The 72,089-nt window shown below is 44.0% G+C and overlaps 1 long non-coding RNA gene and 1 other non-coding gene across 2 annotated transcripts; one reads left to right on the forward strand and one right to left on the reverse strand.

Annotated features, from left to right (window-relative positions):
- The first annotated feature begins 28,613 nt into the window (after positions 1 to 28,613).
- Positions 28,614 to 47,540, forward strand: LOC140711690 (uncharacterized). The gene is made up of 4 exons (XR_012092960.1): positions 28,614 to 28,751; positions 29,257 to 29,336; positions 42,244 to 42,370; positions 45,711 to 47,540. It is a non-coding gene; the product is annotated as an uncharacterized lncRNA (long non-coding RNA).
- Positions 47,541 to 64,022: 16,482 nt separating this feature from the next.
- Positions 64,023 to 64,126, reverse strand: LOC119627825 (U6 spliceosomal RNA). The gene has a single exon (XR_005244048.1). It is a non-coding gene; the product is annotated as a U6 spliceosomal RNA (small nuclear RNA).
- Between the last annotated feature and the right edge of the window lie 7,963 nt (positions 64,127 to 72,089).

Consider the following 72,089-nt stretch of genomic DNA (forward strand, 5'->3'; position numbering starts at 1 on the left):
AGCCCCATCAGCAAAGCTGGGGGCAAAAAGCAAGCAACTGTTTCTGTCCGCTTCTTCCCAGCAGGCCAGTGGAACGCCCAAAATATTTCAGTAATAACCTGCATCAAAGTAACTACAGAGGGCTGGGCATGGTGGCTCACTTCTGTAATCCCAGCACTTTGAGAGGCCGAGGCAGGCGGATCACCTGAGGTCAGGAGTTTGAGACCAGTCTGGCCAATATGGTGAAACCCTGTCTCTACCAAAATACAACAAATTAGCTGGGTCTGGTGACATGTGAGTGTAGTCCCAGCTACTCAGGAGGCTGAAGAATGAGAATCATTTGAACCCGGGAGGTGGAGGTTGCAGTGAGCCGAGATCATGCCACTGCACTCCAAACTGGGTGACAAAGTAAGACTATGTCTCAAAAAAAAAAAAAGAAAAAAAAAACTAGTGAAAGGAAGATGCTTCAAAAAGTGATAGCACTGATTCGAAAGTAAATGAACAATTTATGGACTGCCTGCACTTTTGCAATTAACATCAGGACATTAATAATCATCCCACAAGTGTTACTGAGTGCCTACCACATGCCAGGCCCTGTGTTGCAGACAGGGTATTAAGTATTGAACAGAATGGATATGGCCCCTGCCTCCATGGAGCTTACAGTGTCCTAAGGGAGACAGACATTCAATGGATAATCATACAATAAATACGCAACTACCAATTGTAATAAATTCAGCAAAGGAATAGTGCAGAGTAGGAGCGGCCAGGCTCAGTGGCTCATGCCTGTAATCCCAGCACTTTGGGAGGCCAAGGCAGGTGGATCATGAGGTCAGGAGATAGAGACCATCCTGACTAACATGGTTAAACCCCGTCTCTACTAAAAAATACAAAAAAATTAGCCGGGCGTGGTGGTGGGGCGGGGGTGCCTGTAGTCCCAGCTACTTGGGAGGCTGAGACAGGAGAATGGTGTGAGCCTGGGAGGTGGAGCTGTCAGTGAGCCAAGATCACACCACTGCACTCCAGCCTGGATGACAGAGCAAGACTCTGTCTCAAAAAAAAAAAAAAAAAGAAAAAGAAAAATGCAGAGTAGGAGAGAACCTACAACAGGGGTACCTAATTTACAATTGGGTGGGTCAGAGAAGCACCCCCTCGTAAAAAAAAGCAGCTTTGATCTAAGACCTGAAGGATGACAAGGGGTAGACAAAGAATATCTGTCATCCATTTATATCAAGAATCCAGGTGTCTCCACCATACCGGGCATAACCTTGATACTTTACTGAAATATTTTACTTCTAGTCCAAAAGAAGATTTCCCTCACTAGTTACTTTTCTTTTTTCTTTTTTGAGACATCGTCTCACTCCGTTGCCCAGGCTAGAATGCAATTGTGCAATTTCGGCTCACTGCAACCTCTGCCTCCCAAGTTCAAGTGATTCTCCTGACTCAGCCTCCTGAGTAGCTGGGATTATGGGCATGCGCCACCACACCCAGCTAATTTTTTGAATTTTAGTAGAGACGGGGTTTCACCACATTGCCCAGATATTGCCTAGAAGTCGTACCTCATGGTATGACTTTCAGGCCTACGTATTTACAACCTGCATTAAAAACAATACAAGAGATTCATAATGCCGCCATTCTAGATTGTTAGTTAGCTGTGCTTGAAATGTAGGAAAAGTTCAGAGCGTGCCCTTCATCTATTTCAGCAAATCTCTCATATCTGAATCCCCAACACCTAGCATGACTGAAAGCATTGTTACCATGTAATCATTTTATGTATTAGGCGCTCAATGTGCATTGAATAAATGAATGTATCAATGAACAAATAAGTGAACTTTAATAGGTGTCTTCTATGGACTAGGCGTGTGCCAGATACCCTCACAAATATCCTCCAATTTCAACACCCTAACCTTATTGCACCTTTCTCAAAGATAGGAGTCTAATGTGCTGAACCAAACAGTAGTTCTAAAAATAATTCTGAAATATAAGCTGAATGAAGTTTGGAGATGCAGATAAGGGAGAAAATGCATTTTCAGAAGCATTTTGAAATAGCAAGGCAAGATGGCAGTCAGCAAAACGAAAGGGTGCCATGCTCTCAAGGGTCATAGCTGTGGACAAGGAGGTGACTTGAAAGGGAGCAGAGGTGTAAAGAGGAGTACACAGTCAGTATTGCTGAAACCCAGAGGGCAGCTGAAGATCCTGAAACGGTGCACAGAATGTGTTGTCGATGGAGATGATACATTTGTATTCTGTTGCTCATGGAACAAGTGCTGAATACACTCCCAACAGTCTGGGGGCAGAATGGGGGATGTGGGGAGGGACAGTGTGGGTTTGGAGAGAATGGAGAGAAGAGAATTAGGGCTCGGTAGAACATTTAGGTGCAGAGAAGCTTCCAAAACAGTAATGCTAGACCAGGTACAGTGGCTCACACCTGCAATCCCAGCACTTTGGGAGGCTGGGGAAGGAGAGTTGCTTGAGGCCAGTTCAAGACCAGCCTGGGCAACACAGCAAGACCTCATTTCTTGGCTGGGCGCGGTGGCTCACGCCTGTAATCCCAGCACTTTGGGAGGCTGAGGTGGGTGGATCACGAGGTCAGGAGATCGAGACCATCCTGGCTAACACGGTGAAACCCCATCTCTACTAAAAATACAAACAACTTAGCCAGGCATAGTAGTGGGTGCCTATAGTCCCAGCTACTCTGGAGGCTGAGGCAAGAGAATGGCGTGAACCTGGGAGACAGAGCTTGCAGTGAGCCAAGATCGCACCACTGCACTCGCCTGGGCGACAGAGTGAGACTCCGTCTCAAAAAAAAAAGAAGAAAAAAAAAAAGCATCTCGTTTCTACAAAAAAAATTTTTTTTAACTTAGCCAGGCACTCCTGTAGTCCTAGCTACTCTGGATGCTGAGGCAGGAGAATCTCTTGAGTCCGGGAGGTCAAGTCTACAGTGAACTATCATCACAGCACTGCACTCCAGCGTGGATGACAGAGTGAGACCTTGCCTTAAAAAAAAGAAGAAGAAAGAAAACAAAAGAAACTATAATGTTAAAAGGCTGGCATTTATGGGGCAGATGATAATAGAGAAGTCTTTTGAAACAAAAGTAATGAAAAGAAGTGTGAATTCAGAAGTAGCTTTACATCTCACTAGTATAAGAAAGAGCATTAGAAAAGGAAGGAAAATAAGCAGATGATTTTATATTTTAAGAGGTTCTTCTAGTCTAAAAGGAGCAAGTCTTACTGTGAACAATTTAGACAAAAGAAAGTTTAAACAGAGGTAGGAATTTATTTCAACAAAGACGACAGTGGGAAGCATCGAGTCGTTTTAGGGTTGGAAATCTCTACATTTTTAAACCATTCATGTTAGACTGGGGATGAATGGGAAAGGGAAGTGTCTAAAAAGGTTCAAGGGGGTAGGAAAAAACCCAAAGGCAAAAATTATTGCCCCTGGTAGGAACCTCTAATATTCAAGAGAATTTTCTGCAGAAAAGGATGTTGGTTTGAAGTTGCTGTTCTTCTCTTGAATCTCTGCAGTTCCCTGAGCTGGTGACATGTTCCATAATTGTTCTAGCTTTATTGTTTTTTCTCCACAAAGCTATTTGTGAAAGAGCCATAAAATTGTCTTACCCAACGTTCTCAGTTTCAAGAAATATGATACACAGCAGATCAGGAGAAATTCTTATTTTTTTTTTCTATTTCACAGCATCTTGGCACAAGTTCAGCACTGAAACGGTTAAAATATCAGCACATTTCACTAGTCTTGGGTTACTCATAAACATTCAGCAAAGCAATTTCACTCAATCGCACATATTAACTGCTTAAGTTCTTCTCTCTGAGGATGTGGACTGTTATTTTATGCCAAAAGTCCTGTAATTAAGTTTGACATAAGCGCATGGATTAAATGTGTGGCTGGGAGGGAGGGGAGCTGGTCCAGAATGGAAGAGTTTCTCCCCTTGCCTTCTTGCCATATGGAAACTGTAACCAAATAATGTGCAAAAAATTTTAAGAGAATTTCCAATCCTATTACTCAGTGTTGTTTATCAGGTAAATCTCAAGGCCAATATAGTTACAAAGCCAGTTTTTCTTTTCCCCAATTTTGCAATAAGTACAACAACAAAACATTAACCATCCAACAGCCCAGGACGCTCAGATTATCATTTTTACAGGGCAGAGAACAGAACAGCTATTAGAAACTCTTCGGATGGGCAAGGGACTGTGGCTATAGTTTGGAACTAATGTATCAAACTGATCTCATTCAGGGAAGTCATGAGGAGGATGCTGTGTGTTGTGTTGTGCTGTGTTGTCAATGACATTAAGGAATGCAACATTCTGAGGCACTTTGTTCAGATGGCACTTTGATCTCATCAAGATTTTCCCTGTCTGGAGGGTCCTCAGGTGACTCTGAAAAGGCTCAAATCACTTAAGCAACATAATAACAAATATACTTTCAATTTCTGGCCATATTCATGAAGGTTTCTTATGGTTTGAGAGAGGAAGGCTCTTGTTCCTGCCTTCCTAAAAACAGCTGAAAATAGCTTTTCAAATGTGTGAAGGAGAAAACATCCTCCTTGAGTTTCCCCCAAATCAGAGGGAGCACGCAGGAAATTAACCTGACAAGGGTAACCAGGCAGTAGGCCCCTCCCTGCCTCTCCTGGTAAATGCTGCCCGGCACTCTTGCCCAATCCGGCTCTTCCTTGCTCCTCTCTTTCCATCGGTTGAGCTGGGTTGACTGCTCTCTTGGTGGCTTCGTCTAGCCATAACTTCCTTAAAGCATCCAGAAATGTTATCCAAATGCCTGCCAGGTTCAAGTTCTTTATACTTGAGCCATCATTCTAAAAAAAATCTCATTGCAACTATTCCCAGCTTCCTTCTTCATTTGTCTCTGTTTGTCCAAACCCAACACTGAATCTCTTCCTCTTAGAGGACCACAGACCAGGCAGTTCATAACACTGCCGTGCGAAGCCCCATAAATCTCCATGTCACACCGATTTCTGCTATGGGTTTCTGACCATTTTCGCATATCCATTTTTATTTTATAATAGGTGGGTCAAGGGGAGCCCAGCATTGAGATAAAGCCTTAAAAATCTGCTACACAGGAGTGAATAATTTACTTAGGCTCAATGCAGCTCTCTGTATTCCCCCTAATTTGGGGAGAATATCTGCCACATCTTTTAAAAGCCCATCCCAAGCCCTCCAGGAATATTCTTGTTTCTCAGTTTATCCTCCTGGTTTTATAGTTCATATTTCTGCTCATTAAATTACATAAACCTGTTATTAGGCCCACAGTCTTAATGTATTCCAGGCATTCTGAATTGTCCTGTACTCTTCTATATTATCCCCCAATTTGGTACAAAATATAATTACTACCTTCAACTCTACTATCCATGTCATTGTTGGGAATTGCCTAGTTCTCTTAAATAGCTTTCACTTACCCGGGGCTTCTTTTTCTTTGATATCCCAGGTAGTTCTTTTTATTCCCCAAACTTATTCTTTAGAGGGGCCAGCTCGTAAGACTAGCCCAAGAGAGGTAATGGAACACGTACCTCTACCCCACAGCTGGGCTCTTGCTTTGGTCGGGAGGGGTAGGGAGAAAAGACACCAGGGGTTTGCCATTTTCTGAGTCTAGTCCATGACTTGACATTAATGGGACTGACCCAGGCCACGCTGAGAACGGCGGGCTCGGTCCACTTTCTAACTATGTCTGGTTACGTTTTCCATAGACCAAGTTTGCCATTTTATTCTGCCAATATCTGATTCCTCCACAACAACTCCAGAATGAAGCCACAGCAAAGACACATTGCCATAGGCAGGGCCCAGGCAGAGTACGGATGGGGTTCCCTGCAGCTGATTGAAGTGGGGCAAAGGGTGGTATGTTCAGAATCCAGAGGCTTCAGCATAATCGTGCAAGACCTCCTTGAAGTCCCGTTGAAACATTTTCTGCACCTGAGCCTCTTCTACGTTTGTCCCCAAATATAATAACTTAGTCCACTTTTTCCTCCCAGCTGCTGGCGTGTTTTGCATCTAGGCTGGGGTAATTCCAGCTTGGGCCTTGCATTCCTCCTGCACTCCCTGTCTTCCCTCTGAGAAATCTGTAAGACTAAGAACCTGGTAGGATTTTTTGAGGTCCATGCCCACAGCTTTCTAAATCTGACCTCGCTGTGTCAAAGAGCATGGCCGTTTCCTGTGCAGTTTATGCATAGCGTCTTTTGGTTCCAAACTTCTTGAGCATGATTCAAAATTATACATCCTCATGCTTGTCAATGAGTGGCAGTATGGAAGAATGCAGTAAATAAGGATGCAAGCTCTGAAGCCTGGATTCGAATTTTGACTCAGACATTTTATTAGCTGTCTAACCTCAAGCGTGTGAACTCCCTGCAACACATTTGCCTCATCTGTGTAATAGGCACATAATAGTACCTACTTCTTGAGGTCATTGTGAGAATTAAACACATAAAGCGTTAATGAGAGTGCTTGGTCCATGGCGAAGCCTTCAGGAAGTGTTGGCAATAGCCAAACAGATGGTGTGGATTCCAAATTTTCTTTTTCTTTCTTTCCTTTTTTTTTTTTTTGGAGACAGAGTCTCACTTTGTCACCCAGGCTGGAGTGCAGTGGTGTGATCTCAGCTCACTGTAGCCTCTGCCTCCCCTGTTTCAGCCATTCTCCTGCCTCAGCCTCCTGAGTAGCTGAGGTTACAGGTGTGTGCCACCACACCTGGCTAGTTTTTGTACTTTTAATAGAGATAGAATTTCCCCATGTTGGTCAGACTGGTCTTAAACTCCTGGTCTCAAGTGATCCACCCACCTTGGCCTCCCAAAGTGCTGGGATTACAAGTGTGAGCCACCATGCTCAGCCCCACATTTTCTAAGGGCATCAGCCACATTGTTTTTGGGAGATGAGCTGGTCCTTGAAAGATCTGAGATGCTCAGGCTTTCAAGAGGATGAGTGACAAGCGTATCCATGTCTTTGGGCTTATCTTTACTTTGCAGGATTTAAACATAGCCTTATATCCAGACTCACTGTCTGAATCACATGCGTGATTCAGCCTCTCACATCCTAGCGTTACTGAAGGACAGAGAGATTCGGGAAATGGAAAAATTGATATAAAAATTAATACAAGAATTTAGTTTCAGATTTCTTACTATTTTGTCTGCTGCACATAGTCACAAATTGCCAAGTTCTCCTGTGGACTCCCTATAAAAATCAGAACCTTGCTGCAGTTGTAGGATCGGCTCAGCAGCTCTGCAAGGCTTTCAAACGACAGCAAGGCTTTCAACCAACCTCTCTGACGGTCGTCTGCCAAACTGGGGTTATTCACTACCGTGCCTCACAAGACTACGGCAAGCAAGAAAGAGAGTGAAAATGTTTGGAAATATAATCGTTGTTATTATTAAACACACAGCTTCAGTTAATCTACCTTAAAATTAATAATCGTATTTTCATTTATTTATGTATGTAAAATATTGATATGGAAAGTTGCCACATACCCTTGGATTACTCCATCTTTCTCATCTCCTTATCCAAGTTCTGCTTTTCTCTAATTTCTCTAAAAAGCTACCCCCTCACATACACACACAGACATTGCAGGAAACATTCACTCTTCTGAACTGTTAGTCCACTTACCATTGTCCTTTCACTTGCTTTGGTATTTAATCATCCACTTCCAGGAGTCAGCAGACTTTTCTATAAAGGTCCAGAGAGCAAATATTTTCATTTTTGCAGGCCATACTGTCTCTGTTGCAACTACTCTCAACTGTGCTTTTGTAGCACAGAAGCATCATAGAGAATACATCAATGAATGGACGTGGCTGAGTTCCAATAAAACTTTATTTAGAAAAACAAGTGGAGGGCTGGATTTGGTCTGTGAGCCACAGCTTGCAGCCACTAATGTGCAGCCTGGTTTTGTTATTAAGTCCCTTTCCTGGTGCCTTTATTTTTTTTGTCTACCTGATTAGACTGTCAGAACCTCAGAGACAAGACTCATTGTTAGGTCTTTAGAATACCCTATCCCCCAGGTCTCCAAATCCCTGCACCTGGCTCAGTACGTGCTTGTTGGATTAAGCTGTCTCGTGGGACAATTGTATATTTATTGTGAATAGATGGACTTAGGCAATCAAGCCAGGCAGAGTTAAATTAGAAAAAAATACATGTGCTGTCCCGACTGAATGAAAGACGGCCATCTATGTGTCAAAGACATCAGTACAGGAAAAATGCTGCCTACCAATCACTATCAAATCCTGAGGGAAAAGCTATGGAAAACACCTGAAGACCACATGTTCCTGGAATCTGAGCTCCGTGCATGAATCATGCCATATAAGACCAGCAACATGGGTAGCCTGACTCTTTTCTGAGGACGTAGTTATAATTCTGAATTCACAGATGACCACCATTCTTTAGAGATAACTCTTTCATCATTATCCTTGAGTTTAGAAGAATTTCCCTTTTGTTTCTCATTTAGATTCATCTGAAAATAAATATTTTTATTTGTGGAAAATATGATATTCCAGGGTTAAGAGCGGTTAAGCCTGTAATCCCAGCACTTTGGGAGGCCAAGGCGGGCAGATTGCTTGAGCCCAGGAGTTCAAGACCAGCCTGGGCAACATGGTGAAACCCCATCTCTACAAAAAAATACAAAAATTAGCTGGATGTGGTTGTGTGTGCTTGTGGTCCCAGCTATTCAGGAGGCTGAGATAGGAGGATGACTTGAGCCTGGGAGGTGGAGGCTGCAGTGAACCAAGATGGAGACACTGCATTCCAGCCTGGGTGGCAGAGCGAGACCTTGTCTCAAAAAGAAAAAAAAAAAAAGAGTGTTTAAGAGAAGCACGGCCTAGAGTTTGACCTAAACTCAAATCTGTGAGCCTTTAAGTAAGTCACTTAACTTCTCTATGCCTCAGTCTTCCCTTCTGTGAAATGGGGAATTTGTTAAATGAGACCATGTATGTGAAGAACTGAGTACAAGCTCAGGATAAACACTCAATAATTATTAGCATCCAGTAATAGCCATAGTTTAGCAGTCAAAGTCACAGAAGTAAAAGATATTTCTGGCCAGGTGCAGTGGCTCACACCTGTAATCCCAGCACTTTGGGAGGCCAAGGCAAGCCGATCGCTTGAGCTCAGGAGTTCGAGACCAGCCTAGGCAACATGACAAAACCTTGTCTCTACAAAAAAAGCAGAAATTAGCTGGGCATGGTGGCACATACCTGTAGTCTCAGCTACTCAGGGGGCCGAGGCATGAAAATCACATAAGCCCAGGAGGTGGAGGTTGCAGTGAGCCAAGACTGTGCCACTGCACTCCAGCCTGGACAATAGAGTGAGACCCTGTTTAAAAAACAATAATAATAAATAAAGATTTCCTTTGCTAATCATAGAGCTACCATATGACCCAGGAATTCCACTCCTAGGCATATACCTGAGAAAAATGAAAACCTGTGTCCCCAACACAGACTTGTACACAAATATTCATAGCAGAATTATTCACAATAGCCAAAAAGTGGAAATAACCAAAATATCCATCAAAGGGCAAGAAAGAGAAACAAAATGTGGTATATCCAAACGATCGGTATTACTTGGCTAGAAAAAGGAGTGGAGTGCTGATACATGCTACGACATGGAAGAACCTTGAAAGCATAATGCTACACGAGAAAAGCCAGTCACAAAAGACCACATATTGGATGAGTCCATTTACATGAAATGTCCAGAATAGGTCAATACAAAGAGACACAGAGTAGATTCGTAGTTGCCAGGGGCTGAGGTGGGGGAAGAAGGGAGGAGGAGTGATTGTTAATTGGTGTGGAGTTTCTTTGGGGGGATGATGAAAATGTTCTAGATCATGGTTATTGTTGCACAACTCTGTGAAATACTAAAAACCACTGAATTATATACTGCCAAAGGGTACCTTTTATGGTATGTAAATGATATCGCAATAAAGCTATTATTTTTTTCAGAAGCATTTTCTTTAAGAAAAAAAAAATTCAACCGGGCTTGGTGGCTCACGCCTGTAATCCCTGCTCTTTGGGAGGCCAAGGCAGGCAGATCGTGAGGTCAGGAGTTCAAGACCAGCCTGACCAACATGGTGAAACGCCGTCTCTACTAAAAATACAAAATTAGCTGGGCATGGTGGCAGGAACCTGTAATTCCAGCTACTCGGAAGCTGAGGCAGGAGAATCACTTGAATCCAGGAGGCGGAGGTTGTAGTGGGCCGAGATCATGCCTCTGCACTCCAGCCTGGGCAATAAGAGCAAAACTTTGTCTCAAAAAAAAAAAAAAAAAAACAAAAAAAAAACTCAAATTCACTCAGCTATCCTCATCACAAATTAATCTACATTAAATGCTGCTTTATCCTTGATATAAGCTAGAAGTTTGTAGTTTAAGAACTCTACACACACACACACACACACACACACACACAAATGTGTTATGTGCAGATATCTTTTAAAAGCAGATTTGCTTTCAGTTAAGTTTCTACATTCATGATGCTTAATGTACTTGTTGAAGGTGTGCATCCATAATCTTCAAACTCTAGTTAATTATAAGAATTACTCAAAATCAAAAAATTGTGTGTTGAGGACCTACTGTGTGCCATGCATTACCTTGGACATGGGGACATGGCAAAGGATAATGACTTTATTCATAAAATGAAGGTTCCCAACCTTTTTGGCACCAGGAACCAGTTTCATGGAAGATATTTTTTCCATGAACTGGGGGTTGGGGAGATGGTTTTGGGATGATTCAAGTGCATTACATTTATTGTGTGCTTTATTTCTATAATTATTACATTGGAATATATAATGAAAAAATTCTACAACTCACCATCATGTAGAATCAGTGGGAACTCTGAGCTTGTTTTCCTGCAGCAATACAGTCCCATCTGGGGGTGATGGGAGACAGTGACAGATCATCGGGCATTAGATTCTCATGAGGAGCACACAGCCTAGATTCCTCACATGCACAGTTCACAATAGGGTTCCTGCTCCTATGACAATCTAATACCACTGCAGTCTGGCAGGAGGCGGAGCTCAGGCGGTAATGAACGTGATGGGGAGCACCTGTAAATACAGATGAATCTTAGCGCACTCACCTGCTGTTCACCTACTGCTGTGTGGCTTAGTTCCTAACAGGCCATGAAGTGATACTGGTCTGTGCCCCAGGGGTGGGAACCCCTGCTCTATAAAGTCATTAAGCTAATCATTCAGCATTCTTTATGCATCACACCAACTGAGATTTGGTCATTCTCCACTTGCCTGAAGTTTGTATCATTATAACAATGGGCTGTTCCCAAGTATAAATCATATTATTATCTCAAATGATGCCTTTCAAACCCTGTTTCTTAGAGGCAAACCCCTCTTCTTCTCAGGTGAAAGTCACAGTTCTGAGTTCTAGAAGGTTCAGGAAGTCTAGGATCCCTAGGTTTTGCATCAAGAATTAAGGGGTCCACCAGGCCACCTATGGATTAAATTTGCCCACTTGAGGGCCTGCAGAAAAGAGGGATTCTCACATTTTTATGAACCTAAAAATGACCTTGACAGGTTGTTTACCATGCAGATTCCTGGGCCTTCCTAGCAGAAAGGCAAACTCATTAGGTCTTAGAAGGGTCCCAGAGGTGGTGAGACAGTGTTTAACAAGCACTCCTCATCACACTGATGCAGGAATACACAAACCACACTTTGAGAAATGCTGCTAGCAAAAGTTGGAAACCAGTGCAGTGGTGAATGTCTACTGGGCACCAACCTTAAACAATGCCCTCTGCTAAGCACTTTGGGGGCACAAAGACATATAATCCCTTCCACAAATAGCACATAATCAAGTCTGAAGACAGTATGATAACTGAGTGTGCTTGTGGAATGTGATCAATAACCATTGAGCAACTGAGACTCTAAGGCTGCAAGAATTCAGAAGAGCAAAGCATCTCCATGAGCCGAGGTGGTTGGAGAAGACTCTATGAAGGAGAGGGGTCATTTAGGTCTAACCTTAGAAAGTGACTGTGGGCAGGGTGGTGGCTCACACCTGTAATCCTAGCACTTTGGGAGGCTGAGACAGGAGGATTGCTTGAGCCCAGGAGTTCAAGACCAACCTGGGCAATATAGGGAGACCCTATCTCTACAAAAATATGTTAAAAAGATTAGCCAGGCATGGTGCCAGGCGCCTGTAGTCCCACCTACTCAGGAGGCTGAGGCAGGAGAATCGCTTGAGCCTGGGATGTGGAGGTTGTAGTGAGCTGAGATGGTACCACTGCACTCCAGCCTGGGTGACAGAGCCAGTACCTCTAGAGGGTTTGTGTCACCTTAGCTATCGACCCATTGGCCAAAGAAAGTCATAGACCAGAGTCTGTGAGAGGGCACCATTCAAGGAGTAGACTAAAAGGGGAGAAAATGTGGACCATTTTTATCACCACAGCAATGTATGTCTAATATATTATGTACCTCTAAAGGAAGTGCTAATTATCTTGTAAATCCTGTCTCAAAATAAATAAATAAATAAAATAAGCATGCCATGACAGAATTCCTATTTTGCTTAAAAGGGTAAAGCAATCCAAATATCCTTTCTTTCTTGCACTCATGGTAAGAGAGATGCTACCTTGAACCAAGCAATTAAGGAATGTGATTATGATGGCAGTAATGAGGGAAATGCAGGTGGAAGGAGGGTTAAACCCTCTATGTAGATGGAGGGAGGCTCAGAGATTACAAAATGTGACTGTGGGGTAGGAAAGAGAAGGGGACAGAAAACCGCACCTGCTAAGCCCTGTGTGAGTGTGGAGTTCTCATCCTTAGAAATCTGCTCAGGATAGCTAGAATAAGAAACACTGCTTCCCGTGAAAGAGGGCCATCAACATGCTAGAAACAACCTTGGCAAATCACCATACTCACTATTCAGGAAGACTCATCAGGTCCTTGGCTTTTTTTGGTTGGTGGGCTATTTATTACTGATTCAGTTTTGGAGCTCATTGTTGGTCTTTTCAGGGAATCAATTTCTTCCTGCTTCAGCATTGGGAGGGTACATGTGTCCAGGAATTTATCCACATTTTCTAGGTTTTCTAGCTTGGATAAGGAAAAGGAACAACGCTCTTACCCAGAAAGGGAGCACTGCCATTGCATAACAGCTAATCATCTCATATCCGAACAATGCCTTATATTTAAGAAAAGATGTCCCTAATAATCTAGCTTAGGCCAGGCATGGTGGCTCATGCCTGTAATCCCAGCACTTTGGGAGGCTGAGGCAGATGGATCACTTGAGGTCAGGAGTTCAAAACCAGGCTGACCAACATGGCAAAACCCCGTCTATACTAAAAACACAAAAATTAGCCAGGCATGGTGGCAGGCACCTGCAGTCTCAGCTACTTGGGAGGCTGAGGCAGGAGAATCGCTTGAACCTGGGAGGCAGAAGTTGTAGTGAGCCGAGATCATGCCACTGCACTCCAGCCTGAGTGACAGAGCAAGACTCTGTATCAAAAAATCATAATGATAGTAATAATAATAATTGAGCTTAACTGACAAAAATAACAACTTTGGTTATGGCGTATTATGCAGCTTTTGCCATAATAACAAAGCACCTCAAAACTTAGTTACTTAAAACAATCAATTATTTCTCACAATTCTTGGGGAAGCTGGGCCATTCTCCTAGTCTCAGTTGGCTTGACTGAGATGGATAAACAAGAATGGCCTCCCTTTGGTGGCCTGGAGTAGACTCCGTGTCAGCTGAAGTAGTTCCTCATCTCTCAGCAGGCGACCCTGAGCTTGTTCACATGGTGGCCTCAGGGCTCCAAAGGACAGCAAAATAGCAAGCTCCAGTGCACACATACTTTTCCAGTTTGGGTTTGTGTCACATTATCTATCATCCCATCGGCCAAAAAAAGTAATATGGCCAGACTGGAGTCTGTGAGAGGGCACCACCAAGTGACATAGATAAAAAGGGGGAAAAATGTGTGACCATTTTTACCATGACAGCAATGTACATCTAATATATCATGTTTCTCTAAAGGAAGTGCTGATTGTCTTGTAAATTTATTTAAGTTCCTTATAGATGCTGGATATTAGACCCTTTGTTAGATGCACAGTTTGCAAACATTTTCTCCCATTCTGTAGGTTGTCTGTGTACTCTGTTGACAGTTTCTTTTGCTGTGCAGAAGCTCTTTAGTTTAATTAGATCTCATTTGTCAAATTTTGCTTTTGTTATGATTGCTTTTGGCATCTTCTGTATGAAATATTTGCCTGTTCCTATGTCCAGAGTGGTATTGCCTAGGTGGTCTTCCAAGGTTTTCATGGTTTTGAGTTTTACATTTAAGTGTTTAATCCATCTTGAGTTGATTTTTGCATATGATATAAGGAAGGGATCCAGTTTCAATCTTCTGCAGGTGGCTAGTCAGCTATCCCAGCACTGTTTACTGAAAGGGAGTCCTTTCCTATTTGCTTGTTTTTGTCAGCTTTGCCAAAGATCAGATGGCTGTAGGTGTGTGGCCTTATTTCTGGGCTCTCTATTCTGTTCCATTGGTCTATGCGTCTGTTTTTGTACTAGTACCATGCTGTTTTGGCTACTGTAGCCCTGTAGTGTAGTTTGAAGTCAGATAGCATGATGCCTCCAGCTTTGTTCTTTTTGTTTATGAGTGGCAATGATGTATTCAATTCTACCTAAAGAAGCTAGAAGGGTAAGGGTCAATGTTGGTTTATGCTGTACATGTCTAAATGTAAACGTTTGAACTCTTGTGAAAAACATTTACAAGCATATATAACTGATTTTTTAAAAGTTTTTAAAAGAAAGAAGAGAAAAGAGAAGGGAGGGGAAAGGAAGGGAAGGGAGGAAGGAAGGAAGGGAGCAAGAAAGAAAAGAAAGGAAAAGAAAAAGACTTTCTTGTCATATTTAGTTTTATTACTTTGCACTGGCAGAATACTACTGGTCGTATAAAGATTTTAAACTATTCCGTTGTCATTACTTTTTCTTGTAAAAAGGCTTCCTATCTCCTGAACTCCTGGCTGGGTTAGATTTCAACACTGTAGAGAGGTACTCGTGGTATGTGTCCAGGAACCCAAGTTTCTAATCCCCAGAGTAGTAAATGCCGGGGCTGCTGTCCCAGCCTTGGAAAGAACAAAGATGCAGACCTGCAATGTCCCATTCTTAGGACGTAATTAATGTGCTGGTAATTTTTTTCATCAACAAAGGATTACCAAAATACCGCATGATTTCCTCCAAAAATGTGACCCTCCCTTTCCTGTCTCATTTTTCTTTTCCTGGATCCAAACGTGGTTTCCATTGGCCTCACAAAAAACAGTTATTTCTGTTCATTTTCCTCAACTCATCTCAGTTCCTGCATCCCAAGAAGTCCAGAAATGCTAATGCCAATTATTAGCAGAGTTTTAAGGGGCTGCTTCTCTCTCTCAGAGGCTCTTCTCTGAAATGTTCCTTCTCCCTGTGAGGCCAATGGCGTCCACAGCAGCCCACAGCAAACCTCGTGGCATTATAAAAAGCCAACTAACTAAATAATGCCATAGGAATCTTAATGACTAGGGCCATTTGGCCAACAACATTACACAGTTTTTTCCTCTCAAAATTCAAGCATTCAAAATTACAAATATCCCATCCAATTCAGATTTAATTACCACTGTTCAAACTTTAAGAACTTTCTCAGTTTCAGTTAAGCCATATTGGAAACAATAAACTGCTAAGGGATGGTGACACGACCCCCTTTTTTAAGGAGGAGCAGAAAAATGGCATAATTGTTATGACAGATAAAATGTCTGTCGTGGACTGGCCGGTTTTTTTTACCAAACATTCCTAAAACACCCAGGACTATTTCTCCACATTGATCATAGCCAAGAATGAAGTTAACCGGTGGCGAGCCCTGATATCTGATTGGGTCACAGACACCATTGTTTCCACAACACAAGTCCATGTCTGATAGCTGAGCTGATGCAAGGTTTTAAGTATGGCAGAGGGTATTTAAGGGAACAACTGTCGCAGAAAACCCTGGACTTAAGAGGCACCATCTACCCAAACATACCTGGAGCTACTCTGTACCGTCTTCTGGGTAAGGAAAAGGAACTAAAGGAGACAGCCCTTTGGGGCCTTCAAATGACTACATTCATGACTTGTCCTCCCTCCTGTGGGCGGCTACACTTCAGAGTCAGGCATATCTGAGTGTGCTTTAGAAATGTGGCTTATATCCTGGGCCATGTAGTGAGAACTCATCTCTACAAAAAATTAAAAAATAAGCCAGGAGGCCGGGTATGGTGGCTTACCCTGCAATCCAAGCACTTTGGGAAGCCGAGGTGGGCGGATCACAAAGTCAGGAGATTGAGACCATCCTGGCCAACATGGTGAAATCCTGTCTCTACTAAAAATATATAAATTAGCTAGGTGTGGCGGCACATGCCTGTAATCCCAGCCACTCGGGAGGCTGAGGCAGGAGAATCTCTTGAACCCAGGAGGTGAAGGTTGCTGTGACCCGAGATCGCACTATTGCACTCCAGCCTGGCAACAGAGCTAGACTCTGTCAAAAAAAAAAAAAAAGCCAGACATGTTGATATGCGCCTGTAGTCCCAGCTACTTGGGAGACTAAAGGTGGGAGGATCACTTGAACCCAGGAAGTTGAGGCTGCAGTGAGCCAGGATCATGCCACTGCACTCCAGCTTGTGGGACACAGTGAGACCCTATCTAAAATTTAAATTAAATTAAATTAAAAGAAACATGTCTTCTAAAAAAGCAAGACCAGGAGCAAAGGCTTAGTTTAAGAGAACCCTACCTAGTTGGGAGATGTCTTCTTGAAATAATGATGGATCCATGGTAACAGTTCTCTGAAGATCCATTTCAGTCTGCTTTGCAATCTACCCCATTGTCTGTAATGATCATCTTTTTTAAAAACCACAGTTTTCTTTTAGTACCTCAAATCATTTTTTTAAATAGGAACTACCCACCCACCTATTAGCTAGTTCTTATAATAAGCCTGACTTTTGTGTTACTGGAAAAGAACACTTTATATATATTCCTTTTTTTTTTTTTTTTTGAAACGGAGTCTCACTGTCACCCAGGCTGGAGTGCAGTGGCGCAATCTCAGCTCACTGCAAGCTCTGCCTCCCAGGTTCAAGCGATTCTCCTGCCTCAGCCTCCTGAGTAGCTGGGACTACAGGTGCCCGCCACCACGCCCAGCTAATTTTTTTGAATTTTTAGTAGAGATGGGGTTTCACTGTGTTAGCCAGGATGGTCTCGATCTCCTGACCTTGTGATCCACCCACCTCGGCCTCCCAAAGTGCTAGGATTACAGGTGTGAGCTACTGTGTCTGGCCACTTTATATATATTCTTATACATATATATGTATATGTATATGATATGTACTATATATAATGACCTATGTGTCTCATATATACACATATACATGTACTTTTTTTTCCTCTCTCTCATCACTCAGGCTGGAGTGCAATGGCGCGATCTCGGCTCACTGTGACCTGTGCCTCCTGGGTTCAAGCGATTCTCCTGCCTCAGCCTCCTGAGTAGCTGGGATTACAGGCACGTGCCACCATGCCCAGATAATTTTTTTTATTTTTAGCAGAGACGTTTTTTCACCTCATTGGTCAGGCTGGTCTGGAACTCCTGACCTCAGGTGATCCACCCACCTCAGCCCCTCAAAGTGCTGGGATTATAGGCGTGAGCCACCGCGCCCAGCCTTTATATATATTATTATATCATTGTGTCATTATATCACTAGCACTTGTTTAAAATGTGCTTCATTTTGTCACCATTGGCTGTTCTGCTTCCATGGAAAGCTGAGATATTGGGGCAAGGGCTGAATTTCCACTCTGTTTCCTCTTGGGCAACAAGATCCTTGCCATCTGGGAGATGCTCCTAGCTTCATGTAGTACCAGCGTCCTTTATATTGACCACTGAAGCCTAACGCCCTAAGAATTATTTACCTTTAAGCTTAATGTTGTTTTGGCTTGGTAGATCAAGTGGAACTATTCAGAGTATACCTGTCAACTTTTTTTTTTTTTTTTTTTTTTTTGAGACAGAGTCTCACTCTTTTGCCCAGGCTGAAGTGCAATGGCGCAATCTTAGCTCACTTGCAATCTCTGCCTCCAGCGTTCAAGTGATTCATGTGCCTCAGCCTCCAAGTAGCTGGGACTACAGGTGCAGCCACCAAGCCTAGCTAATTTTTGTATTTTTAGTAGAGATGGGATTTCACCTTGTTGGCCAGGCTGGTCTCAAACTCCTAGGCTCAAGTGATCCATTCACCTCGGCCTCCCAAAGTTTTGGGATTACAGACGTGAGCCACCACCTGTAATCCCAGCAAATATCTTTCTTTATCTTTATGCTGGAATCCAATTTATGCTTCTTTATTTTCACAATCTTAGCTTTTGATTTTTTTAATGGCCTTCACTACACACGTCTCCCCCTTTCTTCACCCATCTTTAGTAGTATGAAGCTTTTGAAGGTTGAGCATTTTGCATCTGATGTAATGTCCACTTTTTGCCCAGAACATATTTCTATTTTTCAAAGTCTCAAATTACCATAGTAACTATCAAGAGTCCCTAAAATGTATGTTGCATTCTCTGGACTCAAACCTACTGCAGAGTCACCGCAAATGCCCTGGGGATTGTGAAAGAGCTTCATCCTGAGCTGCGAGAAGAGCCGCCCACCCCCAAGTCATTCATTTCTATCCATTTTAGTGTGTCTTGGGGGAGACTGAGTGCTAGACCTGCAAGGATAGTGGAATCGTCAGTAGAGGCTCTGGTTATTGCAGACAGGGAGTGACTGTCCAGTGGCCGCCTGTGCCCAGTCACTGGTGTAGGAGAAAGAAGAGGAAGTACAGAAAAACGGAACAGGAAACAGATGGGAGACATGATCTCTCAAAACTCGAAAACTTCTGAAAAACCTCAGACTAGCCTGGTTGCTTGAAGATTAGGACAACACTGAGATCTGTGCATTGACCAAAGAAAGGCCATCGGAAGCAGGCCCCAGCGAGGAGCCATGTCACGTGGATGCCAAATCCTGGGGGCTGCAATTCTGCAATACCCAAGGGAAGTGAGAAAGCAAGACAATCACTGAGTCCATCTGGGCCGAGATGCCGACCAAAGATTGCACATTTTCGCAATGGTCGCCTTCACTCCAGCGTCACGTTGACAGCCAGAATCTCTGCAGACATGTGATTTGGGGTTAAGAATCCTTGTTTTGAGGTCAGGCACCGTGGCTCACGCCTGTAATCCCAGCACTCTGGGAGGCCGAGGCAAGCGAATCATGAGGTCAAGAGATGGAGATCATCCTGGCCAACATGGTGAAACCCTGACTCTACTAAAAATACCAAAATTAGCTGAGTATGGTGGTTCGTGCCTTTAGTCCCAGCTACTCTGGAGGCTGAGGCAGGAGAATTGCTTGAACCTGGGAAGTGGAGGTTGCAGTGAACCGAGATCATGCCACTGCACACCAGCCTGGCAACAGGACTAGACCCCATCTCAAAAAAAAAAAAAATATATATATATATATATATGAGGTAAAATAAAGAGTGCTTTTTTCTTCCCTTGAACTTAAGAAATATTTATTTACAGAAAATTAAAGCCCGTAATAGTGACCAGAGGGAAAGGACTCAGTCTTCCTCATCTGCAGCCTTCATGGCTCACACAAGGGAAGGAAGGGGACAGAACCTGGAGTTAATGTGTTGAGGCCATTTTCAATGACTACAGTGCAGAAAAATATAAAATAATCTAACGGGCTTCATTAAAATTCACCCCAAGGCTAGGCGTGACTGTAATCCCAGCACTTTGGGAGACCGAGGCAGGAGGCTTCTTTGAGTCTTTCAGCTGGAGTTTGAGATCAGCCTAGGCAACATAGGGAGCCACCCCGTCTCTAAAAACATAAAATAAATTTAAATTTAAAAATTCATCCCAAGGTGCAATTATTTATCAAAGATGATTCTTACGCCCAAAGTTGAGAGCTCTGGGAGAATCTTCCCAGGCAAGAATGAACATTCAGGCTTCCACGTTCCCTTCCTCCACTGGTTTGGCAAGTGGTTTGGGGTAGTGGGGCTGGAGGGATGGAAGGTCTCTCCCTAACAACCAGAGAGTTGAACCTGCTTCCTAAGGAGATGCTAAAATCTGACAACCTAGCTGACCTCCGCCTAACAAAGCCTGATAGCAAAACCATCCAAAAATTCCAGACACCCCTCCCGCTTCCCAGCAACTGCATTTCACTTGTGACCCTGCTCAGCCTGTGGTCAGGAAAGAGCCTTTGAACACATCTCCAGAGCTGCAGCGATTAGAAGGGCTTTGATTACCCAGCTCAGCTGGCCCTCTCTTCTCGCGATTACTCCCCTCCCTTCCCCCTAGTCCCCTTCCCTCGCCTCCTCACCCCCAGTAGCCCAGACCAGGGCTGTTTTTTTTTTTTTTTTTTTTTTTTCCAGTAACCGATTTTTTTTCTCTCTCTCTCTCTTTTCATTTTCCTATAGCATCCTAAACCTCAAGATGTGGTTAACACTAATCCTGATTTATTTAGGGTTTATCTGCATTATTAATTCCAATCACATGGAAAAAAAAGAAAAGTGCTACAGGCTCCTAGTTTGTATACAAAGTTTGGGTGTTTGTGAAAAGAGCCAGCAATCCCTAAGAAACATATTTTCTTTAGTTATCATTGAAATCCAAACAACTTTCTTTTCTAGTCTGAAAATATTCCTTGAAATGGGCCCTGTCCTTAATAATTTCATTTATTATTATTTCTCCCCCAGTCAATATCCTTTGAAGCTACTTCCTGCATTAATCTGGACTTAATATGGATTTAAACATTGACAATGGAAAATAATTTGGGTTAAAAAATAATCTTCCTTGATAAAGCTAGAAAACTCCCCACAACTGTCACCGTCTCTGACAGCTGGGAATAGAATGAGATTCTTGAATCTGCATATTGAAGACGAGGAAAAGCAGAACTAACAGGCTGTATGTTGTATTTTATATTTGTCAGCTGTTATAACTGACTGGAGTTGAGTGATATCCAGGGTCTTGACTTGTTGTTTGAATGAATTCATCATCGTTTGGGACATATGAGCAGTTATTTAGTGCCTGGGATGTACTAAAAATATCTTGTTGGAGTGAGGGAAGTGTCTCAGGCATGGAAGCTTGCGTGTCTCCTCCACAGAGTGGCTTCTCAGTAACTAACAGGGTCCGGAGGTTCTAAACCCCCTTCCCAGCTCCCGTCTCCACCCCTCTCCATTTTTTTATTTTTTCTAGGGGAGGGGGGGTCTTTTTTCTTTCTTTCTCTTTTTTTTTTTTTTTTTTTTTTTTTACATTTTTTTTTAACTGGTATAATGCTGGAAATAGTAAGCTCACTTTTCTTTGGGTTAGGCCCCCGGCAAGGCCGGTGTTATCACATGAATTCTTCCTGAATTTGACTCAAGGAACCCATGGAGATTGAAATATTTTCATGGGAATTTAGAGGAATTCAGATTACATCTCCAACTCTACTTCATCAGACCTCAACACGTAGGACAGACCTAAATGTGTTTTGATTTCTCGGGTACTTGCAGAATGAAGGCTCCTGGAGGAGTAGAAAATGTGTGGCATTGATTCATCGCGGCCCATTCCTATGCCCGAGCAGATATCACCAATCAATCACGATGTTCTTTCCCACTGAGCAGGAGGCAGCAGCCTCTGTATCCTGATATCAGACCCAGATCCTTCTCACAGTTCCTCAAGGCCTTCCTCCCACCTGCCTCTGACTGGTTCCCCCTTTCACTCCTGCTACGGAATGCTGTTCTCTACATGTGACATTCCTTTCCCAACCAGGAAGCCTTCTCCAACCCCCACACACCTTCCTTTCCCCTCTGAGATGCCTGACCTCGGTAACCAGGTCTCCCCTTCCCTCCACGTCCCTCACCACTCTTTGTTTGTGTTGTACGTTTTATTTTAATAACATTTACCTCTTTCCAAAGTAATATAAACTCATTGTAGAAATTATATACAACACAGATATGCAAAAAAGTGGGGGGTTTGGTTGCCCTTAGCAATCACTAATCTATTTTCTGTCTCTATGAATTTTTGTGTTGTAGACATTTGATATAAATGGAATCATTCAATGTGTGGTCTTTTGTGACTGGCCTCTTTCATTTAGCATGTTTTCAAGGTTCTTCTACATGGTAGCGTTTCTTTATTCCCTTTTATTGCCAAATGATATTCCATCATATTTGTCCATTCTGTGTAAGCCTTCCTGTGTTGTTTTTGTTAGAGTGATGCTGGTTTCAACACTGTATTCATGTCTGTCATCTGTGCACACACTTGAGTTGTGACAGTGATTATTTTTGGTAGCATTCTACTGAATTTACAAAGAAATCCAATTCAGGGCTGAACACAGTGGCTCATGCCTGTAATCCCAGCACTTTGGGAGGCCGAGGCTGGCGTATCACGAGATCAGGAGATCGAGACCATCCTGGCTAACACGATGAAACCCCGTCTCTACTAAAAAAAATACAAAAAATTAGCCAGGCGTGGTGGTGGACACCTGTAGTCCCAGCTACTTGGGAGGCTGAGGCAGGAGAATGGTGTGAACCCAGGAGGTGGAGCTTGCAGTGAGCTGAGCTCGAGCCACTGCACTCCAGCCTGGGCGACAGAGCGAGACTCTGTCTCAAAAAAAAAAAAAAAAGAAATCCAGTTCAACTTAGTTCAACAGACACATGCTAAGGGTTAAAATGTACAAGGTTCTTTGCTAGAAAGTGCTGCAGATACAAAGATGTATACAGCCTCTGTCATCTGGGAATTTGAAATTTATTTACACCAAATCATGAGAGCAAATCATGTCCACCAGTCACTCTGATACCCCTGGCTTTTAACTAGTCTTTTAGTTTACATTATATAGATGAAGACGTGTAAATGTTTTTCAAGGTTATTTCATGCTTTTCTGTTTATATCCTGTTATCCTCTAAGCCACTCCAAAACAGAAACTAGGGCTTCTATTTCTTTTCTATTACAATAATATAATTACAACAGCTGCCACTTGCTGTGTATTTATTTTATTTCATATGCAAAGCAATGTGTGAGGTGGTTATTGTTACTTTCATTTATTGATGAGGACACTGAGGCTGACAATGAGAAGTCACTTGACAAAGGTCATCTGCTGGGAAGTGGCAGGAGCAGGACTTGAACCCAGGGCCATCTTACTTCAAAGAAGCTCACACATTTGACTACTGAGCCACACCAGCCCCAAACTACAGGGAGAACATTCTTAGCAACCAGTAGATGACATTGTCTGCCTACCACTCTGGCCAGCCTCTCTGCACCTTGGTCTGGACGACCTGAAACAGTCTATGGTGGGGGAAGAGTGAATCCAAAGGGGTCTGGAGCCTCCATCCAGCGGCGTCTACGGTTGTGTCTGTTCTGCTCTTCTGTTGACAGTGGTGGAAAATGTAACTGCCCCAAAAGCTCCGTCTGCTTGGTACAAGAAATCATTGAATGTCATCTTTGGAAACGACCACTCTGGACTCAACCTGTAGAAAATGCACTTAGGGATAACAAATTAGAAACCAGTCAACCCAAAATGTGCCCTTTGACAGCGCAGGTCTCAGATGAAAGCATCTGAGAACCTGGGCCTTCAAAGCGGTCCGACTACTTCCCCAGACACACCTGCCTGCACTCTGCTGTCATCTTCAACAATAAGGCAGGTTACATCTGTGAGTCTGCGTAGCACAATGAATACAATAAATATTAAATAATAATTATTGTTTCTTTCACATTCTCTGACAGGATAAAATCCAGGTAAAGAGCCTTTAAGGTCTAATTACTTCGTAAGCATTGAAACCAAACTGCTAGTTGAAAAATTAATTGTGGAGCAGTCGGAGACGGAGTAGTAGGATGTTGTTTTGAGCGGTGGTGTCACTCTGAGATGCCGCAGAAGATGTAGAGCAATAAACACCAACGCAAAGTGCCGAGAATGACTGAGCAAGAGAGGACTAGATGTGCAGCTGGTATCACATGGACCTTGGTTCATTTCCTGATTACTTTGGCACACAACAGATGTGTGGAGTGAGTGGCCAACTGAATTAATTAACTAATAAGCAGAAATGTCTTTAGGGATATTTAGAACAATATGCAAGTGATCTCTACAGCATGAGTGAAGGCCCCACATGTTAATAACAATAATTTATACTAATATAACAAAATATTATATTAATGTCATTAATATTATTAATAGAGTATATCTGCTGATAATGTTATAATAATGTCATTAATGTAAAATATGTTAATATTATAATAAAATATAGTAATGACATTAATATTAATATTATAAATATAATATGATAAAATATAAGATAAAATAAAATGTATTAACATTAATCTTAATAAAGTATAATATCTGTTGATAATAGTCTATAATGTTAATATAATTAATATAAAATATCAACAATAATTACATTTACTGAGCTCTATGAGCCAGGCCCTATTTTAAGTGCTCTATTTATATATATAGCACTTAAATATATATATATATAAATATATATATAATCTCATTTAATTCTTAAAACAAATTGTGAAGCAAATACAATTATCCTTTTTTTTGAGATGGAGCCTTGCTCTGTCTCCCAGGCTGGAGTACAGTGACATGATCTCGGCTCACTGCAGCCTCCACCTCCCAGGTTCAAATGGTTCTACTGCCTCAGCCTCTTGAGTAGCTGGGACTACAGACTCATGACACCACACCTGACTCATTTTTGTATTTTTATTAGAGACAGGGTTTCTCCATGTTGGCCAGGCTGGTCTTGAGCTCCTGACCTCAGGCGATTTGCTGGCCTCAGCCTCCCAAAGTGCTGGGATTATAGACGTGAGCCACCACTCCCAGCCCAACTTTCTTTGTTTTTAAAGTGAGGAAATGGAAGCACAGAGGAGTTAAGTAACCCGCCCAACATCACACAGATAATAGTAAAAAAAAAAAAAAAAAAAAGCCCAACATTTGCCAGACGAAGGCACATTTGCTGCCATTCTCTAATCTCTTAAGAAATGACTGAGTTTCTAGGACCTTAAGGAAGTATCCAGAGATTATCCAGTTGATAGTTTTCAAACTGCTCCATGGAACCATGGAAGTTGCTATAGAATTTCTACCAATGGTGGACTTTTTCTGCCAAACAAGGAAGAGTTCAGCTTCCTGGGGAAATATTTGTTTCTTGAACCTGCTTTGCATATTGAATCTCCACATAAGATTTTACTTTTAAAGAAAGGAAAGAACGTTCCATTGTTGCAGGTCAGGGCTGACAAATGTTTTCTATAAAGGGCCAAATGGTAAATATGTTAGGTCTCCTAAGCCACACTCTCTCTGTCATAACAAGTCAACTCTGCCGTCATGGTGCAAAAAGAATCGTAGACAATGCATAAATGAATGAGTGTGACTGCGTTCCAATAAAACTTTATTTACAATAGGGGGCCATGGGCAAAATGTAGCCTGCTGGCCATAGCTTGCTAAGCTCTGGGCTAAGTCATCTTCCTGTGGTCTAATGGAGTTTGCCTAAACTTTCTAAATAGATACTAGACTTTCTTGCTCACAAAGAGAAGATATATCATCCAACACCTCATAGTTAACAATGTCCATCATCAAAAAGCCCGGCTATGGTCTTTTTTATTTTTGTTTTTGGGAGAGGATCTCGCTCTGTCACCGAGGTGGAGTGCAGTGGCATGATCACGGCTCACTGCAGCCTGAAACTCCTGAGCTTAAGTGATCACCCACCTCAGCCTCCTGAATGGCTGGGACTACAGGCACACGCCATCATGCCTGGCTAATTTTTTTATTTTTATTTTCGTTTTTCAGTAGAGACGCAGTCTGGCTATGTTGCTCAGGCTTTAGGCTATAGTATAAGGCAAAAGGAAACTACTGTGTTTTGAAGGTTGAATTTGTCTAACAGTCTAACAGTTCTACATCCAAATTCATCCCCGTTGTACGTGTGTTGGGTGGATGGCATGATCCCCTTTAACAATGAAGAAAATAGGCTTAAAGAGGTAAAAGTAGTACCTTGAGTCATGCCAATGTCTCCCCATATGCCGTCACACCATATTGGCATGGCCAACATGGCTTATCCTACCATGGAATACAGTGGAAGTTCATTGATGTCACCCCTAACCTGTTGTTTTCCAAGAAAAATGATTCCACTTCACTTCCCAGCCTCACTTTACTGCCTAAGATGTTTCACTACTTCTATTAATAAGAGGCTTAAGGACTAGTACTACCAGCCAGGCATGGTGGCTCATGCCTGTAATTCTAGCACTTTTGGAAGACCAAGGCAGGTGGATGGCTTGTGCCCAGGAGTTTGAGACCAGCCTGGGCAACATGGCAAAATCCCATATCTACAAAAAATACAAAAGCATTAGCTGGGCTTGGTGGCTGCACTTGTAGTCCCAGCTATTTGGGAGGCTGAGATGAGAGGATTGATTGAGCCTAGGAGATCAAATTTGCAGGATTGTGGCACTGCACTCCAGCCTGGCAACAGAGCAAAACATTGTCTCAAAAAAAAAAAAAAAAAGTTTAAAAAACTAGTACTACCATGTTCATATGGTTTTCTCAAGGCACAACTCAAGAGGAGAATAACCTTGCAATTTCAACAAGCCATTCTTGCATTCATGCTTTCTAGTCATTTATTGTCTGTCTTAGCAGAGGCTGCGTTGGGGGTTTGTATTAGCTGATCCTCCATGGTCCATATGCCTTTTAGAATATCTTTTTTTTTTCTTTTGAGATGGAGTCTCGCTTTGTCACCAGGCTGGAGTGCAGTGGCTTGATCTCAGCTCACTGCAACCTCCACCTCCCAGGTTGAAGCAATTCTCCTGCCTCAGCCTCCCAAGTAGCTGGGACTACAAGTGTGTGCCACCACGCCCAGTTAATTTTTGTATTTTTAATAGAGATGAGGTTTCACTATGTTGACCAGGATGATCTCAATCTCTTGACCTTGTGATCCACCTGCCTCAGCCTCCCCAAGTGCTGGGATTCCAGGCGTGAGCCACCGCGACCAACCAAGATCATTTTTTTATCTCTATACTTTGTTTTTCTCCTCCTGTTTTTGTCTCTCTTAAATTCACACTATCTTGGGAAATTTTGGAATTCTTCCACTTTGGTAACCTCGTTTTCATCAAATATTTAGTGGCACTACTAGCCTGGTTATAGGCCACCAGTAGATAAAGAAATATAATTTCTTCCTCCTGCCTGAGATAGGTGGAAAATTTTAGGCTGGGCTATTGATAGTTAGAATACTAAGTCTCTTCCAGAACACATTGATTGTCTTCTTTTTATGTTCGCTGAACTGTCTTGGACTTGCAGGACCTCTTACATCTATTTTTCAATTCATTCTGGATTGATTTCATTTCAAGAACCCAATCAGCCCCATTCAACTGTCAATAGGAGGTTGGTGCCATCCCAGAAGTCAGTGACAGTACCGCCTCTCATGGCTCTCAGTTCCAGAAAAGTCTGTGTCCATGTGTCACGCAATCCACCTCCTTGACTGAATGGAAATCCAGCTGCATGTGAAACAGAAGAGAAATCCATCATAAGTGGAAAACTCAGTCATCAATAAGTGGCTCTGCAGGCCTTTCAGTTAGGGACCAACCAGAGAACCGGCTCTCCATCAACAATCAAACAGTCTTTAGCCATGATCAGCCACTTCCATCACCTCTGAGACTGGCAGGTTTCCAATAAAGCCAATCGCCCCCTCCCCCCAGGGTAAGGTCCTCAGCAGGAGGCCGCCATTGTCTTTTAGCCCAGCAATTTGACAACAGTGTTAGCTGACACTCTATTAGCCAGCAGCTACACCCTGACCTCTGACCCTGACATTGGCCCCTGGCATTGGACCCTGACGTTGGCTACACCCTGACCCCTGACTTTGATCATTTGAGGTGGCCCGCCCTGCTGGTTAGCGCGAGAGAAGGCTGGCCAGGACAGAGCGGGGCTCTCTGATCGCCCTGCTCCCCCAACAGGAGACTTAGGCTTGAAGTACAGAAACAAGCCCGAGTTGAACCTAAGATGGCAAAGGTGAAAGTTCAGAAGTGTGTCCATCAGCAGCCTGTCACCACAGGACGATGTACAAACCATGGGGGCTTTTAGCACAGGGATAACCGTTGTCACCAGACAGTTCTGCTCCTTAATGGAAAAGACGTATCAAAATATGGCTTACAAAATACAAAATAATGGACTGAAATGTACATTATATGAGGGTGTTAGATTGCAATGTACTTTACAGTGGGGGAATTAGATTGCAGTGTTATGCCAGGGTAGTTAGGTTGAAATATGGATTATCCCAGGAATGTTAGCTTGAGATGTGCTTTATAACACAGTTGTTAAATTAAGATGTGCTTTTCAGTGCAGGCATTAGCCAAGAGATGTGCATTATAGGCAAGTTGTTAGGGGAAGATGTGGATTCCACTTTGTGGGGAGGGGTGAGTAGGACAGAGGAAAAACACCTTGGGTTGAATATTATTCAAGGTTAGGGAATGTCTTCTGCATTCGATGGATTTCAGGGGTCCGAATACGTGGAGTAGGACAGAGCATGGTGTATAATGTTCCTTCTCATCTCCTTTCTCCCCGGCCAAACAATCTGCCACTTTCCCCACTTTTCCTGTTAGAGACTTAAAGGCTTCCCCCATCAATAAAAACATTAGCTCACTAAACAGGCTGATGGCTTTTCCTTCCCTGGCTTAACCCTTCGGGAGCTGGGGTTTCCTTTGGATTTGTAAAGATATTGATTCCAGATAATGTTTGCCTTTCTAACTCTCTCTTCCTTAGACTTGATGGATAGGTTCAGGGCTATATCTCGGCAGCCAACTCACCGCAGCTACCCAGGGAAAGAGGAATGGAAAACGAGGCAAGTGTTCAGTAGTTAACACCATTTGAATCCTTTCCCCGGGATGGACAGGCAGAAATGCGGTGGCCGGGAGAAACTCGAAGGCTGACGGTCACATTCAATGAGTACGGGATTTCACTCTCAGTTTCTCTCTTCCTTGTCCTGATCCCGCTACCAGTATTTCTTTAGTTCAACTTAGAGTGTTTTATGATTTTTAATTAATATCAGATGCTGTCTTGAGGTTGGCTGCCCTGAGTTGCATTTTTAAAAATGCCTTTCCCAGTTCAAGAATGTGCTTTTCTACAGCCTAGGCAACATAAGTGAATGCAGGGAACTGTGTCATTTGCCTATGACGCTGGCCGATGAGGGGGTGACTTGAATAAACCCTCAACCTAGAAACAAATCTTATTTAAGAAAAATAAGTGAAAAACAATGGGAGAATCATCTCATTCATTAACCATTTGGCCTATGACGGTTTGCCAAACATCTCCCCAACCGTGTTTTTCTCTTTTCTTTTCTTCCTCAGCTCAGAAGATATGAGTTACAGCCCCTAGAAGTCTAGCCTAGTGCTATTGGATGGTGTCCAGCTTTGCCGGAATTAGAGAGGTGAGCTCTAGCTTTCTTGTTTCTCAATGAAAGAAAATGTTGTACCAGGTGAGTTAACGCAGTCAAAAAAGACTAACCAGCCAGACAACGAGGCCAAACAAAACCAAACAGTTCAAAGGAAGTTGCAGTGTTACTAGACACCTCTGCCGTGTGCCTGGGGTTTCAAGAAAGAGACAAGCGGGCATTTCTGTGTGCATTTTTCAGGATGTATTTCTCTAGTTAGAAAAGCGGGTTTGCTGCAAGACAACAGCGTTTACCTTCCCTGGCTGAGCTTTCCGTGGACAAAACATAATGAATGTGACAGAAATATGCTGTTCGGGTGAAGGAAAAAGAAAAAAGTAATTTCACCCATCCTACTATGTCTCTGCCTATGTTATCTTTGTCAGTCTTCTCACTTCTCCTCTCTGAGCATTTCTTGGTGAAGCATTTGTTAGAAGTTGACCCTATTCTCCAGCCTGGTGAGTTTTCTTCTCTTCTTGGGGTCCATTCCTGTCTCATTTTCTAATGTCATGCTTTCCTTAAAAATAGGCTGCGAGAGCTAGTTCTAACCTCCATCAAGGGATCCGTCCAACCAGACTCCCATGAGATATGAGAGTGAGCTTAAACCAATCCTGGAGAAGAAAGGGGGAAAACAAGGTTGGCTTATTCTCAGACTCAGTTTAAAAAAAAAAAAAAAAATCTGTTGGATCAAGTGAGATATTTGAGGCCCCTCCCTAGAAGGGAAATGACAATATGGTTCTCCTTAAACATCACCTAAAACCCCACCCCAAAGAAGAGATCAAATTGTATCCTGGCAGAATCGTGGAAGCCTGGGGATTAGGAGCAGCTTTGGAGTCAGTTCTATCCCCATCACTTAATTGCCTTGTGAATATGGACGGATCACTGGGCCTTTCTGGATGTCAGTTTCTCCATCCATGAAATGGACATAGTAGTATCTGACCTATGAGGATATTATGACTCTCAAACAGGGTAGTGCATATAAAATGCTTAGTCTTGTGCCTATAACCACTCAACGGATAGTAGCTGTTAACTTTATCATTTTATTACCGTATCAACAGCTAGCCAGAGCCTCATGTCAATTCACACTAGCAAGAGCGGCACTCTTTATCACATTCCACACTACCCCTCACGCACTCATTAACGCATCTGGTTTTAAAAACACAGTGTATCTCTTAGCCTCACTCCTTTATGTGACTACTGTTTATAAGGATTTTCTCTGTACAGGAAGAAGGGTAGCCCTGCCGATGGGGGGAGAAACAGATTACAAGGGCCTCACTGATGGAATATAATCCCCCTTCTGTACTCACTGGTTAACTAGCCATGATTGTATTTCAAAGGTAACAATTCTTCTCTACGGCGGGTATTGGCGTGCAGTCTGTAAATAGGACCTAATGTGATCCGACAGCCCTGATTTCTCTAGATATAGATTAAAACAACATGCCCAGTGCTGATGGCTCAGAGGTCCTGACCTTTGACAAGGACTTATGACGTAAGGTAACCTGCCCAGGAGAGCAGGCAGGGCAAAAGGCCAGAGGGACAAGGTCATCGGCTAATGAAGTGGTCAGCATTGAGTTTCTGTCACTCAGCTGGTTAAGAGGAAACCGAGAGGGAAGTAAAGGAAAATGGGAACATTTAAGAAACAAAGAGAGGGACCATGTTTGAGCTAATGCTCTGAAGATGAATGGTATTGTCAGAAGGCAGGGTGATGATGTACAACCACCTGAGCCTTTATCGTGGCCTTGTTCAGTTTCACCTGCTCAGGGCTGGTTGAAAGAGCATCTGCAAGAAGCCAACTCAATATAAACCGTGAGTTAGAATGAAAATAAAAAGGTCCTAAACCACCCTGCTCTTTGTTGCAAATCTGCCCCAAACACACAGTCAGGAAAGAGATCAAGATTACAAGCTGGGAAGTGGCTTCCAGACCTATTCTTTCTCCGCATGGGCAGACTACCTCCTGAGCCTCAGAATCAGAATCTGAAAAACTGGAATGATAATGCCACCTACCTCAAAGGAAGGTTGGTAGGATTAAATTAGAAAATTTATTTAGCTCAGCATAATGTGATGCCTTATGCCTGTAATCCCAACACTTTGGGAGGCAGAGGCAGGAGGATCGCTTGAGCCCAGGAGTTTGAGACCAGCCTGGGTAACACAGCAAGACCCTTTCTCCACAAAAAATTTGGAAATCAGTCCTACACAGTGGAGAACAACAGTAGTCCCTACTACTCGGGAGGCTGAGATGGGAGTATCCCTTGAGCCCAGGAGTTCGAGGCTACAGTAAACTATGATTGAGCCACTGCACTCCAGCCTGGGTGACAGAGCGAAACCCTGTCTCTGGAAAAAAAAAAATATATATATATATATATATATATACACACACACATATATATACACACACACACACACACAGACACACACACACACATATATATGTATATATATGTATATGTGTGTATATATATATTTAGAGATTAGCACAGTGCTTGGCACAAAGTGGCCAGTCAAATGTCGGCAACTACTTTTGTCATTCCACATACTCTAACAATCTCAGAAAGTGTGTGACCTTTTTTAAACGGGTAATACATCGTATATTTCAGAGTAAGACAGTTCCATGAGTTTCACTGTTGCAATCTCTAAGGTATTTCCCTGGTGGAGTACTTTGAATTTCTGAACCATTCACCCAGTCGGCAAACATCTATTGAAAACTGCGGTATTAGGTCATAGGCGTGGTATTATATTGACTCAGAATCATTCTTGACTTTGTTCTTTCACAGCCCGACTGGGGGGGGGGGGCAGAAACCTCAAGATGTAGAGTGTAAGTGGCAGCATATTACAAGAATGTGCTGTGGAGTAGGGTGACCAGCTGCTCTCGAGAAGGCTAAAGAGAAGTCAAAGAGAGGGGCTTCTTAGCTCTTCCATCACTTGATCCTCCAAATGATGCCTTGGGGAGTGTAAGGCCAAGCTTTCTCTCCCATTCATGTTTTTTTGGTTCGGTTGTTTGTTGTTTTGGGGGCAGAGTCTTGCTCTGTCACCCAGGCTGGAGTACAGTGGCACAATCTCAGCTTACGGCAACCTCCACCTCCTGGGTTCAATTTATTCTCGTTCCTCAGCCTCCCAAGTAGCTGGGACTACAGGCACTTGCCACCACATCTGGCTAACTTTTGTATTTTTTGTAGAGAAGGGTTATGCCATGTTGGCCAGGCTGGTCTTGAACTCCTGACCTCAAGTGATCCACCCACTTCGGCCTCCCAAAGTGCTGGGATTACAAGTGTGAGCCACCACGCCCGGCCTCCCTACCCGTTTTAGGTATGAAAAGGTTGAGACCTAGTCAGGTCAACCCTTGCCTTTGTTTGTCACTGTTAATAGTAGAACTGAAACCTTTAATCCAAACTCCAGACTTCCCTGAGAGCACTGTCTCAGCAGATAAGGACGAATCAGGACCCATAATGGCCATAAGAGGCCCAAAAATATTCCTCTTAATGAGCACTTTGATCACAGCCAGATTATAATCCAACTCTTGAACATCCCTACACACAAAGATACAGATGGTTTTAGTTTCATTTCTTGAATTATTAAAAAGGTTATTTTATTTTAAACTTTTGATTTTTTTGAGACAGGGTTTCACTCTGTCTCCCAGGATGGAGTGTAGTGACATGATCATAGCTCACTTCAGCCTCAAACTTAAGCAATTCTCCCACCTCAGCCTCCCAAGTAGCTGGGAATACAGGCATGTGCCCACCGTGCCCAGCTAATTTTTAAATTATCTGTAGAGATAAGGTCTCACTATGTTGCCCAGGCTGGTCTCAAACTTGTGGCCTCAAGTGATTCTCCCACCATGGCCTCCCAAAGTGCTGGGATTACAGGTGTGAGCTGTCGTGCCTGGCTCCATCTCACTTCTGAAATTGAAGCACTAGGGGTTCGTGGAAGAAGCCCTGAGCTGAGAGATTGAGAACCAGTACACTAGTCTCGGCAGTACCGTTATCTCCCTCAAGTCCCATAGCCACTGATGTCTCGGGTCCTGAAATTTTTCTTCTTATTCCCTACCTACCTCTGCCTTACAAAGATGATATGAGGATGAACTTGAAAGCATTGATCCAAGGAAGCACTTTGAGTGTTTAGTAGGGAGCATAAAGTTTTAATGGAAATGATTATCAAATTAGACTGTCGTAGCCTGGGAATAAAGAGTTGGAGCATCACAGGGGCAGCCAACTCCCTGTTCCCATCATGACCCAGCCAAAGCTCTTTCCCAGGATTCAATGCCCTGGGAAATTTTTTGGGTTTGGAGACTTTAGGAGAACAGCGTAATGACTCACATACCATTAACCAAGGCTGTTCTTTTTTCTCTCAAATGTAGACCTAGCTTTAAGCTTTATTTTTCTGATTAAAAGATGATGTACAATATCTTGAGAAATGCAAGCAATTTATCAACGCATAAAAATTAAAATCGCCAAAAATTCCACCGCCCAGAAGGAAACATGGTTAACCTGTACTTCATCCTATCAGATGTCTCTTATGCATACACATATACATATGTTTTATTTCATGCCAGTGGTATCATAGTATGCATACTGTCTGCAACAGTATACCATGTCAGTGGGTTATAGATTTTCAATAATGTTTGATGATTTTTCATAGTTTCATTGCAATGACCACATTGCATTCCAGTGTTGGATATACCATCGTTTATTTAACTAATTTCCCTATTAATGAGCAGTGATGTTGTAAACAATGATGTGATGGACATCTTTGTGCTTGGTGAATCTGTCTCATTGTCTCATTAGGATACATTTCTATAAGGTGGAATTGCTGTCCCCTTCAACCAAATGTTGAAAGGGATTCACATGGTGTAGTGAGAGAATAAAAGGGCCGTGACCAGGCAGGGTGCAGTGGCTCACACCAGTAATGCCAGCCCTTTGGGAGGCCGAGGCAGGAAGATTGCCTGAGCCTAGGAGTTTGAGACCGGCCTGGGCAATACAGTGAGACTCTGTCTCTACAAAAACGTTTTCAAAAATTAGCCAGGCATAGTGGTGCATCCCAGCTACTGGGATGAGTGGTGGTCCCAGCTACTCAGGAGGCCGAGGTGGGAGGATTGCTTGAGCCTGGGCAGTCCAGGCTGCAGTGAGCCATGATCATCCCACTGCACTCCAGCCTGGGTGACAGAGTGAGACCCTATCTCAAAAAAAAGTGGGGGGCAATGACCAGCCAAGCTGAAGAGTCCCATCAACCCTGGTGACCTGTAACAACTGCAGGAAAACATCCACTCATCCATGGGGAGTGGAGGGTGAGAGAAGGGGAACTTTCATATCCCTGGGGTTAAGCATCATGCTTTGATATTCGAGAGCCAGATGTTTGTTTTCTTTCATTCCCTACAAGAGAGTCTCCTACTCTTCTTGTCCTGGTGTTTGGAGCCCTGTCATATCTCACAGCTCTCTCTGCAGCGGGCAGATCCAGTCTTCATCCCCTGACCCTCTGACCATCAGCGGGTGGGTGCCATCTCCTCTTGAATGGGCTTCCTTCCTGATTGCTTCTCTCTATACAGGGCCCAAACATTGATTAACCCCTTTGGGTAAAAGCAGGCACTGGGGCCAGCCAAGCAGTGAGTGGAGTTGGGTGATTACATTGCAATGTTTTAATTTGTCTTCAGACAAATTCTCATAAGCTTTCACGAGAAAATCTCCCATTAGATGTAGTCATTTAATTTAAGAACAGTTGGGAGAGGAAGATGAACTAAGATGACAGATGGAGGAATGCAGATGTGTGTCTTAGAGGGACTCAGAAACACTCTGAGGATTTGGCATCCAGCGAAACACAATGTCGGCTTCTACTGATTGTGTCCATGGACTTGAGAAATTGTCAAGAAATCATTAGAATACAGGGGATTTTCTCCGATGACAAGCAGTTTTCATTATTTCCTTCTGTCGGTAAAGTCATAACAAGATCAACTAAAGAACTGGATATTCCCCCACCCCCCAATACCCCAAATCTAAGAAATACAAAAAAAATTTTGAGTAGCCTTATAGGAAGGCAAAACAAAACAAAAAACATTATAACAAAGCTGCTGTTTGAGATAAGTTTCCTTTGGTCACACTGCCACAAAGAATGTTTTTAATTCCATGCTTTCTCTGGCTTCCTTCATACAGATTTTCTGAACATCCTAATTTGGTGTTTGTATCATTCAACATCTATTATTGTTTTAGGATGACAGTTATTATTTTAATTATAATTTAAAGCTGCCTAATATACCCGGAGGTCACTGGGCACCTAAAAGAAATAAATAAAAACAACTTGCCATTTTTAAAAGCAGCATGTTTATTTGCAAGTCCCACGAGCCACTCAACCAAGACATCATAAAACCTTCAAATAAACTAAAACGGAAACAAAATAAAATGCCCGTTCTTAATCTCCTTAGAAGGCAAGCAGGAGAAAGTTGCAGCTAGTTGAATGCTGGCATGAGAACTCTGAGGGTGATTTCATTACTGAGTTCAGGAACTGAAGTATGTATCTCAACATTCATATTCCATATAGTCCAACCTGCCGTGGGTTTACAGTCCCTGAGCCTTGATGTAAAGTTTTAGCCAATGAGAGGTCAGTATAGTAATGAATCTGGTGCAGAAAAAGAAAAAGGGTAGGTGAGAGGCTTGCAAATGCCTACCCACTGTCTACTTTATCCAGATAGCACTGGCTGGCTCTCTGCAGTGTAGGTATCTACAAAGGCGTATCGATCTCATCAGCTCTGATATTTTAAAATGTAGAATTGCTGAAATATCAAAGTCTAGTGATTTTACATTGAGAAGGCAAAAGAAATTTCAAGACAGTTCCATAATGTTCCTACATGTGAGTTTCCATAACAGAAAACAGTAAAATCATTTTCCAATCATTTACTGCTAGCATTTTCCATATAATCAAAGCTGTTATGGTTTGTTAAGCAACAGAATTATCTAGTGGGCAGGAGGCTTATGCTGCTCCAAGACCTGCTAGCTATACAAATATGCAAATCACCGAGTACTGTAGAAGCTATTAGATAAACATTGTCAGGATCTCCAGCAGAAAGCATCTCTTCCCTGCACCCCTAGAATTGTCTTATTTGATTGGTGCAAAAGTCATTGCAGTTTTGGCTATTACTTTTTTTTTTTTTTTTGAGACAGACTCTCACTCTGTCACTCAGCCTGTAGGACAGCAGTGCAGTTTCAGCTCACTGCAACCTCTGCCTCTTGAGTTCAAGTGATCCTCCCACCTCAGCCTCCCAAGTAGCTGGGACTACAGGCATGCACCACCATGCCTGGCTAATTTTTGTGTTTTTAGTAGAGACGAAGTTTCACCATGTTGGCCAGGCTGGTCTCAAACTCCTGACCTCAAGTGATCTGCCTGCTTTGGCCTCCCAAAGTGTTGGGATTACAGGCATGAACCACCGCACCCATTGGCCATTACATTTAATGGCAAAAACTGCAGTGACTTTTGCACCAACCTAATAGATAGTTTAGAATGATTCTTTTTGGGAACCAAAGAACTGGACTGTCAAGTTTGGGTCACCCCAAATTCCAAAAACAAGGCAGAAGAGTGATGTCCTCAGAGTGGCAAAAATAGAGTCCCCAAGATCTCCTTTTTCACTGTGGAAGACATAGGAATAAAAGGACAAGAAAAAGGAAAGGAAAGGAGTTAATTGATACCCAAGTTGGCAAACTCAAGTGGTTCCATGGATTAAGCAAACAATATAAATAATCACATCTGTAATCTCAGCACTTTAGGAGGCCAAGGCGGGTAGATCACAAGTTCAGTTCGAGACCATCCTGACCAACATAGTAAAACCCCATCTGTACTAAAAATACAAAAATTAGCCAGGCATGGTGGCGTGTGCCTGTGATCCTAGCTACTCAGGAGACTGAGGCAGGGGAATTGCTTGAACCCAGGAGGTGGAGGTTGCAGTGAGCCGAGATCACACCACTGCACTCCAGCCTGGGCGACAAAGCAAGATTCCATCTCAAAAAAAAAAAAAAAAGAATATAAATAAGTGAAGTGAGCCTAGTATAAGGCAATAGGGAGAGGTAGGGACTGTGGAAACCATGCCCAGCCTAAGAAGCAGCTGCTGCTCAACTCTAGTTGAAGTTTCCTAAGCCCAATGTAACCAAGGCTTTCAATTAAGAGAAGCTTGAACTATTTTTTTTAACTTGAAATATCTCAAATTTTGATGGTTGGCAATCAATTTGATTCAAACATCTGCACATAGAATAGTGTTTTATTTGGTATGTTAAAAGACTTCCACAGGCCACATTCAGTTCATAGGTCATAAGTTTGCAGCCTCTAAGAAACGTGAGCAATTTGGAACCAAAAATGGCAGCAGGGTCAAAAGCTTGGAATGGATAATTTACATTGACAAGTTCTTTCATTCTCTGTCCTTGGATAAGGGACAGTCTCATCAGGCCTTTGTACTAATTCCCAACTATGAAAGAAAATAAATCCTTTTTCTCTCCCATTCCATCCAATGTCCTGGAACCTAAAATAACATTTAGTCTTCTCCATCTCTTCCTTCTGATTCTCTTTGTACATATTGAGTGGTGAATGAACTCCATGTGTACTGAGATAGGCAAGGGTTTATGATCTTTTAGCCTTCTGAGATGGAGATGGATAGATGCACAGAAAGTATTCACAGAAGGTAGAAAGCTGTTTTGCAAGATTTCTTGGATAAGCTATAATATAGTTTATTGGTTATTTAAGAGTATGCTTATTGATTAAAGATATTATCCTTACAACAGTCCTGGCATTTCACTTAAATATATTGGTATTCAGAGAGTGTATCAGTCAGTTTTTACTAAGTAATGATGCAGTAACAACCCCTGAGTCTCGGTGGCTTGCAACAAATATACATTTTTTTTTGCTCACAGGTTGATTGCATCTCCCCTCTATTTTGTCTTTATTCCGAGACCTGAGCTGAAGTTGCTGCTTGGGCCTAGCTTCAAAGTATTCTCATGCTAGAAGGGAGAAGAGAAAAATTGCATGATGACTTTTAAAGTTTCTGCTCAAAAGTAGCAAACATCACTTCCTCTCACATTTTATTGGCAGCCAAAGCAAGTCACATGGCCATGTCTGATGTTGATGAGATGGGAGAAGGATAATCTTCCCATAGGGAAGGGTAATATTTGGAAACAATAAAAAAAAAAATCTCCCACAGAGGGTACTGTCTCAGGCACTTAGAAATAGAGAAATAAGAACTAACAGGGAGCCAGGTACAGTGGGGCACACGTGTAATCCCAGCACTTTGGGAGCCTGAGGCAGGAGGATCACTTGAGCCCAGCTGTTCAAGACCAGTCTGGGCAATATAGCAAGACCCTATATCTAAAAAAAAAAAAAAAAAAAAAAGTTTCGTTAGCTGGGTGTGGCACATGCCTGTGGTCGCAACTGTTAGGGAGGCTGAGGCAAGAGGATCACTTGAGACCAGGACTGAGCCATGATCATGCCACTGCATGCCAACCTGGGTAACAGAGCAAGACTGTCTCTGGAAAAAAAAAAAAAAAAGAGGTGGGGAGACTAACAGGGAAGATCACTAACAGCTATTGTTAGAAAAACAAAGCTAGTCCCCAAAGTCTGTTCTGACCCTGCTGGGGGCCATTGAGGTCATCTGAGTGGTGAGTGGTTAAAAGCATGGTACCTGAAGTCAGACTTCCTGGGTTCAAATCGTAGCTCTACCATTTACTATCTGTAAAACCTTAGATATATTACTCAACCCTTTTGTGCCTCAGCTTCCTCTTTTAAGCACACATACCTCATAGGGCTATTGGGAGGATTCAACGAATGAATATTAGATACAGATGTAGACGTAGATATAGACAGACACAGAGAGACAGAGAGAGCACTTGGAACAGTATTTGGCACATAGTGAGTATTGGCTGTCACTACAGCAATGATGACTGGAAAGCCATCAGTCCAAATGCATCTCAGCTACCTAGATTACTCCAGGTAAGAATCCCGTATTAAAATGCAGGTACTTGTGGGAGGGCTAAAACCTTAAGTTCAGCTAATACCTTCTTGGGGATTACTGTGAGAGCAGCTTCTAACAGGATATGACCCGAGAGAGGGATCTGGAGATGGAGAAAACAGAAGTTGGTGGACAGGAACCCCCAAAATACCACAAAGAAAGTATGACAAACTAGGCAGCTTCAATGACAGAAATGTATTTTCTCATAATTCTGCAGGCCAGAAGCCCAAGATCAAGGTGTTAGCAGGATTGGTTTCTTCTGAGGCCTCTCACCTTGGCTCATAGCTGGCCATCTTCCTCCAGGGTATTCACATGGTCTTTGCTCTGTGTGTCTGTGTCCGAATCTCCTCTTCTTTAAAGGACACCAGTCTTATTGGATTAGGGTCCACCCATATGCCCTCAATGTACCCTAATTCCTCTTTTTTTTTTTTTTCCCAAGTGATTCTCCTGCCTCAGCCTCCCAAGTAGCTGGGATAACAGGCACCCGCCACCACACCTGGCTAATTTCTGTATTTTTAGTAAAGATGGGATTTCACCATGTTGGCCAGGCTGGTCTTGAACTCCTGGCCTCAGGTGATCCGCCCACCTCAGCCTCCCAAAGTGCTGGGATTATAGGCGTGAGCCACCGCGCCCAGCCTCTTTAGTATTTTTTGTAGAGACGGGGTTTCGCCGTGTTGCCCAGGCTGGTCTTGAACTCCTGACCTCAGGTGATCCACCCACCTCAGCCTCCCAAAGTGCTGGGATTACTGGCATGAGCCACCACGCTCAGCCCTTAGTTACCTCCTTAAAGGTATTATCTCTAAATACAGTCACATTCTGGGATACTGGAGGTTATGGACATAATTCCACCATAACACTCAGTTACACATTAGAATCCCCAAGAGACGCCCAGACCAGGCCCTAGACCAAGAGCATCAGAACTTCTGTGGGTGAAATACAGGGCTCTGACCTTCTTAAAACACCCCAGGGCCTCCTGTGTGTTGCCAAGGTTGGTCAGCACTGGAGGAGCTGGACTTCCACTCAGAGCACTCTTTGGTGGTCCATATTTTGCTGCGCCATGCATCTTCATGAATTTCTCCATCATGATCCAGCCGAACTGACCAGGAGAAGAACACTTGCTGACGAAGACGAGAGGGAGAGATGGCCAACATCAAGCATTTGTCTTCCCTCTCCTCCTGATTGATCACTTTATACAATAATAAAACTTTTAAAAGGTTGAACCTGAACTGAGGCTGTGACTGTGACACAATTAATCAAACTCTTGAAGAATCATGTTACATTATGTGCTTCAAGCATTGATCCACTTCACTAAAAGTTGGCCTGAAATACAGTCTAGACACAGGATATTGGATCTGTAAGAAACGGCCGGGATGCTGTCAATTGCTTTGTGTCTCTGTGTGATATGTGGTCCTATAGCAGACCAGACCATAAAGCAGGACAAATTCCAATGCATCAGAGAGGACATCATCCAGTCCCCAGCTGGCCTCAAATTGCTAGGAGTGGAACTACAGAGAGGAGAGAGCTGATTACAGCATGTTCCTGAAACCTGCTATCATAATACCTTCATCCACGAGGCTCCCAGTCTCCTTCCCTCTTCTTGAATTGATTCCAGACAATACCAGGATCTCTGACACCATAAAGTTTTATCCAGAGAGGCACAAATTTGGGTCCTCTCTAAATCAAAGTTTTGAAGGACCAAGTGCATCCCCTCTCTACTCTTTTTTTTTTTTTTTTTTTTTTTTTTTGAGACAGAGTCTTCCTCTGTCACCCAGGCTGGAGTGCAGTGATATAATCATAGCTCACTGTAGCTTCATTCTCCTGGGCTCAAGTGATCCTCCCACCTCAGCCTCCTGAGTAGCTGGGACTACAGTTGTGTGCCACCACATGGGACTAATTTTTAAATGTTTGTAGAGATAGGGTTTCACTATGCTGCCCAAGCTGGTCTTGAACTCCTGGCCTCAAGCAATCCTCCTACCTTGGTCTCCTAAAGCACTGGGATTACAGTTGTGAGCCACTGCACTGGACCCACATCCCTCTTACATTCACAGGGAAGCATCAAGCCAATAATAATATCTAGCAACTCTGTGCAGTGCTTTCTAGTTAACCGAGCAGTTAAACATCCCCAAACATTTGAGCCTCGCAACAGCTCCGTGAGGTAGGGGAGCCTTGATTTCTGATCCCCATTTCCCAGAAAATGAAACTTTCTGGGAAAGGAATGTGAGTTGCCAAGATCATAGAATATGTGGTAGAACTGGAATACAGTACCTAGTTTTAGGACTCAGATCCCAGATCCTGTGGCTTTTGGTAACTCCCTGCTCCAGGCAACATTGGAGACCACAAAAGAAATCAGATATTGTACTGGCCCTAGGCAAAATCAGGTAAAAGCAAAGTTCCTTTGATGCTTTGGTCCTCTCCTCTGGATATCCCTCCCACCCTGTGGCGCTCATTGCGTCAGCTCACACTTTGACTAGCATCTCTGGGTCCTAAAGTCTCTCTGTCTCTCTGTGTTCCCCTCTTAAAACTACCCTGTCTTAGCTGGCCCAGTAGGAAGAATCAGACGTGCCCTCAAAGCCCAGCTAGACCTAGCTGCATGACTTTGGGCAAGTTACATTTTGCTTTTGTGTTCCCTCCTCTGTGAAATGGACTTTTACTAGAACCTACTTCCTTAGGGTTGAGTGAAAGATTGTGTGAGTCATGTACATCAAGCACTCTGGACCATGAATCGTGTTTATCAAGCACTTCACAAGGGCAGTTGTTTTCTCTTAAATGATTTATTTTTAGGCGTTCATTATCTATAACAGGCATAGTAGCTGACCTTTTGCAGGTCCTGCTATGTAATGCTGTGCATTGACTTGTTTTCATGGTATTTTCATATATTCTTTCATTGAATTCTCATGTCAACCCTAGAAAACAAGTCCTATTATTACTCCCACTTTACAGATAGAGAAACTGAGACACAAAGAAGTTAACAAGAGCCAGCAAGGGACAGGACCTGGAGTGCAACCCAAAGGGTCTAACTCCAGAACCACCACCACCAACTCAGGCACAAAGCTGCAGTTGCAGAGGGGTTGGTGACAAATGTCTACTAGTGCCCCTAGCCATTTGCATTTTTAAAGGAAACTGTCTGGTCCCAGCATGGTGACTCGCGCCTGTAATCTCAGGACTTTGGGAGGCTGAGGCAGATGAATCACCTGAGGTCAGGAGTTCGAGACCAGCCTGGCCAACATGGCGAAACACTGTCTCTACTGAAAATTTTTTAAAAATTAGCCAGGTGTGGTGGCAGGTGCCTGTAATCCCAGCTACTTGGGAGGTTGAGGCAGGAGAATCGCTTGAACCTGGGCAGCGGAGGTTGCAGTGAGCTGAGATCGCCTCCACTGCACCCCAGCCTCGGAAACAGAACAAGACTCTGTCTTAAAAACAAAAACAAAACCAAACTCTGGTTTTGTTTTGTTCTTTTTTATTTTCTTCCCTATATACTCCACACTTTAAAAAGTGATGAACCTCATGTTTTAAAATGATAGTGTAAACCCAGTCACTGGCTCCATGTCAGTGTCACTCTCCTTGTCCTCCAGTTGCCTACTGTCTCACTGCAAAGCTAGACATTGTAGACCCTCTCGGAGAAGAGCGTGTGGTGCCAGGGATCCTGGTATTGTCTGCGAAGACTGAAAGGATGAAAGAATTGGAGCACATAGCAAGATGGGATATAATTAAGTGCCCGAGAACGCAGAGCCATCTCTTGAGACTGTAGGAGTACAGCTCTCTTTCCAAACATGGTATTTTCCCTGATGTGTTTTTTTTCCTCCACCAAAAATTTTCCACTTTAATTATGTGGGTTAGGTTAGAGGAGCTCACCTTCGGAACTTTACATGCGCAAACAGCTAATCCCTTCCATAAGACACATTTCTGGGAAAGCCCAAAAATAAATGTTTACAGTCTGTGCTGGGATAACAGAACCCAGTGGGATTAGAAATGATTTAAGCATTGTAGGTCTATGCCCTAAGAAACAATTTTGGGAGAGCTCTCGCCTCTGCATTCTGGAATTCTGGCTTCATTGTCACCAAGAGTGGAATCACTGGCAAAGCTCTCGGGTTAGACGCTTTCCCTGTTTTCCTGCTTTTGCCTTAAACACAAGGAGGATGGTTAATTAAAACCATATTTAAAATATTAAGTCAACTACCTAACGGAATGAAGTTTATTAAAATTGCTAAGCATTAAGTACAGAAACTTAAAATAGCCTGAGCACAGTCTCCTTAGCCCATGCCCAAAATATCGGTTGAAAAGAGCCACCAGACATTGGTGACTGGGCACACACACGCACACACGCACACACACACACACACATGCACACACACGCGCACATGCATGCACGGGTGCATACACGCACATGCACACACATCTGCATGCACACACGCACACACATGCACACACTGTACATGTCAATACATTGATATATCAGTAAACAGAATGCATTTCTCAAGTAACCAGCATTTGACAAGCAGAGGGCAAAGAAGATGTCCTAATTAAGGTATTTAGAAGACTGTTACTCCTCACAATTGTGAAATGGTCTCATACAGGCTCAGAGAAAATAGAGACGGACACTAGATATCACTTCAACTCTGTGTGTGTGTATGAGAGAGAGTCTCTGCCACCCAGGCTGGAGTACAACGGTGTGATCTGGGCTCACTGCAACCTCCACCTCCCAGGCTCAAGCGATTCTCATGCCTCAGCCTCCTGAGTAGCTGGGATTACAGGAACCCACCACCACACCCGGTTAATTTTTGTACTTTCAGTAAAGATGGGATTTCACCATGTTGGCCAGGCTGGTCTTAAACTCCCGACCGCAAGCAATCCACCTACCTTGGCCTCCCAAAGTGCTGGAATTACAAGCATGCCCCTCCATGCCTGGCTCACTTCAACTCTTTGAGGTTCAGTTTCTCCACCGGTCATCTGGGGTCAGTGGTATCCCCTTTGGAAGAGTGTGGGGAAGGTTTAAGGAGAGACTTAGCACAAAGTAAGTAGGCACTTGTTCATTGTAATGCCCCTTTCTCCCTAGGATCTCTTTGGGGTTCAACTGATAAAAGATGAGCATTACTCCAACAACCCCATGAGGTGAGTGTTATTATCCCAGTTATATAGATGAGAAACTCTTCCGAAAGGTATTCTCTGATGGTCTCTTCTAATGCTAGGGAATTCCCTTGTTTGTATCACAAATGAGTGGGGAATTGATCTGGAGTTTTAGAAATAACCAGGATTTGGGGAACAAGTGGAGAAGGATATTTCAGACAGGATCAAACCCTACATAGGCTTGTAAGGGAATAGGGAGTACAAAATGGTAAAAGATCAAAAGAAATGCAATCTTTTTTTCTTCTCCTCCCATATGGAGTGCTTGAGTATGGGTCAGTCAGTGAATTTATTCCAGGGCTTACAGTACCTGTCATTTATTAAGTACCCAAGCTGACAGGCGGTATAGGAAAATGGTTAAGAAAAAGTGCTCTGGAATTGGTCTGCCTGGGTTTGAACTCTTGCCTGTCATTTATAAGCTGTGTGACCATGGGGAATTCTTTCAACCTCTCTGAGTGCTAGGTTTCACGATTGTAAAATGAAGTTAAGAATAGATTCTTCACACGGTTGCTTTGAGAATTAATCAAGTTAATATATGCAGAGCTTTTGCCATGCCTGCACCTGTGAGCACTCAGCACATGGTAATTTGTTGTCGTTGCTGTTTTCATGTGCTTTATATAAATAAAACAAGATTGGAGTGGATTAAGAAATAGACCAAATCACCCAAATAGTAACAACTGGTAGAGACAGGATTCTAAAACCCAGCCCCCCTGTATTAGTCAGAAAAGGTTCAGTTATGCTGGGTAACAAACAAGCCCAAAAATTAAGTGATGTGACACAATAAAAGTTTATTCCTTATTCGCACAAAATTCATTGCAGTTTTGGAAAACTATCCATCCATTTGCTTAACATTCCAGACGGTTTCACTCTTATCCATATCAACACTAGTACCCAGAATCACAGTGGCAAGCAAAGAACAGGAAGGTTGTACACCAGTAATTAAATGCTTCTACCCAGCAGGGGCATGCATCACTTCTATTCAAATTTCATTGGCCAAACAAGTTACGTGTTCACATCTAATTCAAGGAAAAGAATTACAATCCTTCGGAGGGCATAAAAGTTCAGGAAAATAAGTCATCAACCAGTCTTTTAACTACACTACATGGCACCATTCTGCTTCTGTCTGTGATAGGACCAGCCATTGTCCAACTTTCTCTGCAGCCGTTAGTTTCAACAGCCCTTACTGAGGTTCAGGAAAAAGGATCACGGTTTTAAATGAACTAATTAACCAGCAACTGTTCCATAACATCCAGCCTGCACCCTGTTCCTTTCTTGCCTGTCAGCAGTGCTCTGTGGTCAGTGGTGGTCCTCGAGTGCCCCAGTCAGCTCAGCTGAGCCCAAAGACTCCCATCTCTGCATCTAGGGGCTCTCTTCTTCCCCCATCCATCACCAGGGCCCAGTGATCGTGCCTGTCGATGCCCAGCTCTCGCTTGATGTCTCAGTTCCGGAACAGAGATGCTCCAGCTGCTACCTGGGAAGGCTCTGGCCCCAAAAATATTTAGTTAGCAGCCATTCAGTTAAGTGGAATTGACTTTTTATCGGCTTTCCTCTGTACGGCTGCCACCAGCGAAGGCTGTTTCCTTCTTCCCTCTTCTCTGCCTGTCAGTTTCCTCCACATTCCTATCGGCAGCCTTTAGCTCTGATCGATACTAACCGCTGTGTAACAGCTCACGCACGACTGCTCTGGTTTGCATCGATCAGACCCTTCTTCCAACAGGTAGTCAGCTATTTGAGGCAATGACTTGAGATAAACACCTACTTTTACTTCAGGCTAATTCATTTCAGGTGGATTTCAAGGAGGCTGTGCACCCCGTCTCTTAGACAAGCTGAAATTGGAGAGTCGAGATCCACGCATTGCATGCTTGAGATCCTAGGAGACCTTTCTTCCTCTCCCCTTTTCTTTTTCTTTCCCTTGTATTTTGTAAGTGCCACTTATAAACAAGATACCAGGACTCCAGACGCTGAAAATGACACTTCAGAAAATGTGTCGGCCATCCATCCCTCTATCCTTTTAATGAGATGCATCCGGGACTGCAGGAAACCAAGGCTGCTGCGGAGGCAGCATTGTTGCTGGGCAACCAAGCATCCTTCTGGCTGCCCCAGAACAAAACTGACAATGTCCTGCAACCCTGGTCCTCTCACCGCCTCAGGGGGAGGTCCTTGAATCCACCCCTATCCTTGCTTCAGGCTCACATGTGAAATTTACCAGGAGCTGATATTGCAAAATAGATTGCTATTTCGCAATTGATTGCAGTGTGTGGGATTGGTATGACTTATTAACATGTACACTGTAGCTAAAGAACACACAAGACTGGCTGATATACACTTTTTTTCCCAACACTTTTTACACTAAGTGTGGCTGAATGATACGTCTGATACTATCATTTGCCTATCACCTGGCTCCCAAACCTCCCATCTGTTTCTGTTTCTTCAGCCCCTACTTCACACATCCCGTACTTCAGTTCCCAAGTCCTGTTGCGCTTCCCCTGGCAGCGCAATGCCCTTGTCTCTTCCCTCCATCTAGGCTGCTATCATCCTCATTCAAGCCCTCATCACCTAGTGCTTGGACCTCTACAGTATCCTCTGGATGACTGCCTGGCTTCCAGTTGCTCCCTGCTTTGTTAGTTTGGCCTTGCACACAGATAAATTTCCTGGTGCCCCACTGTGATTGCCTTTCTCTTCTCTGAAGTCCTCAGTGGCTTCCCAGAGCCTCCCACAATGGAGGACAAATTCCTCTGCCCATCATTCTGGTCCTTGGCTCTCTCCCCAGACTGTCTTTCCCCATTCTCCAGCACAAACCCCACACTAGTCCGTGTGAATGACTCACTGCTTCCTCTATGTGCATTTTTCAGCTCTGTGCCTAAGAAACAAATGCTGTGTCCCACACCCTCTTTGAAATTGGTTCAAATCCTAGCTCCATTACTTATTACTGTGTGACCTTGACTGAGTTACCCAACTTCTCTCTGCCTCAATTTCTCATCTGTGAAGTGGGATAATGTACTGTATTAGGGTTCTCTAGAGGGACAGAACTAATGGAATAGATATGTGTGTGTGTGTGTATATATATATGTGTGTGTGTTTGTATATATATATGTGGGAGTTTATTAAGTATTAATTCACATGATCACAGGGTCCCACATTAGGCCATCTACAGGCTGAGAAGCAAGGAGAGCCAGTCCAAGTTCCAAAACGGAAGAATCTAGAGTCCAATGTTCAAAGGCAGAAAGCATCCAGTATGGGACAAAGATGTAGGCTGGGAGGCCAGGCCAGTCTCTCTTTTCACATTTTTCTGCCTGCTTATATTCTAGCTGCACTGGCAGCTGATTAGATGGTGCCCACTCAGATTAAGGGTGGGTCTGCCTTTCCCAGCCCATTGACTCAAATGTGAATCTCCTTCTGCAGTACCCTCACAGACACATCCAGGATCAATATTTTATATCTTTCAATCCAATCAAATTGACACTTAATACTAACCATCACAGTACCTACCCCATAAAGTAGATATGAGGACTAAACAAATTAATGTATGTATGACATCCAGAATAGTAGCTGCACATAGTAGGTTCCATGTCAGTGTTTGCTCTATTATTTTCTTCAACTCTCCAAGCCACAACTCAAAGCAGACCTCCTCCATGAATATTCTGCAGGTCACCCTAGCAAAAAAAAAAAAAAAAAAAAAAAAAAAAAAATACTCAATTCCTCTTCTGCCACCCATAGCTCTTGATTTCTTCTAAAAATATAATAATATTACAGCAAACAGTGATTCGGTGCTAGGTACATGATCACTGCTTTCCTATGCATTATTGCTTCTAAATCCGTGAACTGGATACCTTCCATTTGCCCCAGATCTACTCTCCCACCTTCTCTACCTTGCGTTTTGCCACAGGAGGCTGATTTGAAGCCCAGTGGCTTCCAGTTGGATCTGACCAAGGAGGATCACTGGCAAAAATAGGCAAGAGGAAGAAGTTAGATCAGAGTTTGTATTCTCCCAGCCCCCTCCCAGCCATGTCACTGCAGAACAGACTCGTTTCTCAACACAAGGTTATGGGTCCTGTTAAGCAGCCCTCTTGACCCTACTGCTCTGTCCTCAGCTTCTCATCACTATGCCCTGTCCTTGCTTCCCACCTGGGTGCTATCACAACCCCAGGGCACTACACCCTCTCTTGTGTTTCCCTGAACCCTGACCACATCTTTGTAGATGTAGTAGTCCCTGTATAAAGTCTCCTCAAGTTATCCTAATACAGGTGTGTGACCCTGGCCGACACAGTTCTCATTACAACTCTGCAAAGCATGTACTGTCGCTGTTACCGTTGTTACCAAAGGTGTCCAAGATTATATCCGAGTGGCAGGACTGAACCTGCCTGGCTTCAAAGCCCACACTCTGAATCGCTCTAGGGTATGGTCTGAATGTTGAAACCTAACCCTCAATGTGATGATATCAGGAGGTGGGGACTTTGGGAAGTGATTAGGTCATAGAGGTGGAGCTCTCATGAATGAATGGCTTTACTGATCTTATAAAAGAGACCCAGAGAGCTAGCTTGCCCCTTCCACCACATGAAGACACAGTAAGGAGACACTGTCTGTGAACCAGAAAGCAGGTCCTCACCAGACACCAGATCTGCCATCCTCAATGCCTTGATCTTGGACTTCCCAGCCTCCAGAACTGGGACAAATATATTTCTGCTGCTTAAAAGCTACTCAGTTTGTGGTATTTTGTTATGGCAGCCTGAACAGGTCAAAACACACCATTATGATAGCTTTCCTATACAAGGTTGTAAGGTGGTTATTTCTACATGGATTTTTCCACCTGTGACTCAGATTGTATTAGTAGGTTGGTTGGTTGGTTTTGCCATCTGTCTTAGTCCATCTGTACTGCTATAACAAAACACCACAGACTGGGTAGCTTATAAACAATAGAAATGTATTTCTCACAGTTTTGGAGCCTGAGAAGTTCAAGATCAATGTACTGGCAAATTTGGTATCTTGTGAAGCCCCGTTCCTCATAAACGGCATCTTTTTGCTGTGTCTTCATATTGCAGAAGGGGCAAACAAGCTCCCCTAGGCCTCTTCTATAAGGTCACAAGTCCCATTCAGGAGGGCTGCATTCTCATAATCTAATCACTTCCCAAAGGCCCTACCTCTTAATGCTCCTAAATTGGGGATTAGGTTTCAACATATTAATTTCCAGGCAACACAAACATTGAGACCATAGCACCATATTTTTAAAATATCCAAAACTTAAGAGGCTTAAAACAACAATTATTAATTAGCTCACTATCCTAGGAGATGGCAGTTTGGGTTGGGCTTAGCTGGGAAGTTCTTCTGCTGAGTTCACCTGAACTTGTATATGTGGCTACAGTCACATGAGGACTGTCTGAGGCCTGGTGGTCCCAGATGGTGTCACTTATGTGCCTGGAACCTTGGAGGGATCCACAAGGGTGACCAGGCTATGTGTCTCTGGTAAGCCAGTCTAGACTTCTTCACATGATGGCTGGATTCCAAAAATAGCAAAAGAGAGCAAACCCCCCTGTGCAAGCACTTGTCAAGCTTATGCTTGCATTAGGTGTCCTGATGTCCCGTGAGTAGTATAACCCAGATTCAAGGGCTGGTGAAACTGACTCCACCTCTTGGTGGGAGAAGCTGCAAAATACTGCAGCGTGTTTTTTTTGTTGTTGTGTGTTTTTTTTTTTTTTTTTTTTTTTTTTTTTAATGTACCACATGGGACACTCCTTTCCGGAAAGATCTATGCCTTGACAACTTCACATCCTGTATCCTCATAACCCAAGTCAGAAAAGCAATGTGGGGGCTGGCCCTGTGTTTTAGAGGGTGGGGAGTGTCCTCTTTATAGCTTGGTGAACATCTGACACTCTTCCTGCCTGTTACCACCAGACTGAAAATAATTCTGAAAGGGAAGTCTCTTAAAACGTAGCATGAGGGAGTGGAATTTTTTTTTAATTAGGCATCAGCCGAATTTTTAAAAGAATCTTTTCTTTTCTTCAGTTGCCTCTCCCTTGTTATACATTTTAACTCCACCCAGCGGCCGACCACATCCAGCCTGGGCTCTCCTTCTTGCTGTTCCACACTAGTGTTTGCTTGGCAGCAGTGCTCAGCTCCCAGGGCCATGGAAAGCCGAGGGAGAAGTCTTGCTTCCTGTTCTCCTCACTTCTTATTTTCTTTCCTCTGCTCCTTCTGGGGCTCACCCTTAACTGCTCACTCCTGCTCTGTGCCCTTCCAGTGTCCCACTAAGGACAGGATGCTAGGAAGGGCTGGACAGTTTGTCTATAGGGAATCCCCTGATGGCCCCCCAAGTGGGGCACTGCACCCCACTGTGGCCTAGAGACACAGCCAGAAGACTTGACCTCCAGGAAGCCCCAAGACAGAAAACAAATCCTAAAAGTAGTTATATGTGGCCAGGCACGGTGGCTCACACCTGTAATCCAGCATTTTGAGAGGCCAAGGCAGGCAGATCATTTGAGGTCAGGAGTTCGAGACCAGCCTGGCCAACATGACAAAACCCTGTCTCTACTAAAAATATATATATATATATACAAAAATTAGCCGGGCATGGTGGCATGCACCTGTAGTTACAGCTGTTCAGGAGGCTGAAGCATGAGAATCGCTTGAACCCAGGAGGCAGAGATTGCAGTGAGCTGAAATTGCGTCACTGCACTCCAGCCTGGGTGACAGAGTGAGACTCCATCTTAAAAAAAGTAAAAGTAGTTGTATGTGAAATTATATTTAAAGATTCTTGTGAACTTGATGTGGCTATCCATTAATTAATTTCACAAGTATGGATAGAGTACCTACCATGTGCCAGGCCGTGGAAATATAAAATATAGCTCCTGCCCCTGAGAAACGTATGGTCTTAGTGGGGAGAGAGACACACGAAGACAATATGAATTAATACTCATGAATAATAATATTCATGAAGAGAATACAATTAATATGAATAGGTTGGAGCAAAAGTAACTGCAGTTTTCGCCTTCAAAAGTAATGGTGAAAACCGCAATTATGGCGGGGCGCGGTGGCTCATGCCTGTAATCCCAGCACTTTGGGAGGCCGAGGTGGGCAGATCACGAGGTCAGGAGATCCAGACCATCCTGGCTAACACGGTGAAACCCCGTCTCTACTGAAAATACAAAAAATTAGCCGGGCGTGGTGGCAGGCGCCTGTAGTCCCAGCTACTCGGGAGGCTGAGGCAGGAGAATGGCATGAACCCGGGAGGCGGAGCTTGCAGTGAGCCGAGATCACGCCACTGCACTCCAGCCTGGGGTGACAGAGCAAGACTCCATCTCAAAAAAAAAAAAGAAAGAAAACTGCAATTACTTCTGCACCAACCTAATAAGTCCTATGTAAGAATATATCATGAAAGATGTTAGAAGGCCACTGTGCCTAGCCTGAGTGATTGGGAAAACTGTTCTCAAGGAGATGCTGTCTGATATGGTCTAGCCCAAAGATGTCCAGTAGAAGCATAGCACAAGCCATGTGTGTAATTTTAAATGTTCCAGTGGCCATAATTTAAAAAGTAAACACAAACAGGTGAAAATAATCTTAAAATATTTTATTCGACCCAATATATCCAAAATACTACCATTTCACCATGCAATAATGTAAAAATTATTAATGAGATATTATACATTCTTTTTATTGTACTAAGTCTTTGAAAGCCAGTGCATATTTTGTACTTACAGTACATCTCAATTTGGATGCCAAATTTTCAACTGTTAAAGTAAAATGTAGTCCTATCAAAGCAATAAAGCTGTGTTTAACGGAAACATATATTGCTTGGATTTAAAATTTGTAATTTAAATTAATTGAAATGAAATAAAGTAGAAAATTCAGTTCCTCACTGGCAGTAGCCACATTTCAAGTAATCCATAGCCACGAATGACTGGCAACTTCCATATTGGAGAGTGGAGGCTTAAGTGGATAAATAGATGTAAAACAAAGAAAGTAGAGAGGATAGGGGACCGACACGGTGGCTCACGCCTGTAATCCCAGCACTTTGAGAGGCTGAGGCAGGCAGATCACGAGGTCAGCAGATCAAGACCGTCATGGCTTACACGGTGAAACCCTGTCTCTATTAAAAATACAAAAAAAACATTAGCGGGGCGTGGTGGTGGGTGCCTGTAGTCCCAGCTACTTGGGAGGCCGAGGCAGGAGAATGGTGTGAACCCAGGAAACTGAGCTTGCAGTGAGCCAAGATCACGCCACTGTGCTCCATCCTGGGTGACAGAGTGAGACTCCGTCTCAAAAAAGAAAAAAAACAAAAACAAAAATTCACCAGGCATGTGCTACTCTCTGGAGGTTGAGGCAGGAGAATCGCCTGAACCCGGGAGGTGGAGGCTGCAGTCAGCCGAGACTGCGCCACTGCACTCCAGCCTGGGTGACACAGCGAGATTCCGTCTCAAAAAAAAAAAAAAAAGTAGAGAGGATAGGGCAGAAAAACAAAACAAAACAAAACAAAACAAAAAAACAATATGAAGAAAGGCACATGAAGAAAGGTATGGGATTTGGCCAGGCACAGTGGCTCATGCCTGTAATCCCAGAATTTTGGGAGGCCAAAGTGAAAGGATCACTTGAGCCCAGGAGTTTGAGAGTAGCCTGGGCAATGGAGTGAGACCCTGTCTCTACAAAAAAATAAAAATATAAAAAATGAGTGGAGCATGGTTGCATGTGCCTGTGGTCCCAGCTACTCAGGAAGCTGAAGCAGGAGGATCATTTGAACCTGGGAGTTTGAGGCTGCAATGAGCTATGATTGCACCACTTATGTGCACTCCAGCCTGGGTGACAGAGCAAGACTGTCTCTAACAACAATAACAACAACAACAACAATAGTATGGAATGTGGAACTCTAAGCAGCTTAATATTACTGTGATTCAAGGGGCAGGCCTAGAAATGGGAAATGAGCCAAGGGTGGTGAAGGGATAGATCAGAGACAGTCAGAAAGAGCCTTGGGTGTGAAAAAAACAAACAAAAAAAATCGAATATGAACTGTATGTTTCACTTAGTATGGCCAAAATTGAGCACAGAGGAACTTTCAGTAAGGATGCCTATTGGCTCACATGGAACATGGCAGAGGTAAAGCAGGCCACACGACTGATTGGTCCAAGTACTCAGGAGTATAATAAGGGGCCCAGAGCCCTTCTTCCTCTCTACTCCATCATCCAGAGTGTTGCCCTCATCCTAAGGCCTGCACCCCTTGGAGTCACAGTGTGGCTGCCAGCTTAGTGTGGAACCCCGTGGTAGAAAGTGCTTCTGGGCCGGGTGCGGTGGCTTATGCCTGTAATCCTAGAACTTTGGGAGGCTGGGGTGGGAGGATCACTTGAGCCCAGAAGTTTGAGAACAGCCTGGACAACATAGCGGGGCCCTATCTGTACAAAAATTGTTTTAAAATTTAGCTGGGCATAGTGGCATGCACCTGTGGTCCCAGCTACTCAGGAGGCTGAGGCAGGAGGATCACTTGAGCACAGGAGGTTGAGGCTGCAGTGAGCCATGATTGCACCACTGCACTGCAGCCTGGGCCACAAAGTGAGACCCTGTCTCAAAAAAATAAAAATAAAAGAGTTTTAAAAAGAGAGTGTTTCTGCACTGTCATTTCAAGTAGGATCCTGAAATTTACCTGATAGGACCATCCCAGGACACAGTGCCCACCCTGAAAGGAGTGACTGTAATCAGGGAAATAAAAGGTGCTGCCTGGCTCAAGTTATTCAGGGCTCTCAGCTGGAATAAGCAACAAATTCCATGGGCTGCATGGGGATATAATTACCTGAAGGAAAATCTGGATACTGCTAAAGTGGAGGATAGTTACATGGGTGCTGGGTGGCAACCAACAAATGTCAAGTGCTGTGCACCCCTTTGGCTACTCAACATGTGCTCATACCTATCTTCCACAGAAACATCCTTACAAATGCCCATACCCACATAAAAATGCATGCAACTCAAATGCCCATACCCATATAAAAATGCATGCAACTCAAACGGAAGAGCCCAGAAGCTTGTATGATTACTACACCCTGTGAAATTTCTCTTCTTGAAATTCACAGGTAACTTCTAGTGGTCCAGTGACCTGTGATTAAATAAGTTATCTACCCCCAATACACCCAATACAGTGAAGAAAGAATGGGAGGTATACAATAAAAACTTTGGGAAGATGGGAAGTTGCACATATCGTATCCTAAGAACAAAAAATAGGCCAGGCATGGTGGCTCACACCTGTAATTCCAGCACTTTGGGAGGTGGGGCAGGTGGATCACCTGAGGTCAAGAGTTCAAGACCAGCCTGGCCAACATGATGAAACCCCATCTCTACTAAATTTACAAAAATTAGCCAGGCATGGTGGCACGCATCTATAATTCCAGCTACTCAGGAGGCTGAGGCATGAGAATCGCTTGAACCTGGGAGTTGGAGGTTGCAGTGAGCCAAAATTGTGCCACTGCACTCCAACCTGGGTAACAGAGTGAGACTTTGTCTCAACAACAACAAAAAAACTAAGAACAAAAAATAAGTAAGACATCTGGCAATAGAAAGAATTATTGGTATCTAATATAGACCACAGAGGGTCACTTTTGTCCATCTGTCCTCCATGGGCATCTCTGAGGAAGGCATTGGGAACATGCGTTCTCTGAGGACTGTAGTGCTTTAGCAGTTCACTACCTTTGATGCGAGTTTGGGTGTGTTATGGTCATAACAACTCTCTAGACTGGATGGCTTATAAACAACAGAAATGTATCTCTCATGGTTCTGGAGGCTGGAAAGTCCAAGATCAAGGCACTAGCAGATTTGGTTTCCAGTGAGGGCTCACTTCCTGGTTCATAGACAGTCATGGTAGAATGGGTGAGGGAGCTCTCTCAGGCCTTTTCTATAAGGGCACTAATCCTATTTGTGAGGGTTCCACCCTCATGACCTAATGTCCTCCCAAAGGCCTCACTTTCAAATGCCATCATATTAGGGGTTAGGATTTTAACATGTGAATTTAGGTGGGGACACAATCTCTAGCCAATAGGGGCTAGAAATTGACTAAAAGTATGCCTAACAATTTAAACAATTGCAGACTATTGTCACCCTTTATTGCCATTTCTTTGCAATACACATCCCCCAAAAAGCTAATAGGCTTTTCATATTTTTGCCTCTAGACAACTCCATTGGGCTGAAACCATAGCCAGAGGTTTTGTTTGATCATGTGTTTTCAACCTGGAAATTTCTACTTTCTGGCCCCAAATCTCTATGCTTCACCTGTCTACTAGTTTTCAAATTTTTTGGCCATGACCCATAATGAGAAATGACTTTCCTTCTTGACCTAGTATACAGTTATGCACGTGCATATTGATATGTATTTATGTATAACTAAATCATGAGTTTTACACAACAGTATTTATGGTCACTACCTGTGCTACATGCTAATATTTTCTAGTCCATTGAAAGAGGAAGGAAGGAAAGAAAGGAAGGAGGGAAGAAGGAAGGAAAGAGGGAAGGAAAGAAGGGAAAAGAAATGAAAAACAAGCCAGTAACAATCCATCAAATTGAGTTTACAGTCCACTAATGTGTCATATCCAAAGTTTGAAGCACTACCTTTATTTAGTTCAGGCCTAGTGTGTGGCCTCTTCCTTCATTTTAGCCTCTGCTTTGTAGGAAATAAAGACAATAGCCTTGGGTAGGCAGATTCTTATTTCTTCACGCCCTCAGACTGTTCCCAGACACTTCACAAAGCGCATGCATCCCCCTTACTTAGACAGACAATGTTCACCGGGACAAGCCGGGAGACAGCCTAGGATGAGGCAGGCCAGGCTTTTTCTGTGTTCTCATCTCATCTTCTGAGAACCCTCCCTGTTTCTGGGTGAGTAAACTGGGTTTGAGATAGAAAAATGTGGATTTTCCAGCCCTGCAGGACCCAGGGTTAGGACTTTGGGTCATTTAAATTACAGGCCACAGGTGGAAAGAACCTCTCTTAGCCAACCAGAGTGCTTTGACTTCTTGCTGGAAAACAGGGCGCTTTCAGCCTGCCTCCCAAAGTGCTTCGCTGAAGGCTGCTGGAAGAAGCCAACCCACTCCAACATCCTGAATGTTTTCTACTAAACTAAGCTTTGATAGGTACACGGTCTGCATCCCCAGGTACAAAAAGTGGCAGTTTCATCCTCAGCACAGTGGAGGCCTCCAGCTTCCCAGCCTGGAGTCTGGCACCCTCCCCAGCCACTCCTGGCCTTCTCCACTTGCAGTTCCACAATGTAGGGAGTGTTCGTTACACACTTCTGGTTCAAACTCTCATTCCTCCTCTTGAGAACGAGCCTCTCTTCTCCAAGCCCTCCTTGTCCTAAGGAAAATGCCGGTGAGTGAGTGACTGCCAGTAAATCCCCATTAATGATGTAGTCCGAATTTTCATGGGACACTCCCCAGCCACCCACCCATTCAACCCGGCTCTGGAGTTTCTGGATTTCAGCCGGGAGACTCTTGAAGGTAGGAACAGTTTTCAAGACCCAAAGGGCATAAGCACTAAAGGCAGAAGGAAGCAGTGGAAGCAGACAGCAACTTTGTTTGTTTGTTTGTTTGTTTGAGACTGAGTTTCACTCTTGTTGCCCAGGCTGGAGTCCAATGGCACAATCTCTGCTCACTGCAACCTCCGCCTCCCAGGTTCAAGCGATTCTCCTGCCTCAGCCTCCTGAGTAGCTGGGATTACAGGCATGCACCACCACGCCTGGCTAATTTTGTATTTTAATAGGGATGTGGTTCTTCCATGATGTTGGTTATGCTGGTCTCGAACTCCTCACCTCAGATGATCTGCTCTCTTTGGCCTCCCAAAGTGCTGGGATAATAGGTGTGAGCCACCACGCCTGGCCAGAGCAACCTTTTAGAACCAGGCAACCCTGGACTTGATTAGTGGCTTCATCACAAACAATGTGAACTTGAACTCAAGTTATCTCACTAAGCTTCAGTTTCCTCGTCTGTGAAACTGTCTATAGCAGTGCCTCCTATAATTATGAGGGCCAAATGAAAGACATAAAGCATCTAGCCCTATGCCTGTCCTTGAGGAGGTGCCCCAAAAAAGTTGCTATCTGGTTCTAGAAGCAAGGTGATTGTAGAAGATGGGAGATGCTGAAGGAAGCCAAGTATGGATACTGGACTCTTGAGAGAGGGTCTCACTCTGTCCCCCTGGCTGGAATGCAGTGGCATGATCCTGGTTCACTGCAGACTCGACCTCCCAGGTTCAAGCAGTTCTCCCCACCTCAGCCTCCCAAATAGCTGGAACTATAGGCACGTGCCTCCACACCCAGCTAATTTTTGTATTTTTTTTTTTTTTTTTTTTTTTTTGTAGAAACAGGGTCCCATTATGTTGTCCAGGCTGGTCTCGAACTCCTAGACTCAAGCGAGCCTCCTGCCTAAGCCTCCCAAAGTGCTGGGATTACAGGCATGAGCCACCGCGCCTGGCCTGGACCCCATAATCTTGGGGCAGTGATAGATCTTGGACCGCTGGAGTCAGACTTAAATGGTCTCCCGCAAGGCACTAACTCAGCAGCATCTGCTGAGACTTGGAGATGAGGGGCAGCCAGGATCAGGGTCTAGTTTCTCCAGCAGTTGGTCCTGAACTTCAAGATATTGACTTCCCCAAGAATTGCTGGTGGCCGACAAAGAAGGCCTAGGGAGAGAAGCTGAAGAGAGCTGCTTCTATGAGAGTAGACTCTTGAGGAATTGCTGTAGAAGGGCCTGGGGTCCCAGGGTAGAAATCGTAATCATCTAGGCATGGTGGCCTGCGCCCGTAGTCCCTACTGCTTGGGAGGCTGAGGTGGGAGGATTTCTTGAGCCCAGGAGTTTGAGACCAGCCTGAGCAACACAGCAAGACCCCAACTCTTTAAAAACAAATGAAAATTAGGAAATAGCAGTAATCCTTTGCTTGTGAGTTGGCCTTGTCATCAAAGACAGGCTGACCATTCACGATGTGGCAAAACTTATTTCCTTGCAGAAAACTGCTAGTTTTCCCATTTTATTTTATTTTATTTTTTTAGTTTACGTTTTTTGAGACAGGGTCTCACTGTGTCACCTAGGCTGGAGTGCAGTGACGCGATCATGGCTCACTACAGCCTCGACCTCCTGGGCTCAACAGATCCTCCCAGCTCACCCTCCTGAGTAGCTGGGACTACAGGCATGTGCCACCATGCCTGGCTAGTTTTTAAATCTTTTTCATAGAGATGGGGGTCTCACTATGTTGCCCAGGCTGGTCTTAAACTCCTGGCCTCAAGTGATCCTCTCACCTTGGCCTCCCAAAGTGCTGGGATTACAGGCATGAACCACCATGCCTGACAGTTTACCAGATTTCTGATAGCAACCCAAGGGATGATTAATAAAGAATATTAAAAAGGTAACTTTAGTTAAGAAAAGTCCAACTTACCTTCAACCATCGTATGAGACCATCACCAAATAGCCTCAGAAAATGAGTAGCATACACGCAAAATCCACTCCCTTGAAAGTTTCCAGCCAGACACAGTGGCTCACGCCTGAATCCCAACACTTTGGGAGGCTGAGGTGGGAGGATCACTTGAGCCCAGGAGTTCGAGACCAGCCTGGGCAACAGAGTGAGACCCCCAACTCTTTAAAAAAAAAAAATGGCCAGGCGCAGTGGCTCATGCCTATAATCTCAGCACTTTGGGAGGCCAAAGCGGGCGGATCACAAGGTCAGGAGATCGAGACCATTGTGGCTAACACGGTGAAACCCCGTCTCTACTAAAAATACAAAAAAAGTAGCCAGGCATGGTGGTGGGCACCTGTAGTCCCAGCTACTCGGGGAGGCTGAGGCAGGAGAATGGCTTGAACCCAGGAGGCGGAGCTTGCAGTAAGCCGAGATTGCGCCACTGCACTCCAGCCTGGGTAATAGAACAAGACTCCGTCTCAAAAAAAAAAAAAAGTTTCCAAAAAAGAGTCTCAGTCATGGGAAAAACTATTTGTTTTAACCTTCTGTCCTTGAAATGTAGAAACGGACACATGGTACCCCATTAGTAGGAACGAAGACCCGCCATCTGTGTTTAATTCCACTTTCTCGTATCTCTTCTAGAACATTCCTTCCTGTGCATTTGTTGCTGGCATTCACCTCCTTGCCTCTTCCCAGTAGCTCATGTAGTGGGTGTATGAGATTATAGCCCATGGAATTCTTGCGTAATTGTAATTACTCACATTAAAGCAAGGCCTCGAAGGATGCCTCATTCTCCAGGCTGTCATGTGGACATGGGTGTGGATAGACGTGGGCTGTATTTATTGTGGCCTGTGAGTTTTAATTTCTTGGAGGCAGCTTTATGAAAGCTGGCAGGAGTTTTTGTACTTCCTCGGGCCTTTTGCTAATCCTCAACGACAACTTGTTCTTAATTTCCCAGGCCAGTTTATTGACCTCCGGGACGTGGTGAAAGATCTTATATTGTTCCTTCCTAGGAATATAAAATGTCTCCTTCCTCCCTTTGCTTCCTCTGGCAGCTTCTCCACCTCCTCGCCTGGTTCCGTCTCCCCGTCTCTTTCTCCAGGCCTCTTGCCCTCCTCTCTTGCTCTCCTTCTTTCTGACCTTCTCTTTCTCTAACTCCTCTTCTCTCCTCCTCCTCTCATTCCCTCTTTCTTTCTCATATTCTCTCTCTCCTTTCTCCCAAAGACTAATCCAGCTGGTTTGCTGGATCCTAGGGAAAATCCCTAAGACATTAGGGATTTTCAAAGTTTGTCCAAAGAGCCAAAGTTTGTCCTGTGAACCAAGACGCAGGGCTGCTGTGGGTGGCTGGGTCCAAAGTGTGCAGGATAACTCCAGGGCGCACCTGGCTCCGCTGGGGCTGCGTAGCCGCTCACCTGGTCAGCCAGGCCCCAGGGGCAGCAGCTGGGACCCTTCTGCCTGGATGCAGAGGAAGGTGGGTGGGGTCTGGGCTGCTTCTTTCCGCCCTTCACTAACCTCCCCCTTTCTCAGTATATTGGGGGAAAACACTTACTTTTTTTTGTTTGTTTTTTGTTTTTTGATACGGAGTCTCACTCTGTCACCCAGGCTGGAGCGCAGTGGCGCAATCTCAGCTCACTGCAACCTCTGCCTCCCGGGTTCAAGCGATTCTCCCACCTCAGCAGCCTCCCGAGTAGCTGGGATTACAGGCGTGTGTCACCACGCCCAGCTAATTTTTGTATTTTTAGTAGAGACGGGATTTCACCACGTTGCCCAGGCTGGTCTCGAACTCCTGACCTCAGGTGATCCACCCACCTCAGCCTCCCAAACCTGGGATACAGGTGTGAGCCACTGGGTTCGACCTTTTTAAAATTTTTTAAAATCCTTCCTGCCTGGCTTTGTTGTCATCCTTTTAATTGATGAGACTGGGACTCCCAAAGCTCCTTGCCTCACAGGCCCCGTGCTTCTTCCCTTCCTTCCGTTTTTCTCTGTCTTCCTATTTTGTCGACTCCTCCGTAGGCTCCTGCTTGGGGTTCTCCCTCTCTGTCTCTCGTTATCCCACCCCTCTCTTCTTCTCTGTCTTCCCTCTTTCTCTCCCTCTTATCCCTCTTGAGATCGCGTACTATGGGCAGACAGGAGCAGAGAGAAATGGAAAATCTGGAGAGAAGTTTGTCCAACGTGCCCGGGGCATCTCCCCAGGTGTTTTCTAGAGCACTCCTCCTAGAAAAGGAGGAAAAGGACTATGAACCACCTAGACTCACCAGTGTGAGATTCTACAACTGCAAACCTGTTCTCCAGTCCCCTGTAAAGCGATTCTTGGTAGAGGACAGCTTTGGAGTCAGAAAGGACTACGTTTGAATCCAGATTCCTTGAGAACTTACACGAATTTGTTAAACCTCAGTTTTCCCATCCATAAAATGGGGACAAGAAATACTTCTTGGAGTTTCAAAAACTAAATGAAATAGCATATACGGCAGGGGTTTAGAATGTGTTAGGTACATGGCGAATTCCTTCCTTCCTTCCTTCCTTCCTTCCTTCCTTCCTTCCTTCCTTCCTTCCTTCTTCCCTCCCTCCCTCCTCCTTTTCTTCTCTTTTCTTTTTTTCTTTCTTTTCCTTTCCTTTCTTCCTTTCTCCTTCCTTCCTTCCTTCATTCCTTCCTTCCTTCCTCTCTTCCTTTCTCTTTCTCTTTTTCTTTCTTTCTTCCCTCCCTCCCACCCTCCCTCCCTCACAGAGAATATGGAATCTGCAAAGACTTAGGATAAACAGCAAAGCTTGGCAGCTGAAACATAAGAAAGTGTAGAGTTCCGTTTATTCCTTTCTGAATGGGTTGGTGCAATTTCCTATAGATGGTAAGAGCCCCCAGGTCAACTTTTATTCTGTGTATGCTGTGTAACTGCATTTGAATCTTTAATGTTTAAATAGTGGCTGCTTCCCCTAAGCTAGCGTGATTGTTAGACGTCCCATTAGTGTGTTTATCTATTTTTAATTTCACTAGCAATGTGTGAAAGCATTCTCAAGGGAAAAAACAAAAACAAAATCAAATAGGATAATAGAAAAATGCTGGCCGGGTGCAGTGGCTCACGCCTGTAATCCCAGCTCTTTGGAAGGCCAAGGCAGGCAGATCACTTGAGGCCAGGAGTTTGAGACCAGCCTGGCCAACATGGCGAAACCCCGTCTCTACTAAAAATACAAAAATTAGCCAGGCATGGTGGCAGGCGCCTATAATCCCAGCTACTTGGAAGGGTGAGGCAGGAGAATCGCTTGAACCCTGGAGGCAGAGGTTGCAGCGAGCTGAGATCGTGCCATTGCACTCCAGCCTGGGTGAGAGGGTGAGACTCTGTCTCAAAAAAAAAGAAAAGAAAAATGCCCCTTGGCTATCCTCAGAAATCCTAACTCTGTCCCCAGAGGTAACAACAGCTTGGTGTGTGTCCTTTTCCATTTTTATTCATATGCATATATGTACACACAGAAATGCATAGGTTTATCTTGTGATTGTAAACATAAAATGTGGCCAGGTGCAGTGGCTTGTGCCTGTAATCTCAGCACTTTGGGAGGCTGAGGAGGGCAGATCATGAGGTTAGGAGTTTCGAGACCAGCCAGACCAACATGGCAAAACCCCGTCTCTACTAAAAATACAAAAATTAGCCGGGCATGGTGGAGCGCACCTGTACTCCCAGCTACTCAGGAGCCTGGGGCAGGAGCATCGCTTGAACTCCGGAGCCAGAGGTTGTAGTGAGCCAAGATTGCGCCACTGCACTCCAGCCTGGGCAACAAAGTGAGACTCCATCTCAAAAACAACAACAACAACAAAAAAGAAACATAAAATCATACAATGCATCCTTACTGTTATTATTCTGCAACTTGGTCATTTGTTTCTTTATTAGTTTAACATGCTAGTCCAGGCACAGTGATTCACACCTATAATCCCAGCAATTTGGGAGGCCAAGGCAGACGGATCACTTGAGCCCAGAACTTCAAGACCAGCCTGGCCAACAGTGGGAGACCCCATGTCTACAAAGACAAAAAAATTATCTGGCTGTGGTGATACGCACCTGTAGTCCCAGCTACTCAGGAGGCTGGGGTGGAAGGATCATTTGGACCCAGGAGGTTGAGGCTGAGCTATGATCGAGCCACCGTTCTCCAGCATGGGTGACAGAGCAAGACCCTGTCTCCAAAAAACCTGTGACAAAATACAAAGAATTAGTGGACCTGTGTAAAGAGTGTATGGAAATTTTAGGAGTGTTTTTTGTAATTTTTCTTAAAACTTGAATTTTTTATGTTTTTTAAATTACATAATAAATACAATGTCGTGTCAGGGAAATTCAAGTTAAAATATCACTGACATATCTTTTATTACAATTGAATTGTCACAAACAAAATTATACTATCCAAGGACCAAGGAAAGGGCATACTCAGATACTACTGTTTGGTGTGCAAATAGACACAACCTGTTTGAATGTATCCTACTGAGATACTTGCACAAGTACATGAGAAAATGTATAAGGATTTTTAGGATTTAAATGAAACTCTTTTTTTTTGGAGACAGTCTCGCTCTGTTGCCCAGGCTGGAGTACAATGGCGCGATCTCGGCTCCCTGCAAGCTCCACTTCCTGGGTTCACGCCATTCTCCTACCTCAGCCTCCGGAGTAGCTGGGACTATAGGCACCCGCCACCATGCCCAGCTAATTTTTTGTATTTTTAGTAGAGATGGGTTTTCACCGTGTTAGCCAGGATGGTCTCAATCTCCTGACCTTGTGATCCGCCCATCTCGGCCTCCCAAAGTGCTGGGATTACAGGCATGAGCCACCACGCCCGGCCCAAATGAAACTCTTTAATGCTGTTTCATTTGTTTTGTTGCTTTTAGAAGTTTTTAATATGAAAAAGTTTTTGGGTTTTTTTCTCTCTTTTTTTGAGACCAAGTCTCGCTCTGTTGCCTAGTCTGGAGTACAGTGGTTCGATCTTGGCTTACTGCAACCTCTGCCTCCCGGATTCAAGTGATTCTTATGCCTCAGCCTCCCTAGTAGCTGGGACTACAGGTGCACACCACCATGCTTAGCTAATTTTTGTGGTTTTTGTAGAGATGGGGTTTCACCCCATTGACCAGACTGATCTTGAACTCCTTGCCTCAAGTAATCCATCTACCTTGGCCTCCCAAATTACAGGCGTGAGGCACCACGCCTGGCCTAATATGAAAAGTTTTAAACAAAAAAATATGGAACGCTTCACAAATTTGTGTATCCTTCCTGCTCAGGGGCCATGTAACCTTCTCTGCCATTCTGATTTTAGTGTATGTGCTGCCAGAGCAAGCACTGCAGCTTTATTTGTAATACCAAGAAACGGGTAGAGATGGTCAAAATGTTCAATCACATTTATGTGGGTAAAATGTATTTGACTTTGTTCATAATCTGGATTAATATGAAGCTCTTCAACAGAATGACATGGAAGAGTGTCCAAGATAGATTGTTGGGTGAAAAAAGAAAAAAAAGCAATTTACAGAACAAAATGTTTCCTATGATTGCATTTTTGTAATAAAGACACGAAACCTATGCACACGCATGTGTTCACATCCTCATTCACTCACTCACGTTTGAATGTGCACAGGAAAAAGTTTGGAAAAATACACATGAAACTGTTACCAGATCATTCTCTAGAAATTCCTCTAGTCCTGCGGAAAGACCACCCAGCTCCGTCTCTCAAGTCCTCAGGCTGGCTGTGGAGGGTCCTCTCCGAAGAGCTTTGTGCTGGAACAACAGGGGTGCCTCCGGCCAGCCAGAAATCCCCAATCGGTGCCTATCGGCTTATTAGCTGCACCTCTTTGCTGTGCCACCAAATTGTTGGCAAACGCCCCTACCAAGGGCTGCTGTTTCCAGCCCCATAATGGCCAGGGCCCCTCCCCATCGCCACCAGGCCTGCAGGGCAGGCAGGGTCATTACTGAGTTCCAATGAAGGGAGTGTTTATTATTGTTGTCGGTTTGATGCTGATCCCAAAAGGACCTAATCAACAGGTAATAAGACCTCATGGGAGTGATTAGAAACCTCAACTTTAACCCTGTTAGAACTGCAGTGGAGAAAGCCAGAGTCACTTCAGGACTGTGCCCCACACTCCACAGGGCCTGACGGGGAGGGGGCCAGAGAGGTACTCATGGGTGTGCTCCAGGACCGGCAGAGAAGGGGATCTAGAGGGAGGGGGAGAGATCCAAAATTTAGTTTACACAATAATATACATCCACGGGGCATAATCCCAGCACTTTGTGAGGTCAAAGTGGGAAGATCACTTCAGCCTAGGAGTTTGAGACTGCAGTGAGCCGTGATCCCACCACTGCACTCTAGCCTGGGCGACAGAGCAATACCCTCAAAACAAACAAACACAAAATAATATATATCCTCCTCCTCTGCATCGTCATCCTCCTCCTCATCACTATTCTCTCTCTTTTTTTTTTTTTAAGGTAAGGTCTTGCTCTGTCACCCTGGCTGAAGTGCAGTGGCGTGATCACCACTCACTGTAGCCTCAACCTCCCGGGCCCAAGCAATCCTTCCACCTCAGCCTCTTGAGCAGCTGGGACCATGGGGGCACACCAGCATACCCAGCTAATTTTTTAAATTTTCTGTAGAGACGAGGTCTCACTATGTTGCTCAGGCTGCCCTCAAACTCCTAGGCTCAGCGACCCTGCTACCTTGGCTTCCCAAAGTGGGATTGCAGGTGTGAGCCACCACAGCCAGCCCATTATCATCATTCTTGATTGAAAACCTGTGCTAGGTGCATAGGGTTCCAACGCAAATAAGCATGGTGCCCTCCAGATGCTCACAGCATGGGAATAAAGACTCAAAACACCATAGGAGCTATGCTACAGAACAGGTTTGTTCCAGGCACGGGAGTGATGCGGAGGAGGGAATTCTCAACCTTGCTGGGTGAGTCAGGGAAAGCAGATGCCCCAGTAAAGTGATATCTTGTCATACGCAGATGTGACAACATTTGTTGTTTGAGCAGAAAGGGCTTATATTTAAACACCCACCTCTAACGTGGATCTCCTTTTGTCTTTGAGGCTGCCTTATATCCTTTTTTTTTTTTTCCAATAAGATTTGATATGAAATATATAAAACTAAAGAGGAATCAATTTTATTTTATTTTATATTTTATTTTATTTTATTATTTTTTGAGACTGAGTCTCGCTGTGTCGCCCAGGCTGGAGGGCAGTGGCATGATCTTGGCACACTGCAACCTCCACCTCCTAGATTTAAGCAATTCTTCTGCTCAGCATCCCGAGTAGCTGAGATTACAAGTGTGCACCACCACACTCAGCTAGTTTTTTTGTATTTTTAGTAGAGACAGTATGAGATGTGTTGGTGTTGAACTCCTGACCTCAAGTGATCTGCCTGTCTCGGCCTCCCAAAGTGCTAGGATTATAGGCATGAGCCACTGCACCCGGCCTAAAGAGGAATGAATTTTAAAATACATACTTAAATACTTGCTTTTTTGATATTACAAGTGACTCACCTGCCAACCAGTTAGATGGATTGTTAGTCCCATCCATTAGCAAAACTTAATGCCTGATACAATAGCAGTGTCCTGACCCATTTGTCATTTCCCACATGGTGACCAAGTGCATTGTTACGTAACTGTCACATGAGGACACCCTTGGAATTAAACTGACTAACTATACGCAGGCGCACCATCATTATTGTCAATGGATAGTTGATAAATGTTTTGATTACTTAAACTTTCTAAGGCAGGGCTTCCATGATGAATGATGGGAACTTGGAGACAAAGTCACATCTACACAGGCCAAATTGGCCCCTGGCTTTTTCCAACTTGCACAGAGTTACAACAGCCTCTCTAGTTATTGCTGTGCAAGAATTTGCATCTTGCATAAAACTAGCTGCAAATGTCATATGAGCTGGGATGACTGATTTGACCAGGCCCAAGGGCACAATAAAGGGATGATATCAGGACATGCAGCCATCTGACTGTTTGGCCCTTTGTAGCCTTTTAAGAGCACTCACCCTTAGAGGGGGAGAGTTTGTACATCTTCCATCTTGTGTAATCCTGGGTTCTCATCCTGCTAGAACAAAAGTCTTGGAGCCCAAAAACTGACACCATGCAAAAAAGCATGGGCATTTAAGGTCTTCTCAGAGCTAAGGAAGCTTCACCACCATAAAAGAATGTTAAATTCTGCAGATTCTTATTTTACAATTCATCCAGCCACCTAGAACCCAGCAGTGGGTGTGGAAGAAAAAGAACAAGACAAGATCCTTGCTCCTAAGGATCTTGCAGTGTAACTGAGGGAAATGGGCGGAAATCATTGGAATACTATGAGAAAAGTCAGGCAGTAGCCAAAGCTCAGGGAACTAAGAGAAGCCCCTAACATGTCATGGGGACGAGGGGTCTGGGAGGGCTTCCAAGAAACATTGAAACTGTGTTTTGCATGGTGGAGAGGATTCCCTGGCTCTGAGGCTGGTGATCCAGGCGGCATGTATTGCTTAGCGTAGAGGTAAGAGATGTGGACGAGGGAAGGGGGTCCACGTACATAAGGAGTGGGAGAGACGAGGGGGTAGAAGAAAAGCTGGATCTAAAGGAATCTCGATCATGATGATCATGAGGGCCACGAAAAGAATTTTTGACCTGGAAAGTCATGGCAGTGAAATTTTTTTTTTTTTTAATTAACAACAAAAATATTTAATTTAATTTTATTTTTTGAGACAGAGGCTCACTGTCACCCAGGCTGGAGTGCAGTGGCACAATCTCAGCTCACTGCAATGTCTGCCTCACAGGATCAAGCGATTCTCCTGCCTCAGCCTCCCAAGTAGCTGGGATTACAGGCGCCCGCCACCATGCCCAGCTGATTTTTGTGTTTTTAGTAGAGACGGGTTGTCGCCATGTTGGCCAGGCTGGTCTTGAAACTTCTGACCTCAAGTGATTCACCTGCCTTTGCCTCCCAAAGTGCTGGGATTGAGCCACCACGCCTGGCCTGGAAAAAAAAAATATACACACACACACACACACACACACACATATATATATGTGTGTCAATGGATAGTTGATAAACGTTTTGATTACTTAAACTTTCTAAGGCAGGGCTTCCATGATGAATATATATGTGTGTGTGTGTGTATACATATACGTGTGTGTATATATATAAAATATACATGAAACCTATGCACACGCATGTGTTCACATCCTCATTCACTTATGTTTGAATATGCACAGGAAAAAGTTTGGAAAAATACACATGAAACCGTTACCAGATCATTCTCTAGAAATTCAAGAGCCACATTGCCTGGCCTGCAAAAAAATATATATATACACACACACATATATGTATATATACACACACGTATACATATATGTACATATACACACATATATGTATATATACACGTATATATATTATGTATGGTGCTTTGAAAAATATTTGTTGAATTGAATAAGTGAATTTCTTAATCGCAGGCCCACTGCTGACATGTAGCGATGTGTGTATAGATTTTTGACCTTCCAAACACTTTCACAATCACAAGCATAGCTAGCAACCTGTGTTGCCCAGGCTGGTCTTGAGCTCTTGGCCTCAAGCCATCCTCCCACCTTGGCCTCCCAAAGTGCTGGGATTACAAACATGAGCCACCACGCCCTGCCCAGCAACAAAAAACTGACTATTAAAGAAAACAGTGGCCAAGGGTATATATGTGCAAGAGTTCATCACCAAGCACAGTGAGTGACCGCTGCAGTAGCTTGCTGTTTTGTAGTCCTCTTCCCTCTGCAGTATGCTCGCATCACTTTTTCTTCTCAGAATGGACCAGTGACAAACATACTTGACAGGTCCCTGCCTTTAGGGATCTCACAGTCAAGAGAGGGACAGACTTGGGTTTGATCACTCAGCCATATGACGATGAAAGCGAACATAAAACGCTGTAGGAGCATATGGGGGAGAGAATGGTGGGGTTGAAGGCCAAGGAAGGCTTCTGAAGTAGCCACTTTTGAGCCACATGTTAAAAGTTAGCCAGGTGAATGGAATACTATGCAGCCATAAAAAAGGATGAGTTCACGTCCTTTGTAGGGACATGGATGAAGCCGGAAACCATCATTCTGAGCAAACTATGGCAAGGATAGAAAAGCAAGCACCGCATGTTCTCACTCATAGGTAGGAATTGAACAATGAGATCACTTGTACACAGGAAGGGGAACATCAGACACTAGGGCCTGTTGTGGGGTGGGGGGAGGGGGGAGGGATGGCATTAGGAGAGATACCTAATGTAAATGACGAGTTAATGCGTGCAGCACACCAACACGGCACACGTATACATATGTAACAAATCTGCACATTGTGCACATGTACCATAGAACTTAAAGAATAATAATAATAATAATAATAATAATAATAAAAACAGTTTAAGAACTAAATAAATGGAGAAGTATGCCCTTTAAAATAAAAAAAAGTTAGCCAGGTGAAGAGGATACAGGATCAGGCCTACACCTGAGGTGAACCGAGGCCCTGAGAGGTTCTTCTCTAGAGACTCTGTGTGTTCTCATTATGCTCATACAGCTGAGCCTGTGAACTATGAACAAGCCTCATGTGGTACATACTACCCCAGAGTCTCTCATAAAGAAAATGTCCCCACTCCTTCACTGAGAGATTTGCCCAAATGATCATATTTAAATCCACAGGAGGCTGGGCTTGGTGTCTCATGCCTGTAATCCCAGCACTTTGGGAGGCTGAGGTGGGTGGATCACTTGAGTCCAGGAGTTGAGGCCACCCTGGGCAACATAGCGAAACCCTGTCCCTACCAAAAATTAGCTGGATGTGGTGGCGCGCACCTGTTGTCCCAGCTACTCGGGAGGCTGAGGCCCCAGAATCACTTGAGCCCAGGAGGTGGAGGTTGCATTGAACTGAGATCGCGCTACTGCACTCCAGCCTGGGTGACAGAGTGAGACTCTATCACAAAAAATATAAAACAAATAAATAAATACATAAAATAAATACATAGGGAGCACATAATTCCAAAATGTAGAGATTAAGCATTGAGTTACCCAATGATTGTGGCAGTGGCCTCAATGCCTGTCCATCTGGAGACCTCCTATAACAGTCTGAGTGGAGATTGGTGCATTTCATAACCTAACATGTCCATTTACTTTGTCCCAAAGATGCCTAGCTAGTTCTTCCTTGGAGGCCACCATCACACAGCTTCCATGGGAAGTCGTGAGACAGGGAGATAGACCAGTGGAATCAGTGTCTTCAGTTAGTTTGGAACTTTGGCCAAATCACTAAACTCCTTGCCTTGGTTTACTACATTATTTCCCACCATATCTGCCAAAACAAGCCTAGTTTTATCTGAAGATCTAGGAAGATGATCTATGTTAAAATGTCTCCGTAAAGAGGCCTACAGATAAAAGCCTCCACCCAGACTGTTATAGGAGGTCTCCAGATGGACAGGCATTGAGGTTACTGCCACAATCATTGGGTAACTCAATGCTTAATCTCCACATTTTAGGAAACCCAGAAAATATTAATCAGATTCTTAGAATGTTCATGCACTATGAGTGGGCCAAAAGGAGGTATAAGCTATGATTCCTACCCTGAGGAGTTCACAGACTCACAGAGGAGTTTGGATACAAAAACAAATTAACCGTACTGCAATATGAAAGTGCTGTAATAGAGGAAGGTTCAGAGAGCTATGGAAATAAGGATAAGGAAGTAATTAATTCTCGCCAAGCATCTTCCTGTGGGCCACCAGTGGGAGGAGAGACCCTCTGGGAGGAGGGAACTGCTGGAGGACAGCCCTAGTGGTGTGAGGGCACAGGGCTTGTTGAAGGAAGAGGCAAAGTCTGGTTTGGGGTGCCCAACATTGGGGTACATGAGTAAGGCCAGGAGACAAGGCTGGGAACCCGAGATGCTCATGGCCCAGGATTTTAAGCCTTATCCAGTAGAACTGGGAGCCAGTAGAGACCTTTTCAAAGATAATAGGCTGGGCGCAGGGGATCATGCCTGTAATCCCAGCACTTTGGGAGGCTGAAGCGGGTGGATCACTTGAGGTCAGGAGTTCGAGACCAGCTTGGCCAACATGATGAAACCCTGTGTCTACCAAAAATACAAAAATTAGCTGGGGGTGGTAGCAGATGCCTGTAATCCCAGCTACTCAGGAGGCTGAGGCAGGAGAATCGATTGAACCTGAGAGGCGGAGGTTGCCGTGAGCTGAGATTGCACCACTGCACTCCAGCCTGGGCAACAGAGTGAGACTCTGTCTCAAAAAAAAAAACCAAAGATGTAAATGTAGGAACACCAGTACCCAATGGTTACCATTCACTGAGTGCCTGACCTAGGCCAGGAACCATGTTAAGTACTTAACGTTTGTTGTCTCTTTTGACCTTTATAACAACCTATAAGAGAGGTGCTATTATTACTTCCCTTTTACAGAAGATGAAACTGAGGCTTAGAGAGGTAAGGAACTTACCAAAGGTCACCCAATAAGCAATAGAGCTGGGGTTCTCACCTCAAACTCAGATGGTGGTTTTTGTGTGTTTTTCTTCAAATTTCCATATTAGCAAATGCAGGCAGATTGACAGCCAGCAATACCAAAGACAGAAAGGCTAGCTATGCTTATGAAAGTGTTTGGAAGGTCAAAAATCTATACACACATCGCTACATGTCAGCAGTGGGCCTGCAATTAAGAAATTCACCTATTCAATTCAACAAATAGTTTTCAAAGCACCATACATAAGGTCCAATGCTAGAGAAAAGCAAAGGTGACCTAAAGAACCTCACTTCCAGGAGCTTCAAGTCTAGTGGAAGAAATAGAAAAGCATGCATAGATATGTATTTCACGAAGCAGACGGATGCCGGAAAAGAGGGGCAACGTGTACCCTGGATTTCGATACTGGAAGTGGCAGCATTTGACATCTTGAGGTGAGCTCGTGTGAACATTTCCAAGTTCTTAATCTGCAAGAGCAGAAGTGAGGATGGAAGCGGCCAGGCATGGTGGCTCACTCCTGTAATCCCAGCACTTTGGGAGGCTGAGGCGGGCGAATCACCTGAGGTCAGGAGTTTGAGACCAGCCTGGACAACGTGGTAAAACCCTGTTTCTACTAAAAATACAAAAATTAGCCAGGCGTGGTGTCAGGTGCCTGTAACCCAGCTACTTGGGAGGCCGAGGCACAAAAATCACTTGAACCGAGGAGGCAGAGGCTGCAGTGAGCCGAGATGGCGCCACTGCATGCCAGCCTGGGTGACAGAAGGAGACCCTGTCTCAAAAAAAAAAAAAAAAAAAAATGGTGAGAATGGAAGAA

The sequence above is a fragment of the Chlorocebus sabaeus genome, chromosome 5, assembly GCF_047675955.1.
Source record: "Chlorocebus sabaeus isolate Y175 chromosome 5, mChlSab1.0.hap1, whole genome shotgun sequence".
Taxonomy (NCBI): domain Eukaryota; kingdom Metazoa; phylum Chordata; class Mammalia; order Primates; family Cercopithecidae; genus Chlorocebus; species Chlorocebus sabaeus.